We start from the raw sequence: 72,089 nt of genomic DNA, 5'->3' as shown, positions 1-72,089 counted from the left end.
CAGAGCAAATGTAAATTTGCTTGTGGCGACTCAGAATTTTCAGCATTTTAAAAAGAAAAGGGAACTTAATGCTTAGATACAGACTGAAAAGGATACCTGGTAAAAAGCACAGCTCTTTTTATCAACATTGTCTTTAAGATATGACTTAATTGTTGTCCCAATGGCATTGTAGTAACACATCTAATTGTGATGGATTATGTTGACACAACACCAGAGTCCTGCACCAGTTTAAGCGCTAGGCGACAAAATGGCTCTGGTTAAAGATTAAGGTTGACCTTTTTTTTCTTTTTTTAGTAGTTAGTAGATAGTTTGGAGATAAATAGGTGAAATGGGGCAGAGTGGGGAATGACATAGAGAGAATGACCACAAGCCAGATTTGAACCCCTGGTATGCTGCTTCTGTGGACGAAGCCTCTATTGGCACACCACAAGCGCCTAGATATATAATGTAATTCAGGTGGCATGACATTTTGCTCAAAACACTTATGTCATGTATTTGCGTTTAGAAATACTTGCCAGAACTCTTGTGCACTTTTTTCAAAGTATGCTGTACTGATCAACTGAATGTGCGTACCTGTGTGAGGCGTGGTGTTATTGAAAAGCAGTGTGCATGGCAGACACACCCACTCTGGGTAGGTTAGATCTGATAAAGGGCACTTTACTGTGTTATATGGAAATGTATCAATTCACTGAACATACAACAAGTGACCAATATGTACAGTGAAAGCAATTATTAGTCAAGTCAGGCATGCTGGGAGATCTGTGACTCCATGTCCACTCTTAAAAATAAACTGATAGGAGACGTTGGATGTTTTCTCATTAAAAAAGGCTTTAACTTTATTTGGTTTTGAGGTCAAATCAATCTGTTCTAGTGCAGTTATGAGTTTCGGAGACCTGAGGCTATTCTTAGCCTGTCTTAGCGCTCATGTTCACAGTGACACCCATCTGGATAAACATCCACTTGTCAGAGGTGAAGGGTCTTTGTCAGGGCCCGCGGTCTCTCTCTCTCTCCCTCGAACAGATGAGAAAATCTTTTTTGCTCAAAATCAAGCAGCCAGATGTTTGAATTGTGCAAAAACAAATGCACTGTGTGTTCTTCCCCCTTCCCGTGCTGTTTGTTCGACAAACCAGGGCAAAACACAGATGTTGTTATTGACCTGGAGTCAGCGGGTGGTTGCACTGCCAGGCCTAGAGGTTAAATTTCCTGCATAAATGTTCAGTTAATATACTTCATACCATACAAGTCTAAATGAATTACAGTTGGTTTCTCCCAGTCTTCATTCAAACCAGAGCAGAAATTTGCTCAGTGATTTTTTTTTTTTTTTTTTTTTGTCATTTCTGTGCCAGTTACATAACGAGAGCTTTTGTTTAACTGGTTTGCTCAATGGGAGTCACCTCCGAAGCAACAGGTACGCTCCTTTCTGGGCTTTATGTAAGCTCTATTTGTCACTGTTGTGCTCAAGTCCAAGCCATCAAGTTCAACAGTGTTTGAACAGAGTGGAAGGGGACTGCTGTTGCTGGCTCAGACGCATGTCCTCGTGCAAATTGAACTCCCAGTCGTTTACGGAAACACCAACAACTACTGGGCAGAGCGACAACAGTTTGCTGGAAGTTATGAGACTTTTTAGGCCCAATTACTTAAATTATGGCGTGCAGTCAAAATTTGAAATATTTGACTGTAGCAGAAGGCCATTGTTGGCCGAAGGGCTGGAGTGCTGTACAATAATTGTATCAGTTTACAGCATTTTTACACCTGCCTAACACTTTTGCACAGTACTGAATGTTCAGATCAAATGAAATTAGTACAGAGAGTACATAACACAAAGGAGCAAAAGTGACAATGTATACATGAATAAATAAATCAGCAGGATAAAGGAAGTAAGACAATTTGCACCTTTGTTGCTTCTTTTATCATCAAAACTAGCTACAGAGAAGAGCAAATGTGTGTTCACTGAATCCCATTATCTTTACTTTGAAAGGTCACAGGGACAAAGTTTATCGACCGGCTCATATCATGCACGTGAGGATGTTTCAGGTCAAACAGTATTAAACTCAGTAGACTTTCACAATTCAATTTAAATGAAATAATGAAAGCTATTAAAAGAAAATCATTATTAAAATGTATGTACATATACCTACATGTAAATTGTTGCATATTGTAAGTAGGGGAGAACGGGGGAATTTGAGGCATCGGGTAATGTGAGCCACCCCCTGTATCTAGGCAACAGAAAACATTTGTGGTCATGTGAGATATATGTTTTCAAGCCCCTCTCATTTCCCCATGGCCCTGAAAGAGAGGACCTCATGGTGCTGTGGTAAGCATGTTTTTTTCACCAAAATAGGTATTTTGCATGTAAAAGTAAATGTTCTTGCTGTCAACTTAATCAACTGTTGTGCCAAAGCAAATGTATTCACGTAGAAGAACTTCTATCACACGTGTTGATGAACTACCAACATATGAAACCATGTGATGCTGATAACTGAAGATTAGCCTGAAATGCTAAGAGAGGTAGTTTTTTCTCAAATTGTGGTGGTGGGGGAAAGTGAGCCAAATGCTGTGGGGGAAAGTGAGCCACTGTCTCACTTTCCCCCACCATGAGGCACAAGTTAAGTTTAGTCTTAAACATATTTTAATGTAATATTACATGACATATGTTTTATTTTAATGTCATACACATTGTAGAAAAGCCATCATGCCAAGGAAATACACCAGGAAGACGACCTGGGGCAACCACACGGAAAGAGCACCTTCTCATCTTTCCCTGTAACCTTCAGGGCTGGAATGTAGAGTAGGCCTAGTTGTAGAGTATGACAGGCTGATGTTATAATCCAGTTGGGTCTTCTCCTGTGTTCTGAGTCCCAGGCTGTTCTCGCTGGTTCTGATTTTCCTATGCTTTGACTCCCAGACACTAGCTAGCTCTAAGGGTCCTGTGTTCTGACCCCCAGACTGTGTTCTAATCTAACTGGTTCTATCTTTCATTTGAATCTTATTAAAACCTTTTTAATTATAATATGTTGTATTTGATTTTGTTCGGAGTTACTTTCAAGTGTTTAGAAAATTTGCTTTGCTTAATTGACCAAACCCCATCATTCTTTTACTAGTCCGACATTAGTTCTGGAATGTGTGGCTAGCTTTCAGGATTCTTACTGTTACAATATGTGTTGTTATGGTAGTTTCAGAGTGGAAAAGGTAAGTGGATCAGTTTACCCCACAGCTGGGGTAAAGTGAGCCACATGACAACTTTTTTTAAAACAATCATATTTTCACTGCCCTTTGTCTTGAAAAAATTCTGCTAATGCCCATTTCTAGGAAACATCCTGAATTAATGAGAAATGTGTAAATTTGAGTGATAAATCATTTTAGCTCGCTCAGAGTGGAGCAAATGTAAAAAGTGACTCAGATTACCCCGTTCTCCCCTATACAGTAAACTGCAACACTATAAAAGTTCATCAATTATGACAGATTCATGCTTAAAAAATGCAAGTTGTGATGTATTAGCACGGTTTAACGTCCAAATATAATACTCTTCAGCCACTGTCTAAATAAATCAGATTCACTTGATGAACACTGAGGGCCCGTGTCCACCTAACGCCTTTTTCCAGCGTTAAACGCTGGCTGTGCGCTCGGGAGTGTGTCTACTGAGCGTTTTTTTCGACCGCATTCTTCGACCGCTTTTTTCAAGCGTTTTATGAACTGGGAGAGAGAGTGCTGTGATCGGGGGAGAAAAAATGCTGATCGTCACCTGTCAGTCAGACCTATCAACACTGGTTTAACTCTTTAGGCTTGCTGTTTTCTATTTAAATCGTTACATTTTAATATGAGTAGTCTTATGAAACAGAGAATACTTTCCACCATCCTCTGTTTGGATGAGGAGTTATCGCGGCTCCTGCAAACACACACGGAGCAAGTTGTAGGCTGACGTGTGTGCATGAAACAATCCGTAGGAGATAAAAAATACAGCGAATCAAGTGTTCGCCTAATCTGCTCCCACAAACGGGCTCTCCTCCCTCTGTTCTGGTCATTTTAAGTCACTATTTTCGTACAGTTTCGGGTAAACAGAGACGGAAAAAGCAGTTTCTCTTCCACCTTCTTTGTTGCCAAGGCGACGAGTCCCGACGATCTACTATCTGATTGGCCCTTTGAAAAAAGCGGCGGTGACGTCCCCACCGCCTTTCTGAAAAGTTGAACTTTTTTCAACTTGCAAATCTCGAAGCGGCCGCACAAAAAGGCAAAAACGCTCGGAAAAAAAACGCTGGGCGCTGCGCCTTTTCTCCGAGCGGCCGCCTTTTCCCGAGGCGGCCGCTTCTCATTGGGAATCAATTGAAAAAAGGCGTTTGCGGTGGGAAAAAGGCGGTAGGTGGACACGGGCCCTAACATTTAACAAAATAACAATGTTAGTTACTGCAGTCTAGCTTTAGTTTGCTCTCCTTTAACTCCTGAGAAATATACCCGGGTCACTATTTGTCACTAACATTAGCTACAGTATATGATTATGTTTCTTCCACAGCTAAGGCTTGTTGCTTACTTTCTGCGTTAACAATTTATTAACACTTTTGTGCTGAGAACAGTTGCAAACATAATTTGAGCATAGTATACTTTATCTGACAAAAAAAGAAGCAACACATTGAGCACATTAACATTTAAACGAATAACCGATTTTATCAGATCTCTGGAGATACCAGATTATTCAAGTGCTCATGTAAACAGCATTAACCGAAAAGCATAATCGGGCAAAAGCCTTTACCGAATTATGTAAAATCCGATAAGAACAGCCAGCTTTTAGCCCAATATTCAGATTTTTTGTTCGCATGTATACTGCTCTGCTACTCTGTGACATTCAGAAATTCTCTCTCAATTCGCGATCTGAGAATTCCTTGAGCACCACTTTCTCCCAGCAGTTCAGCCACTCCTATCCTGCTGCATCAAGAAAGCCAGAGTTTTAGGTAGATTTATGCTGCTCCAGACAGATTACAGATGCTTTTGCGAGACAAACTCCCACATAAAGATAGACCTGACCAGCAGAGAAGCCAATAGCGAAAGACATTACAAGACGTTTGAACAGTTTTACATCATGTAGTTGGAAAGAAATCCAGCTAATTGACTGAATCATGTTAACTCGTCTTTTTTAAGTTATAGCATTACTAAAGTGCATGTAAACGCATCAAATGAGATCACCATGACCAGACTATTCCCAGTTATTGAAATATTGTGGGCATGTACGATAAACATACTCATTGTGTTACCACCGTGCCATAACCAGCTTCAAGCCTCACACCTCTGACAATTGAAAGGCATTTTTTTCTTTCAGCAAACTACACTGAACAAAAATATAAACGCAACACTTTTGTTTTTGCTCCCATTTTTCATGAGCTGAACACAAAGAGAAAACCAGACAGTATAATTTTTTTTTTAACCTTTAATTATAAGGGTAAATCCCATTGAGACTTGTTCCCGTTTACATGTTCTGGTGGCATTACAGTATCTGGTGTGACCACCATTTTTGCCTCACGCTGTGCAACACATCTCCTTCGCATAGAGTTGGTCAAGTTGGATTACGTTCTTTTGTGTGTATAGAAAAAAGTTTCAGCTCATGAACAATGGGAGCAAAAACAAAATTGCTGCATTTATATTTTTGTTCAGTGTACGTTATAGAGCTTTTGTGAGCCAGTTTTTTCAAACTGTTTAGGACAAGCAGTTCAGTATCTCAGTCCTCAAATCCTCACTCTCAAATGGTTAAAGACCGACTTCAGCAGTTGGAATATGAAGGTGTATTGAACCCGGAGATCCTATTTAGTATAAATGTGCAAAAAAAATTTAATTGGATTATCCTAACCTGAGAAAAGGCAGAAAGAGTGTTTCATGGTCTCACTGTCTAACCCTACAGTTTCCTTCTTGTGACATCACAGTAAGGGTTAGGATTAACAGGACAACTGGGCCAAAGGAAGATTTGGGGAAGACTGAGGGAAGAAAAACCTGATTCATTATATTATAATAGTGATATTATAATGATAGAACGCCGGTTCCGTATGGGTGAAGTATTCCTTTAAGCAGCTATCGTGGAATAATGGTGGACAGTGTGTACTTGTTAACAAAAAACATGCCAGAGCTAAAAAGGCAAAACAAAAGACAAAAGGAAAGATGCCATGGTATAGAATCTATACTATAGATGTAGGATCATACCAACTTGTTGTGACCTTATATGCTCTCCAAACCTACCTAAGCCTGATTGCTCACAGTGTCAGAATATTTAATCATTGTCAGCTGAAGGAGGCCTATACTCTCATGTGAAATGAGTTACTGAGCTTCCGTGCAGTAAAAGGACATGAGAAAGCTCATTTCACAGATTGACTAATGCACAGTGAGCTTCCAACGTTGCTATTTGTGTCTTGTTGAGACTCGTCCAAGGGGTGTTATTGGGACAGTCAGTCTATAGGCTGCAAACTCAGTAATAGTTATGTTATGTTGTATTCTTCTTATGCTTTATGTGCAATTAAACTTTGGTCACTATTCCTTATAATATTCATCCAAAAAAGTTGAAGGAAATCATTCTTAAACGTTTCGCTACAGGAGCACTTGTTTTTTTCTCCTTCGTTGATTGCAGCTAGAATGTAATGTATCCATAATCATCTCAGGGTTGAAGCTGGGGTATATGATTTCTGATTGGTCAAAGTTAACATGAGCTGACACTTTGACCAATTAGAGCGAGGCTCCGATTCTCCGTTCTTATTGGCTGTTGGGACTGTCCATTCACTTTGGCACGACGTTGCTGGTGTAGAGAGTGTCAGGGTGGGACCATAGGGGAGGGACCAAAGAGAACAAGTGGAGCGGTTGAGGTATTTGGATTCAAATCTCTATCCCAACTGCCATTTTCTCCCCAAATCCTCCACCCCAGCTTTAACTATTGGATCAATCAAATTCAAACGATTAATATCAAAGTAAAGTGGCTTTGCCCTGCTCTTCATTCTGTTGGGAGGCCTACACCTTAACCAAACTTGTTAGATGGTGTTATATTTACCCAAAGCATAAGTTATTCCTCAGTGTCAAATCGTTTCTCTCATAAAAGTGAAGCATATTATTTTAAAATACAAACATTAAAGGAGACATCCACCAGTGTTACATTAGTTAGTTTACAGGTTTAATTACTTTGGTTATGGTTAGGGTTATTTAGACATGTATCATCAAAGGGTGAAGATTTTCTTTACCAGGGGCGTGACCTTTTTGCCTTTTTGCACTGTCTGTGGCCATTGTGTGCATATTTAAGACTCAATTACCAATTTTAAAACAAATCTGCTGAATGCATGGAAAAGTTAGGCAAAGACTGGACTTCTCTTTGGTCTGTGGAGATGTTAGCAACAGTATCATCTTACGCTGCATAGCTGCAGACTAGCTAACGACGACCGTCACTTCTGTCCGCAATACATTTGAAGCCTGCAAGCAACAGACAGAATTAACATGTTTTGATGACAAAACTAGTGTCAGTTTGGTCAAGTGGAAAATCTAAACTGTCAATTGGTGTACTTGCTGTTTGGACTGTGACCTGTCAAGGATGCCACTTGCGAGGGGGGTGTTGCGGTATAGTGGTTTTTAGCGCCTGCCCATAGAATCTCAGTCCTCAGAAGCAGCAGACCACAGATTCAAATCTGGCCCGTGGTTGTTCTCTGCATGTCATTCCCCTCTCTGCCCCCATTTCACAAGCATAAAAATGTCAATACATTTAAGGATGCCCCTTGCATCCTTCCTGGTGCATGATGGTATAGTTTACGGCACATGACCCCTCACAGGAGAAATGCATGTATGATGTTGCTTAGTTTGTTGAAGTAGGGGAGAACGGGGTAAGTAGGCACACTTTTTACTCTAGTGAGAATAGCTTATCACCTAAACATCTTTCAATAGTCATTCCTACATTAAATTGAAGCTTAAGGTGTTGGCTTGAAATGTGTACCCCTCACTTTTTCTATCTTATTGTAATAAAGAAGAAATTAATCATCAAAGACACCCTTACACATTGTGACAACCAACCCCATCAAGGGGTCGGTTGTCAAACACTATGGGGTTGTTTGTCACAATGTTATCTTAATGGGAATAATCTTAAAAAGAAGGCAAGAAAGTAGAACTAAATTTGAAAGTTTAATTGCATTGTCAAGTTGACAAATAGGCCTACATAACTTACTGTAGCCTTGGCAGCTGGTCTAGTTTGGGATGCACTGGGTTGTTTTGATTTTGTTGCCCTTTTTTCTTTTGCATGCTAGCTGCCTTTTCCTGCTCTATTCTTTCCTTCTCTGGGGTGTCAGTGAGGATACAGCTTGACAATTTATTTTGTTATTGGGTTCCTTTTCTGGCTGCAGCCTTGAGATAACATGTGACAACCAACCCCCCAAAAAATGTGACGACCAACCCCAACTTGAATTTCTTGCTAGCATCAAGGCCAACAACCATCTGACAACTAATTAGCTTGCTAACCACAATCTAAACTATAGTTTACCCTTCACACTTTGTATGGGTAACAAGTGTTTTGTTATAAACCCATTGTGTAAAAGCCTAGAAGAAAAATACTGAGGAGCTAAATATTTTCAATTTGACATGAAAAACACAAACAGTCGTTTCACCTCAAATTCAGCAGTCTAACTCCAAGGAAGACTATGTAGGTGACCTCTGATCCCAATTCTGGATATTTACATACCAAAATTTCACAGACAGCGCCTTCTGGTTCCGAGATATAACGATTGTGACAACCAACCCGTGTGACAAATTACCCCGTTCTCCCCTACATTGTGTGTTTATCCAAGGACATATACTGTAGAGGTGAGAGGACTGTCAATCATCCAACTATACATGCGACGGACAGGAAATGTTGGCCCTGAGAGGGGTGAACACTGTGGGCGGATGTTGTCAAGCGAACATCAGCTTCCTCTTTCCACCCTTTAATACAGTGGGAGGAAGTAGCAGAGAACATTAGATACACAGTGAAAAGCCAAGGAGGAAGAAGACAGGTGTGGCATCAATTGTTTCTTGCAGACGTGGATGATGCACATAGACTGTGTAAGCTATTCAGATATGAGACATCAAAGTTACCAAATGGAAAAAGCTATTGTGAGATGAGGGACAGAGATCTCCAGGAAAATGGTGTATACATATTAGTTGTGCACTCATTTGAGGGTGATTACTTTGTTATGATCTTTTCTTTCCTTTTGATGTGTTTATGTGTTATTGGATATATAATGTTAATAAACAGTAGCTGTTTAAAATCCCATATGGGAAGGGCCCAGCTTTGGGTATGACAGTAATAACTGACTATACTGTATAAATGCCTGTTTGTCAAATGGAGTCTGGCAGTTCTTGCCTTAGACAACCCCCTCAGCACAGAACATGTGATGTGTTTTATATTTGTGGTTTGTCTTGAGTAAACAGAAGGACTGGGGTTTTGTAAGGCACAAATGTGTCTGGTGTCTGAAGAGGGAACGATATGAGCACCACAGCAAGAATCAAAGGAATCCCAGGACCACACAGACTGTTTGATTGACAGGTGAACTCAGTGCAGGGGGAAAAAAGAGCACAAAGCAGTTTATATATGTGTTGATTTGTCATGTATAGTGGTAGAGTGCTTTCTATTCGGGAAGGACCTTGACAGCTGAAGCATTAGAACTCATCCAGTAGTTGACTAAAGTAAAAGTAGAATTAAAATTTAAACTCTTGCATCCAAAACTGCACTAAATAGCAAAAGTAGCCCACTCATTAGGCAGCAGAATGGCAAATAGGTAATGATTATTATTTTCGATCTTGAAACTATTATTTACTTATGATAAGTCAATTGATAAATATATGACTATACACGTAAATCTCAAATCTGAAATTAAACTAGTAGTTTTATTTCAGATTTTGCAGAGCTATGCTTTTAAAAAAATTGCTTCCCCAACACTGCTTAGCAATGTCAAAATGATTATCTGAAAAGTAACTCTAACTGTCAGATAGACGTATTGGAGGGGGAAAGAAAGCAATGTACCCCCTGTGGAATGCACGAAAAGACAGTCAGTCGATTAAATGGTCTTACTGAGGTACAATTTTGTATGAATTGTCCAAGGCATATTCCACTACTTAACATGCTCCCGTTTTCCCCCTTTGCTTGCCCTTTAAAACATAATTGCAGTGCGCTGGGTTGGGTTGGGAGCGTGCTGGAGTGGAGGGAGCTCCTTTCTTTCCCTACAACGTGGCCAGGCGGAATGTAAACAAAGGATCCCAGTCAGTAAACGGAAACAATCATTAAATAAAAACCTCCTTATCTGAAACGTTGCGCAAAACACCCTTTAACCCAAACAAACACGCATAAGCCTGATTATTAGATCTCAAGATCGCCCGTGTCAGAATAATCAATAAATGGAAACAATTAATTAAATAATTGCTCTCAAATCGCTCAATTGAAGGCAATAAGACGTTTCCACAGCTCGTGGCCATTGTGTCTTGTCAAATGAGGGAGGGACCGAGAGTAAAGGAGGCCCCCCAGCAATGCTCGGCCGCGTGTAACACGACGCTTGCCTTCAGGAGTTACCATCATCACATGGCAGATGGAAATTTCCACTCAGACTCCTTGCTTGTTAAATGGGAAGGGTCTCCAACTCTTGTCTCCACTAGTGCGCCTCCTCCTCCGCTTGCCACAGCTGTCGGCCGCCACACACAAGCACTAGGTAAGAGCCCAACATTAACACGTCTCGCTCAGTAGCCATACTTTAATTACTTCTTCTGAACTGGTTGCAAGCGATTTGCGGGTTAATTTGGAACCCTCCATATATGACGTTCCCTGAAGCGCGCAGTTCAATTCTGGTGATTTATTTCTCTTGCTTTGGAAGAAGCGCCTCGCGGAGTGTTTATAGCCTTACGACAAAAGAACGGAAAGTATGTGCGTGAGTTTGAATGCTTTTTTGAAATGCTTTTGTTTCTTCTTTTGTTCACTATTGTTCGGATGTATTCACACACTCACATAGGCTCCAAAAGTAGCCTATAGAAAGAGCAACAGTAGCGGAGTGTGTGTGCGCTTCCTACAGGGTGTTGCCTGGAGTCACTATAAAGCACGGTGAAACCATGGGGGAAACGCCAAACACGCGTCTTTATTTATACAAGACCTATAGCCGTCAAGTGAGGCGTACGGGCACGATTTAGTGCTTTTAATTCGTTTCCACTGAATTCTACCAGTTGATCCTATGGATTAAAAGTGCACTTTTTTTTCTTTTGCATGCTTTGTCGTGCACGCTTGCCTTTCCGCCCTCACGTAGAGAAAACAACAAAGGCCACCAGTTACCGTTTGCGGTTGGCATCATCCTGTCTGCTCTCTGTGTCTCTGTGCAACTCACAAACACAAACATAAATCACATTTATTACTAGAACGAAGGCATAGACAAAAGAGGGAACAATAGTAAAGTCGTTATGTTGGAGCATAGTGTTTTCTGTAACAGGACAGTGTGGCCTGCAGGGCTCATCACTTAGAACTAACAGTAATACATGTGTTATGACTGCAATCACAGACTACAGCTGTTGTTGTGTCAGGGTTAGAAATATTGTACAAAATTGTTGAATTCCATAGAAGTCAATTTGAGCTCCAGAAACAAGGTTTTTCTTCCCATTTTCGTTACTCATTTAATTCTTTAAATAATTGGAAATCACTCTTAGAAAGACCATCTGATTGATTTGACAGTAAGACAGAGTCATATCTTTAAGCTCTTTCCCTGTGTAGGCTACAGTTGACACGTCTGCTCACTTTTTGAGACTTTCTTTGCCATAATACATCAGGATCATCCGTTGTCTTAAGCTGCTTTCAGTTAAGCATTTGAGGCGACACGGCCTAATCCCAGGTAATCCACTGTGAATGATAACAAAGACCGGACTGAGCCAGGAGAATATCTCCCTTTAGTCATATTTAAGTGGTGAGTTCGGTGTCTCTCGTTGCTCTTTCTGGCTGCTAAAAATACATGGTTGCCACACAGACACAGACAGTGACTGTGCCTGAGGCCCCTTTCCAAAGCCACTCTCGATTCTAATCACCTCTCTTACATAACAGTGAAAAATATGTCCGCCGTTTATTGAAGCTCCACCTACTTCTTTGTCTAAATATCTACAGTTGTAGTATTACCAAAGAGGGTGTGTGTTATGGCTACTATGGTGATGTTATAGCTTTGAGGTGTACATAGGCTCTTGGTGCTTTGGTAAAGGCTGCATGCATTCACACACACACACACACACACACACAAACAAAAAGAGTTTTCTTTTAGGAAATGTGCATGAATAGAAACACATTTTTAAAAGACATTGTCAAGAAAGATCCTAAATCTTGGTTATTGAAGAAAGCGTATTGTCATATTGCTTGTCTGCAACTACTCATGTAATAAAACAGTAGATAATGTGTTATTAAGTTGGTCAAAACGGAAGAAAAACAAGATTAAACTGACTGTTGGTCATTTGCAAGGAGCCTTCATTTCCCATACTGCATCTCGATAGTGTCCAAAGCATAGTTTGCAGCACAGGCTTTCTGTTTAGAAATGAAAAAGATCTCTCAAGCCCCAGTTGAGGTAACTGTGATGACTCACTATATGACATGATCAGGGCTGTGTTCACAAACTCAATAGAGCTCCCTCCAGATCCACACAACATATTATGCAAGTTTTGTCACAAGTGCAGTTGGGCTCCTGACGGGTACATTGACTTTCATCCGTAACAATTGGTGGCGTGCCCGGTTTAAAGTTGCATTGGCACACTCTAAATCATTGTGAAACAAACGCCCGAGCCCAGGACTTCACTGTAACCTTCTACCAGGCTGCAGGTGAGGTTGGCTGCAGGTTTTGGAACACCTGTCAGTGGTGGGGTGAGGCTTGGCCGGCGGTTCTCGCTCGTCATTGGATGAAATGAGACTTGAATGACATATGTAGGTCAGGGTCCTGCTGAGCAGCTGTGGGGGGGGGGTTTGAAGCTCCGCTGGTCCTGGCTGATGTAACACTGAGCCTATGAGCAAATTGGAGCCCAGAGCCAGATGCAGAGTCGGTTTCAAAGGAGCCGATTTATAGCAGCACAAAGAAAGACATAGTGAGGCAATGCCACAATGGAGAGAAATATTTGTCACTTTTCCAAAAACTCTTTCAACACTTGAAACCCTAGAAGGCGGTGAGGTGCACAATGTAAAATAGCGGGCCTATTTTTACCATGCACGATTGCATAATGTGGAATGTGCATTGAGGAAACTTGCATTAAAGCTTTTTTTTATTATGAGACCCGTTGTTGATACTTGTAGTAGGGAATGTGCCTGTTTCCCCTCTCCCCCTACACATGGTGGTCACTGGGGGGTCAGAGGTCTTCACTGTCTTGTCTGGAGATTCTAGAAACGTGGCTGGATGTTTGCCCACAAAGCTGCTCGAGCACTCAATAGTTCACCATACAAATGTTGTTTACCATTGCTTGAAAGGAGCCCGATTAAGCTGTGAAATGAGCAGCGGACTTAGTCTGCATCTCCTGCTGCATGGTTTAAACTTAGACATTTGTAAAACATTTGCTTACCAAGGGTTTGAATAGAAGAGTGACACAAATCTTGTGTCATCTGAATTACCAGAGCACTCCAGGTTCACGGCCACTGATAAACAGAGAAGTCTGTTCTAGACTGAGTGAACGGTCCCACACTTGTCTTGTAAACTTTGTCAGAGCACAGTGCTTTCCTACGGCACATTTTGAACCGTTTAATTAACCCGAATTATGAGTTCACACTTCCATAATGTGAAGAGATGCACTTCATTTGACCTGCCAGAGAGTGTTGCGTTCCAGGCAGTTGAATGGTTGAGGTTGTTGTTGTAAGTTCCATACATTCAAAATGTCATAAGTTTGTCTATGTTCTTAAAGACAGATGCCTCATTCAACAGAGTACACTTGTATTACAGAAGGTTTAAGAGCCGTACTTGGGTGGGGACAGGTCATGATGACAAACTTCTGACATGTTAAAATAAGCAGTCAGGTTAGTTCTGTGTATTACTGCATTTGTCACGTCACATGTGAATGTTTGCCCGGTTCTGTTTAAGTTGGCCAGTGTTTCCAAATGGTGCAAAACTAGGGAAAAAAGAAACGTTAGCAGATGATGATCTAACCGTGGTGTCCTGCTGAGTAAGCAGAACTCATGATGCTTGATGTCCAATGACATCGTTGTACAGGTGACTCTACGTGCTCCTCAGATGTCTGAACAAAGGCACTGGCTGTGTGCATCTCAAATTACACTTGGTGGTGTTTTGCATAGAGGACATGTGGATGGAAATAATGACAGACCGAACTTGAAGTCTCTTGGTTCCAGTTAGGTCAAACTAGAAACATAAGTCAATCTAAAACTGGGCTTTCAAAATCACAAAGGTTAAGCGTTAGGCGTCCTCCTACATCCTATTAAAGTACAGCTTTGCACCTTGAGCTTAAGAATTTCCTTATTGATTTTATATGTAGAAATCGTCCAAAAAAAAAGGGGGGGGGGATACCATGGTCGTCACCACACGCGCAGGAAGATCAATACAAACTGATAAGATTAACAGAGCGTGGGCCAACAAGAACTTGTTCAAAAACAAAGACACATGTACAAAAGGCCAATATGTTGTGTTTACTCCAAGGCCAACCGTCCATTAATGTCACATGACAACACTGAAGTCAGAATTTGTCAATATGTTTTTTTTTTCTCCGACTTAGTGATTTATTTGACCAGATACACTTCCCATCCCCAATCAGTAAGACATCCTGATTAACCTCATGTTCCTATACTTGTGATTTTCTGCCTGCTTTCTCAGAATTGGATATGGGAAACAAAGAGCTGTGTTGGCTGTTGCATTGTAGTTCTGTCATCTTTTGTGCTCATTTCATTCAATCTAATTGAAGCAGCCTGCAATGCCGCTTCAAGCGATTTGTGGCCATTTGTTTGAGATATACAACGTATGCCGGTCATATTCTGCTTATAACATTTAGATTAGATTTAGCTTTTGGTACCAGGCCACATAAAATGAACAAAACAATGTCTTGGAAATACTGGGGTTTGCTCAAGCTTAGTCATGCAACAGAAATGCAGTGTGAGAAAGTGAAATGTCCTCCTCTGTGATTTCTCCTGAGACCACCCCAGTCTTATTACCCCCTGCTCATGTATCGCACATCCATAAGTCTTGGCTGTCTGAGCTCACGTGTTGGATCGCTCCTTTCTGTGTCTCTGCACGAGTCACGCATCTGGGACATCGGCGCAAAGAATTACTCGCGTGACTTTAAAGTGCTCAAATATCTTCTTCATCCACCAAACTGGAAAGTAGTAAATTTGGCACAGAGCTACAAAGTATTCCACCTGGTTCGTATATGATTTCTCAACACACTGATGATTTTGCATTGCCCTGTGGAATGTAGAACAAGCACCGCTTTCTTTTTCTTCCGTTGCCAACTTTCACTTTTCTTTTTTTTTCGTTGCCAGACGGAAATATTTTCTACCTATTTATTTTGCGAGGAAAATTGGTGCAGAAGTTCATGCTTCCCAGATGATGAGTCCTAACTTGACTCCAGAAGTTACTGAGTTCCCATTATAAAACAAACATATCTGCTGATCATCTGTTTAAAAAAAAATACAAAGGTTTGAAACGGTCAATGCAGAACAGACTCGTTAAATAAGAGTATCAGGTGTTGGTCGGAAACACAACTAGAGTAGCCTACCCCCCGTCAGCTGACGAATGATGACCATGGCTGAAATACTTGCATGCGATCCATGTGCCCAGGCTTCAGGGTTAAGTGTTCAGCTGGAGATTCGGAAATATGCAGCCGAATATCAGCCAATAGCAGACATCAGAGAGCTGTCGGGCAATGCCCGTCTTCTAAAAATACCACAGGGCTGCTGTCTCAGATGTAGCAAATCCTTGGATGGAAGGATTTCTAGGCTTGAACATGGTATACAACTAGATGAAGTGGTTTAAAATCTAAATCTACAAGATCTGTTTTAGTTTCTCAACTTTAACTTAAGTACAAGAATGACCTATACTACTTGGAACCAGGTGTTAATAGTGGTACGTGTGTTTGTCCACATGCTTCGCACATGTCAAAGGCGTGAAAAAGCTAAAGGAAGGATAAAGTAGTTGTCTCAACGTGCTACATGTAATACATTCCTTCCAAGTGGAAGCACAGATAGACTGGATCGTCTGGAGGAACATGTGCGGGCGATCAACAAAGTGTGTGTGTGCGTGTGTGTGGCCCTGTATGATGTGGTTGTAGCTTAGTAGCTCCACAATTTTGCCCAAGGTCTCAAGTGTTACATATTATCACATAGAACAGTAGCCATCTAATTCACTGCACTTTATGTAACCAACTGTTGTAAATCTGTCCTGCATGACATGCCTCACTATGATTGGTTGGGTAGGGTTCAACCAGTTTATACGAGAGGTTTCAGCTGAATGATTTAGGTTGCAGTCAAGGAACTGATTTGCATTTAGGTGTGCGATGCTCTCTTAAGGAAATAGTGCATTTTTCGGAAATACATTTTTTTTAACTTTTCTTGCCCAAAACAAGATGAGAGGATCGGTACCTCTCCTAAATCTATATGCTTAATTTGAAGCTAACGCCAGTAGAATAAATCACGTAGCTTAGCTTAGCTATATCTTACAGAAAGGAGGCAGTGGGAAACAGCTAGCCTGGTGAAAAAAACTGTCCACCAGCACCATGTTTGTTTACTGGAGTTTATACAGGCTGCCTAGCAATTCAGCACCGAGTCCGACAAGTCACTGCTCCCAGAAAGGAAATAGAACGCAACGTTACCGACAATTCGTTATTTTCAAATTGTTTCTTGAAACAACAAAAAAAAAACATGACATGTTAATGAATGAGCTTTAGAGGTGCTAGTTGGTGAATTGTTTTATCTTTGGACAGAGCTAGGCTAGGCTAATGTATTTCCCCTTTTCCCTGCCTTTGTGATATGCTGTGCTAACCAAATCGGCTTCTGGCTGTAGCTTCACAATTAGCATACAGACTGACATCATATATGACTCTCTACAACTCAATCTATAAAAATACATATTTCTTAGAATGTTGAAACCATTGCTTCGTTCGCTAGTGGTACGGCTTGTTGTGCTATTTTCTGTATTTCTGTAAAATAATTGAGTCTAGTGGTCAGATCAAGCAGGCTGGCTACAGTATATGTCAAGAATTAATGGCCCAACCTCCATTTCCCTTTAACAACTACATTTCTGCTTCCAAACTGCTTCATTACATTTGCTTGGTGGCTTCCAGAGGAAGGCTGTGGTTGCAATCGGCAGCTCTCGTGACATGCGTTAATGTGTGTAACTGAGCCAGTGTGAAGCAAGCAGCTGGCTTAAATAACTTTCCAATGACTTCCAGAACACTGATTCATGAACACAGGTCGCGAATCAGAGTTTGTTCTTTAATGACCTACCTAGTTCAAAAAGAACAGTTAATAAAACATTGTACTCAACTCAAGGTCAATGCAAAAGTCCTGAGGCAAGAGAGGGCACATTTCTACAAATAATAATGATTAAGTGTCATGATGTATATATCATATTATATAACAGGCGCTGCCTACTTGCAAAGAAGTACATTGAGTTGATAGATTTAACAGGCAGGGGCCATAAATACCTGGAGCCCTGGACCTGTGACATTCTTCAGAGGCCACCTTACTTATAAAGATATAAGAGTAACAAGTTAATTCTGAATGGATACTTATTGTCATACTCTTTCTTTCTTTACATAGTCCAAGGGAAATGTTTGTTTTATTGTATATGTGGGCAGATATCTAGATGTCATCTGGCCAATGATTCAGGCAGCAGTACAGTGTGTGCGGTATTCGTAGCCAGTCACGTGGGCTGGAGATGTATAGGCTTAATTTAGAGGAGTTCAAATCCCGGCTCATAGTGATCACTGACAAGGCTGCACAACAAAGAAACAAACAGAGGCACAAGTTATAGTCGGCGGCGACACGTCAGAGATGTTTTGGTGGGGAGTTAACAACCCCTCGATCCATGACAAAAAACCTCCCCTTGGCCCTATATGTTTAACAGCGGACAACGTCAACACTCCTGCTGGAGCAATTTTCCACGCCCAAATACCCCCATGAGGAAGCATATAGTTTAAGGTTAATTAGCCACAAAGGAGACCATTCTTTACAGTGCAATTCCAAGTGTAATGGCAAATATTGCATATGATATATCTCCGGACTCAAATGATAGAATGCTTGTATCTGCAATAAGAAACATTGTATTTATCGAATATTGTATTTCTCAGAATAATACTAAACTGTTGCTGTTTTAAAAGTGTCTGAATTTAGGGCCTGTTCTCACGGTGAAAACGTGACAGTTTTCCCGTTTTTGGTTTTAAAAAAAAAACCCGTTCAGACACAATTTATCTGACATCTTCACCCGTGCACATGTTTTCAGAGGAAACGGGACGAAATCGATGTAGTAAGCATGCCAGGCCAGCAGTGGGCGGTACAAGGTAGTAGTAAATAGCATTTCCGGTACAATTTGATGCATAAAACCTTACTGAAACCGAAAATTAATGCCACTAACGTTCATAAAGCGGTTGGTGTAAGCTTGGGGTTACACGTATTGTAAATGACAAGCTTTCTGTCCTCTTATTTCACCGCATTGAACTCGTGAAAACAGAAGACATGCTGATAGTGAAGGGGCTTTGTGAGCGGCTACTTTTCCTGTTAGGCGTACTTCAAAATAAAAGTCAACTCACGTTTGTCCGGTGAAATGCTGTTAATGTTTAGCCAGTGAAATGCTTTTACTGTGAAGCCGTAGCCTTAATGCTCCTTTTGTTGAACAGTAACTTAACCGCTGCGCGCTGAACTATGGATAGTGTTTTTTAATGTAGAGAGAGCCGTGTACACAAGTTTATTTTGCTAGAAAAAGCGGCAGAGCACAAATCTTTCCCCAGACAAAGTGGCGGGTGCATGGTATCAATAACTTACTAATAGACTACAGACTAAATTGGCGAGTGTTATAGGCCTATTTAAGCCCTGCACATTAATTGTCTTCTAACTTTATAACTCGCATGTGGGTATTGACAGCAAATGTTACAGACTATGCATACGTGAAGTGGAGCCGTGACGTCAGCGTTACCAGGGGAAATGTTTTCGGTGTTCACATGAAACCAAAACCGTTGTGTTTTCCAAAAAATCCTCCCTGGGAGTAGATCTCAAAAATGTGCGGTTTCATGCCTGCGTTTGCTGTTTTCATGGACATGATATAGTGCAACCGCAGGAATTTTTCCGCGTTTGCACCGTTTCGTGTTGCCGTGAGAACAGGGCCTTAGAAACTTCCAAATCCCCCTCTCCACGTACTATGTGTATTCCACACCTACACCCAGCCTATTGTCTTCGGACTGTCTCCCCATCCCCCCTCCCCCCCCCCCCCCATCATCCTCAGACACACCCTGCAGTGTTATTTAGGACTCCTGTTTACATAATGTGTGACTGTACCTATTGTTTAAGTGTAAAACAGTCACATGACAAAGATGGTGTCATGTGATTGATGCTTTGTGTAAATGGTTTAAATACCTGTGTTTCTACCTGAAGAGTATCTTTCCGTACTGTAAGCCCTGGCTGTGCAAGACGAAAAGATCCTCGTGAGAAAACCATTGATTTGAATTAAACTCTCATGCTTAATCTTTATACAGCTAATATTGTCTGATCTAACTTTCTCACTACACAAGACAAACAGGCATGGTCCAAAATTAGAACAAGAGTGAGATAAGCTTAATTGAGCAAGCACTTTACTAAACCCCTAAAAAATGGTAGCACCCTCGTACCACAGAAACACACTGTAGTCTGCTTTGGAAAATTGTGCTAAGCATCAAGTGAACTTCTCAAAACAGTCTAAATGTCTTGGCAAGCTCCTGGGCAGTAGGTGGATACAGTCAGTAAGATGACAAGGTTTTACCAAAATACTTCACACACGGACAAAGATGAGGCAGGCACAGAACCGACAATGTAACATGATCCACATTTACTGGAAAGTTTCAGAAGGAAACTGAAAGAGCAGGAGACTGCCTGTACCAGAGAAGTGTATCAGAACATCAGTGATGTTTTCAGTCTGCTAAAGAGATACTTGTTATATAACTATATACATTATACAATATATAAACCTGGATGACACAGTTGTATTAAGGAAGACAATTGACAGTTTCCTATGTGGCAATATTTTTTTTAACCTTTATTTGTACTGATAATCTCATTGAGACATGAGTCAAATGGCTAAAGGAAAGGGTGACAGAAAGGGGGGAAGACTACTTAAGTAGATGTTTTCAGATTGCTTGTTCTCTCCAAAGAACAGTCCATAACCCCGAAGATATTCACTTTACTATCACTTATGACAAGAAGAAAGAAGCTATCTTTTTTTGAATAGTTATTTAGACGTCATAATAGAAAATTGATTATTAAACAGAATCAAAAATACTTTATTGATACCAGGGGGGGGGGGGGATAAATAGTTGCTTTTAAATCTTCTGGGTCCCTATTATCACCTAATTATTTGAGCTCTCCAACATTTGCTTTCATGCAGAAACCACATGCTTACAGTGTTGACATTGAAGATGCTGAGTTGTTTCCAATGTTGAGAACATTCATTCAGGATGGGCTGTTGTTTTACACTTAAGATATTACTGAAGTATCATCAAAAGCAATAAAATAATGCACGATATTTGCTTTAAACATGCAATGCAGCGATTTAAAAAATGTATATGGTGTATATATGGTCATAATTGATGCAGCAGACTTTGACATATCCTGATTTTTAGTTCCCAAAATTGGTGATACCCCAAATGTGCCGTATGTGAAAATATATATAGTGGAAGTGTCGGATATGTTTCTTTGACCTAACCTAACTTTATGTTTGTGGGTGGTATCCCTGAGCTCACTCCTATAGCTGACCACTGCTTGCTCCTCTCTGAAGTAAGTGACCTTGCAGCCCCCAACCCCCAACAGCTAACCGCCCTCCCTGTTTGGTATGTGGCGGGATCAGCCCAGGGACAAGCTTGTGTAGTGACAGTTGATTGGCCCAGTCTGCGTGTGAAGCCCCCCACACACACACACACACACACTTGAAGGGGGCTGTGATGCCATGTAAGGAATGTCCCTGCAGCTGCGGGGAAGATCATGGTGACAACTTTATGGTTTGGTGGAAATTTGGCTTTCTCTGCTTTTTCCCCTGGGATGACTTGATTCATGTAGTCTAGCGATGACTGCAGGGTGTCTGTTTGTTTCACAATTATTAAACTATCAGAAAGGGTACATTTACAATTTTTAGCATTTAGCATTATCCCATACATTTTCACTTTGGGTAAAAGTAACACACTCTTGCTTTAATGGCTCCATTAGTAAGTGAACTAATACATTATTTTAAACTTATTTTAAAGGTCAGGTTGTATGAATTCAACATTTGAAATCTTTCACCTACACGGTCGCCCATGACGTTGGAATAAAATATTTATACACAGTTTGCAAGGTTAATTGTGGTTTCATTTGAGTTATATTTTTGGATGAGATTGATCAATAATGTTTTGAGAAGATATACAATTTATCTATCAACACTAATTCACATTATAATAATAATAATAATAATAATGGATTGGATTTATATAGCGCTTTTCAAGGTACCCAAAGCGCTTAATCACAATCATACTTGAGAAGAGGTCAAAAATATTTTATTCCGACTTTTTGGGCGACCGTGTATTTTTGATATCAAGGTACACACACAGTCAACAATAACTCGACTTAAACCAATCTTTTTCTCACAAATTCATTAGCAAGAAGTGTAGCAGTGTATTTCTCTCTGGGGGTTTGCTGCTACTGATCAGTGAGGAAGCTTTAATAATAAATAGTATAATCACCCCTCGAATTATGTTTTGGTACACAGTCAAATATATTCCATATTGTCAACATCTACATCTTGGAACAATCATATTTGATGTGGTTGAAAGTGAGAACCATTGTGGCAAAAGAGTTACTTTTGATTTGGCATGCTCAGACTGTCACAGGCACAAATTTGATGCTCTCATATCAGCGTCCTGCATTGCATTTTAATGTGTTAATTCCAGTCGAAAGATTGCTCCTCTGTGAGTTTAAAGGAATCTTCACTGAAAAGCCTCATTGAGAAGCTCTTCAAAACCAAGAAGCTATATCAATTCATTTCATCAGTTCCAATCAGGCAGTTTTGTCTTTTATTCATGATCGTGTAGAAGTGTTTTAAGTATGGAAAGTTTCCACTCTGTAGTTTTCAAAGTTTCTAAGCTGCTCATAAACTTATCTGCAGCTGACTGGAGGAAAAATGATGGTGCTTCAGTTGCTCACATACCCAGTGTGTGTTCACGCTCCTCCAATTGGACAGCATTACAAAGTGGACAGGGAGATAAAAACCTCATCGCTGACATGAGCACGACCTTGGGCAAAGGGACATCCCCAACACTCTCCTCTGATTGGTCGGCTGGCGGCACAGCCTACACACACACACACAAAAAAAAAACACTGACAGTTGCCCACAGCTCTCCTGGACATGGGCATGTGCGCAACTACTTGGGCAAACAATTGTGCAAGGGTCATTGTGGATACAGAAGAGGCAGAGCTGTGACGTCAATCGGTTGTTTTAAGTGTCGGCAGGGTTTTAGTGTGTGTGTGTGTGTGTGTGTGTGTGTGTTTATGTTTGTGTCCATGATCAACCAGCAGGTCTCGGTGACCTCAGCCTCTCACCTCACTGGTCCACCTGAGTTTAGCCTGCATGAGTTAGCCTCAGTTTATATCTGGATGGTCATGTCATGTGACACGTCTTGAAGCAAGCAAGAGTATTTAAGAGCGTCAGTGCTCTGTGCGGCCTTCAGTCGGATGGTGGCGATGTGACAGTTTAGAGGCCTTATTTTTTTTTATACGAAGCATCTGTCCTTCTGTCTGTCTATCTGTCAGTATGTTTTACTTTTAACTTTTTCACAATCAGGTTTTACTTTTATTCAACGACAAAAAGTACTTTTTTCTCACTTTTTTGTGGCTGTTCTAAAATATTTCTATCCATTTTCTGTCCCTGCTTCGGCCTTGGTCATTTCTGTTGTGTGCTAATGTGTGTGTATGCGTGCGTGTGTGTGTGTATGCCCATGGGGGAGTTACAAGGGTGCTTATGATCTTGTTCAAAGAAGGAGGGGCCCCGAGTGATCTATGCCTGTCCTCATTGGCCGACAGAGGCCCTCCCTTCTCCCTTTTAAAAGCCTTGCTCTCTCACCTGAGTCACAAAAGAGACACAGCTCCTCACCCATTCACATGTCCATCATCTTCCTTAATCAATACACTTATTCCAAAGAGAAAAGTAAAGGAACAATCCTGGAACCTCTTTTCAGGAGCTTTTGATTAAGTGAGTATTTGTATGTGTTCATATTATGCATGAAAGTAAGGCTTCCAACCGTCAGAGGCGGATTAGGTTGATGCTTGTGGGTTGCTCTTGAGAAGAGAACGGAGAGCTGTTGACAAAATCTGACAGGTTTTTTTTAGGAGCAGCAGCCTTTTCTTGACTTGACTCTGTCTGGTGGCTGCAGCGTGTGTGATTGAGGAACAAACAGTTGCTTTTACTGTCGCAAGTCAAGTAGACCAGAAGTTACTGCGGTCTGCCTTTTAGCTGGAATGAATGCTGCTCTCAGGTGCTGGCTGATGCAAGAGTTTGTTTGGGTGGAAGATGTGTGAGGATTGTTTTCAGAGGAGTGGAGACTCTAGATGTTTAACTCATCTGTCCGGAGAAAGGAGTTGGTATTTCTTGGAACTTTTTTTTTTCAAAGTGTTCTATCAAAACTATATATACAGTACAAGTTCATTGTTTTTTTTGTGTCTTTTTCATCATATGATACTGATGCTAAAAAGATGCTGTTATTGAAACGGAATTGGTGTGATATTTTTGCCCCACAACAATGTTCAGTAGCTTTACCTTGCTGTCTATTTACGTTGTATTGTGCTCTGCCAAGCTACACACTATTTACTTTTTAGAACACTCTCAGGCTGCAAACAGGAAGTGTGATTTACTGATACGTTTAGTTGATTTTCCTGTTTTCTGTTTTCAGTACATTATGTATGATTGCCGTTCGACGCTTGGCCAACAGATTTGGGTCTTTTTTATGCGGTAAAATTAAGAAAGGGTGAAGTTTAATTCTTTTGTGTAGTCATTTATAAATAAAAAAGCTATTGGAGATTATTTGGTGAGTGTTGTCCTGTGTTGGCCTCACATTTAGCATTGAAATGGACAACAGTGCACACAGGTGGGAAGACATCCCAGTCACCCCGAGGTCACGTTAGGATCCAAACGCTCGCTGTTAAAAGTGGTGTGGGATGCATTTGTATACATACGGTCTCTGTAAGGACTTTTGTCACATGTGTTTTGCCACTGCATTTAGCATATTGTGTTTTTGTATGGTTTAATGTATAGAAATGGCCTATATATAACAATCCTCTTGGACAGCGGTGTGGCCACATGTGAGAATGTGTTTGTCTTGTGTGGGAGCATTGAATTAAATGTAAGCAGAAAAACAAGTTGCAGCAATAGTTGGTCGCTCAAGATGTATTTTATACCCTCTGTGTTATAGGAAGGCGTGTGTCAGCAATGCAAATCTGGGCACACTGCCAAATGTGCGCTGCTCTCATGTTATGGTTGCAACAACGGCAGCACTAAAGCCGAGAACGTGTGAAGTTAACCTGGTTAGACAGGATAATCCTCTTGGCAATGAGAAGCGAAAGCCCTTCTCCGCGTCTCTCTCGCCACACAACGGAGGGCGACACTGAGAAATGAGGTGTGCTGGTGTGTGTAATGGGTGTTGTTAACGGTAACGTGGCCGCTTAATCTCTGTTGGCTCAACCGATATCGGGCTTTTAAAAGGAGGTCTACTTCCGAAGAGCAACAACACCGGGGGAAAAACAGTCTGTCATTGAGTTAGACATCATTCAATAGAAGGTTTTGTCCCATGGATCAAACCAGATGAGAGTGACAGGTGGAGGGCTTTAAGTTAACAACTGCAGCTGAAAGTGGCACACTCTCTGTGGCTGCATAGCGGCATGTTGACTGTAAACTGTGAACTCTTTGCACACTGTGATGTAAAGAGCCTGCTGCTGAAACCACTTCCTTCACTAGGACCTGTTGCTTAACAAGCACCCACTGGTATTTTGATTTTCAAACCTGATATCAGTGGTAGAAAGCAACCCAATTCATATACTACATTCCTAAGGTGAAGATTGAACTTTTTACTCAAAGGTTATAGTGACAAATTTAGAATGTTTTGTTCAATGATAATAATGGTATTATATAACCCCTTTTGTTGCTTTGGGCACTCCTCCAACCCCGGGGTTAGCCTGTACACTAGGCACAATAAAGCCCGGTTCTCCGGTTAAACGTCAGCTACTCTGTGTCCTCGTCATTCCGCTAGCTAGCCCCCGCGTGTCGGGCCGTAAACGTTACAGTATGGTATAATATACACAAAACTTTTTTTGTGTCTTCAGGCTCTTTGTTTTCATTTCCAGCTCCACAACTTAATGGTGGACTCTGCGATTCTGGAGAACGTTTCTTGTCAAAATCAGTGAATACCTCATCATGATCCGCTACCTGTTCATAATGTGTATGCAGTATGCACTGAAAATAATCTGGTGTTAACTCTGGGAAATGGTATGTTATCAAAGGGTGCTTACCGTATGGCTACCAACATGCCAGTTTACAGAGCCTAGGCTGGGTAAACTGGATTGTTTTTTCAGCGCGCACACACGGTATGAACAGGTAGTGGACCATGAGGAGATTTTCATTGATTTTGACAAAAAGTAATTTTGACAACAAGCATTCACCAGGATCACTGACTCCACCTTTAACATTCCAAACATTAGTTTATATTCATACTAAAATAATTATTTTCAAGAATAGACATAAAAAAGAAAACAAGGAAGGAAGATGTCACAGTAAGCGGTCTGAGCCCAGTTAGAACAGATAGAAGAGAAGTTCGATATACGAATCTCATGTCTCAATTAAATATGATGCTAGCCCTAGCGGTTGTTTAGCTTAGCATAACAACTGCAAAACATGGAAAAATCTGCCCAAAGGTTATAACATACACCAACCAACAGCTCTAAAGTCTTTGGCCAGAATCTGCCTTGTTGTTTCCAGTCTGTGCTCTTAAACTAAGATAGTTGTGGCTGGCTCCAGATTTCCATTGAATGGACAGATGTGAAAGCAGTAGCTACCAATCTCGGTCTGTTAAGTCTTTTGACGAGAGTGAATAAGCGTTCATCCCAAAATGAGGAACCATTCTTTTGACTGTGCACTAAAACTTCTTGCCAAGGTTGGTGTTTTCCCCCGTGACAACCAGGATCTTTGCTTCCCCCCCCCCAATCAAAGAGCTCTTTGTGTGGGTGACAAAACAACGTCGAAATAGTTTGGCTATCGGTAGGATTTTCCAATCATACAGGCTTTGTTCACCTCCTTACGTAACTTAATGATGAATGCTACAGATGGAAAATGTGTGTGACCCTGTGCGGCGCTCCTGGCTTTTCTCTTGAATGGTAGTGGGTGAGAGGGTTCACAAATGTGTACATGAACAAGGCTGCCTGTTGATGGTGACGGTCAGGAGGCCTCATGAACTTGTTGCATCCTTGACCTGGTCTCAGGGGTTTGTTGACTTCAGGCAGCAATCTGTATGCACGCCAACATTTGCTTGTAATATCTTCCTAAAGATAGAAGAGAAGTAGAGATAAGCTGGTAATGGTCATTAGAAACAAATCATAGTTCCGAGTACACCAGGTCATACCAATCGGTGTAAAGTCAAATTATCAACAAAGTTATTTGGACTTCAGACCTTGCTACTGTTTGTGAAGCCATGTGAAGCGCGATGGTTACATTATGTCATTAAGCTTTTCCTCTTCAAGGTCACAGAACAAACAGTCCCTCAGTTCTAGGAAATTGGATGGACTTGGTTTCTATGGTAGAGGGCCCCATCTCACTGTGAAGTATTCATCATTCAGGTCATAAAACCATGTTGAAGTCAACAAGGCCCAACAACAGCTGCTTCTGCAGTCCTGTAGTCGAATGCGACTTGCCGTTCCTGCGATAAGCTTGAGTGATTTTTGAAGACTCTCGCTAGAAGCCAGTCACTACTGATAGTGACACTGTGTTAACAGACATCTTCAAAACCACCTTGGTCACTGGACTATTTCCTCTAATGCTTCCTTTGTTATTTTGATGTCTCTTCTTCTAGGTGACAAGATCGAGCAGACGTTGCGGAAGAAGAAGCACAACACCGTCTTGTGAACTCCTCAACACCCGGAAATCTGAACTTCTCCGCCCCCTGTCCTTCTGCGCACCACTATGCCCAAAGTCCTGGATCATATGGAGCTGCATAAGGTCTCCACGGAGGCCGATGATGACAGCACCACCAGCCTGAACGACCCCTTCGACCAGGACCAGATCGACTCTGAGAAGGCCACCATCGACGGGTACTCAAACAATGTTCTTTTTCCTTACACTAATGAGCAGGCCAGGTCCTTTGGCACTTCAGTTGTCTTACTTAAAACTGTAGGCAATGTTCTGTTATCCATGCATCTATTTCTTAAGCATCAAGCAAACTTAGAAAAGCTGTTTCTGTGAATGGCAGAAGAGAACCCCAATTAATTCAGCTATAGGATTAGGGTTCTGCACGTCTAGCAGGCAAATCTTATCACCAATTTCTACATTCTTATCTTAACCAGACTCCTACCAGTACCTTGGGTAATTATGTGCATGATAACACAGCTTGTTAGGACGTAGCCAGACAACAGACCAAAAGCAGGTTCACAGCTGCTACAAGTTTTATTTTGTCAATGACGATGGGTGTAAATGATTGCGTTAAACCAACTCATTCCGTTAATTATCTACAGTTGTTTTGACTACAGGGCAGCCACTCAGTAATGAATGAAGTTATTATATCTGTATGACTCTAGGATGGCTGCTCAGAATGATAGAACTTAGTTTATTGACCAGGGGGTGGTGATTGGTGTGAGGTTCCAGGATTTACACCTCTAGTCAAACATATTAGCCACCCAGCTGACCTGTCAATAAACATTACTAACAGATAAGCTGATCAAATCTGTCTGTGTCACGTCACCCCATCTTCAGTTAGACGTTTTCTATTTAGCACAGCACAGTAACTACAACAGAGATACTGTGTACGTGTGTGTATGTGTATTCACTTTTTTTTTCTTTTTCTGTAGGAGTCAGTTTCTAGATGATCTGGATGACGGAGAAAGCCAGAAGTTCCTGGCAAATGGGATGATGAAGAAGAAGAAATATGAGGAATACCATGAAGAATACGTAAGAGAGATTTATAAAATTAAAATCACAATGATTGAATGGACTTGAGCTCGTCCAGTTTTAGTTTTTTTAGTCTCAGTTTTCTGTCTAGAACTTTTTTTTTTTTTAACCAATATTCAATAATCATACATGCACATAGGAGAAATAGAGCTTTCTATTCATACAGAGAAAAGGACCAGAACTCTTTCTTGGTTTTAACCTCAGTATTCTCTGAATGTATTTATACTGTTAGACTTTACTTTACTTTACAAAAATAAAGGCAACCAAACGGATTTTTTTTAAAGCAGCCATGAAGGGGACAAGGGGACAAAATATGTAATATATATATATATATATATATATATATACAAAAAATGACAAATAATCATACTAATTACATGCATAATCACATTTTGCATTCAAATTTTCACTTATTTTTGTGCATGAACTTTCCCAGCACAAAGAACAATTCTGTTTCCGTTGAGGTGGGGGTGTATTTTTCCTTTAAGTTGGGGACAGGCATTTACTGATGGTGTTAAAGTCTTGTGTGGTTTTCTGCACATTGACAAATCTTTGCTCGTTCTTGCTGCCTTGCTGGGTAGAAAACACTAGATCGATTCCACTTGTGAATATGCCACCAATGATCTGAGAACGATTGTATTCCAAAGGCACACTCTGCCACTGTTCATCAGTTATTCTCACACAGATCTCTTGACCTACTCCTTTTTTCAGCATCCCGGTCACACCTCCTTCGGGATGTCCGTCTTCAACCTTAGCAACGCCATCATGGGCAGCGGCATTCTGGGCCTTTCCTACGCCATGGCCAACACTGGCATCATCCTCTTTACGTGAGTACTGGTGTGCTTTGGCCTAGACAAGCAAACTGACAGCATGCATGTCAGGATTTGTATGAGAAACGGCATGTCTGCACAGGCTACATAAATTCTTCGATTACAGAGACAAGTTTTCTCACAGAGTTAATGTTGATATAGCTTTACTGTAAATTAGCCTACATAACACATCTCATAGTCGTTGACATTTTCTTGACCTTTCCTAAAATCCTGAATCAAAGCCCTAAAATAACCTACAGGCGTAGTTGCCGAACACTAGTTTCAGTCGCAGTTCATTTCAGTTCATCCAAATATTGAATAGTTTTTCTTATTCATAATTAAAGGGTAATGGTATCCGACAGGAATATCATTATGGGCTTTAAAACATGCTAGTACACGGTGTAGAAAACAAACATGGACAGCCTGCAGGGAGAAGATATTGGCCAATCCTACTGGGTGGAGCCCATAGAAAGGAACGCTGTTGTGTGTAAACGAGGCCAGTGTGATGAGTGAAAAGATTTTTCCCTTTCAACTGGAGAAAAAGAACGAGACGGTCTGTTTCATGTGCTAGTGATTTATATGAACTATTACGCAATATTTTAAGTATGCATTGTTACTGTGTAATGTCCATTCACTGTTTCAATAGTGAAATGTAGTTCTGTAGTGTTGTGAACAGTTAACAAGACACAACTATTAGCTTGATCTTGGTTGCAAAAAAAGAAAAGAAAAGAGGAGTGTACAGCCACAGAAATGCTAACAGCTAAATGCTAACGTCACGATGACACTGCAAACATGCTTGTCTTTAAAAGTTGATTACTGTGTTCCCCATCTGAGTTGAGTGTTGAGTTAGCGAGCTAACATTTGACCATTAGCATTACAACCTAAACATTAACTAGGAGAAATGAAAGCTCCATTCCTAAAGATGGCAATACATGAAAACTTGTGTTTTTTTAATAGAGTTATCTGAATTCACTCTGAGGGGACTGGTAAAGAATGTAATAGCTGTTGAGACATTTCCCTCAAAATCAATGTCAACCTGAAGTCAGGGGATATTGACTTGCCAGTGGAACAGAATTAAATCTTGTGAAAAGTAGGAATGACATTATATTTATCACTTCACCAAGTAAAGAATATACTGCTCTAGGCCTAGCAAAGAAGAAAAAAAAGGTGTGAACGCCTGTAACCTGGTCCCAGCTGTTCCTTGGCCATCTTTCAGCCAGCTCGCCTCTGTCTTGTCCGGCGCCAATAATCACCATTCATGGGCCACTTCCAACATCTGACACCCGGCTGTCACCCTACACCCATGCCACCCATGCCCCTGCTGCGTGAATGTCACCCCATATCACAAGCTGGCGATGTTACAGGTCGCAAGGGTGCACGTAGGGGCTGTCATATGCAATGATGGAGTAAAGAAACATTGCAAAAGATGGCTACTGAAAAAGGATATGGACAAGGGACAATATTGAGCTCTCCACCTTGTTGCATTAAAGTCATTTTGAAAGCACACAGCGTCTCTGAGATAAGCCCCTCCAACAACTTAACTGACACATTCGCAGCTGGAGTATGTTGCAGCTTGAAGCAGCCAATAATGTAATAGCGACCAATAACGTAATAACTGCAGAAAAAGTCATCAGTTTTCAATGAAATAAAGCAGATAATGTAATATGGGTGGTAGGATGGCCTAGAGGAAAAAGGTGGCCGACCAGTAACCATGAGGTCGCTGGTTCGATCCCCGGCACCGGACAGGAGGGTGTTAGTTGTAAAACTAGCAGAGGCTGGTATTGCGTCTACGGTGCCCACCATCTCTACCATTGTGTCCTTGAGCAAGACACTTAACCCCAAACTGCTCCAGGGGCGCTGTACTGCGGCTGACCCTGCGCTCTGACCCCCTCCGAAGTGTGGTAACTTGAGAGGGGATATGCGAAAAAGACGAATTTCAATGTGCCTCGTGTACAACTGACAAATAAAGATAACTTAACTTAACTTAACTTAACTTAACTTAACTTAATAACCAAACAGTCCAACAGTGTCAGAGAGCTCAATATTGTTCCTTGTTTACCCATGATGTAATAGGCAATCACCTTACATTGTTAGGCTACATTAATGTCCAGGTTTTAAAAATCCTTTAGAAATGTAATACTTCTTACCCCTGTTCTCTTCTTGTTAGTGAAGGGTCAAAGATGCCAAAGCTGACCACACACACACACACACACACACACACACACACACACACAGAGTATTTGGTGTCTCAATTTTGCACTGACCTCTGCTTCCCCTCTCTCTCTGTGCAGAATTCTCATGTTCGGCGTGGCCGCCCTGTCGTTATACTCGGTACATCTGCTCCTTATGACAGCTAAAGAAGGAGGTTGGTATTAAAGTTAACACAAATGGCCACCTTGTGGACTATCTCTCATTTTACTCTGATACAGAAATCCATGTGCGAGTTATTTAAAAAGCAAGCAAACATTAATATAGGTAGATGTAGAAGTATTGTAAATACACTCCCTTTGTCTCTGTTTTTTTTTTTTTGTTGCAATGCCTGAATTGTTTTTCCAATGTTTAAGAACTTGCCTTTTTCTCGCAGGATCCCTTATCTATGAAAAGCTCGGGGAGAGAGCGTTCGGTTGGCCTGGGAAACTAGCAGCATTCATATCAATTATCATGCAGAATATTGGAGGTAGGCTGTGTGTGTGTGTGTGTGTGTGTGTGTGTGTGTGTGTGTGTGTGTGTGTGTGTGTGTGTGTGTGTGTGTGTGTGTGTGTGTGTGTGTGTGTGTGAAAAAATTCCAATGGTTCTACATTGTGTGCGTGTTATGTAGCAGCATTTTAAATCTCGCCTTATCTTAAACATTCCTTGTCCTGTATTCGCTCTCCTGCAGCCATGTCCAGCTATCTCTTTATCGTGAAGTATGAGCTGCCTGAAGTCATCCGAGCCTTCTTGGGTTTAGAAGAAATCACCGGGTGAGTGAGTGTGTGTGTGTGTGTGTGTGTGTGTGTGTGTGTGTGTGTGCGTGCGTGTGTGTGTGTGTGCGCTTTCAATATTTCGATAGAAAAATGTGTGTTTTGCTTGTACACATAGGTTATGCATTATTGGGCGCTGACCTCATTTGATCCTCTCTGCAGTGAATGGTACATGAACGGAAACTACCTGGTGGTGTTTGTGTCGATCGGAATCATTCTGCCTTTGTCTCTGCTGAAAAATCTGGGTAAGAAGAACTCACTTTCCACCATAGACAACTAAAGTGATATTTGGCCATTTAAAGGTCAGCAATTCTGGAGAACGATTGTTGTCAAAATCACTTTTTTTGTCAAAACCAGTGAATATCTCTTCACAATCCGCTACCTGTCCGTACTGTGTGTGTGTGTGCGCTGAAAAAAAAGCTACTGTTAATAAACAGCCTAGGCTCTGTAAACTGGTACAATACGTAAAGAAGGGTATGTAAACAGAGGGGCCATTTAACACTGGATTTTTTTTTATATAGTACACACTGCACACAGGGTACAGACAGGTGGTGGACCATGAGGAGATAGTCACTGATTTTTGCCAAAAAGTGATTTTCCCCAACTAGCATTCTCCAGAATCGCTGGCTCCACCTTTAAATGACATGAATCAGATCTATGTCACTTCCTGTAGGCTAGAGCCAGTTTTGTTTCGGCGTTTCATTTCAGCTGTCTGCCATCACCTCATTCAAAACCTGAAGTAATGCAACATTAGCGTAGCTCTTAGTCAGCTCTAGCAATTACAGTAGGAGTTACTGTAACGCAACCCTGCTATTAAAGCCCGCAGTCAGCACCGACACTTGCATGTAATTTATGAACGCAGGAGGCCGATCCAACTCAAGATTTGTGTTTGTCTATTTTAGGATACGGGTCATAGTGACCCACCACTGAGAATAGACCCCAAGATGAATTGACAGAAAGGCAGAACCGAGTAGCAGAGGGTATAGGTCTAGAGAGAGTCTCTTGCACTTTCATTGCACTTATCTGTGTTTTTGTTTTTGTTTTGTTTTGTTTTTCAATCCCTGATTTGTTCTCCTCTTTAGGTTACCTGGGCTACACCAGCGGTTTTTCCCTTTCCTGCATGGTTTTCTTCCTGTGTGTGGTAAGTTCGGCTTTCTTAAAACCATGAGTAAAATGAGGTATTAAAGCTAAAAAGCATCTTAATAGCTACTCTTAAAGTCACATTTGTCATTGGCCTACAAAATTATTGCAGACTGTCGTGAGAAGCGACAGTATGCAACTACAAACAACTTCTTGCTATCTGCCCAGCGATAAATGAGAGAAAGACAACGTAACGCAGCTACCTTGTGAGCACAATGGAGCAGTGCGTAGCTTAAGAGCCATATTACCTCTGTACCAAAACAGCAATAGAGAGTGAATAATGGACTTAAGTTTACCAGGTATCCATAAACCTGACTACAAATAAATGCAAATGTCTTCTTCTGCAAGCTCACAATGTCAATGGCGTGTTCATAGCTTGTCTCTGCTGCCCCCACGTTGCCAAATATTCAGTTTATGCAGTTTGAACAACATAGCAAAGATGCTTTTACACTAAGAAGCCTGTTACCTGACCCTGTTACCTGAGACTTTAGGGAGCACCAATATGGCCTCCGCAAGGTGTATTACACTGTCTGTGTGCCCTGTTTAGACACACTGGACTGCTGGAAAAGAACAACTAACATTATCAATTAGAAAAATGAATCTCGGAGTTGGAGAATGTTGTTATTTGTCGTTCTCTTGTTTCATTTATTTTCCTGGCCGGCCTTGTCACTTGAAAGAACATATTGTGACTTGGCGTTGCTCTCTTTTCCAGGTAATCTACAAGAAGACCCAGCTGCCCTGCCCTCTGCCTTTCTTCCATCACTCCTCCAACATCAGTACCAACGGCTCAGACATGTTATACCTTAACAAATCCACACACATGGATTTCTCGCGGGCCGACGTCTCGCCTGCGGTCCCGCATCACTCCACCGGTGTACATGTTGAGCCTCACCCAGACGATGAGGAGATGTGCACGCCCCAATACTTTGTCTTCAACTCACAGGTAGGATGGGTGGGTGGTTGGTGGTGGTATCCTACAGGTTAGCTTGTAACGCTGGTAGCAAAAGTTTGGATTAGCTAACTGCAACTCCAAACATCTGTCCTGCCCATAGATAGTAAATAATATGGATGTAGCATCCGGGCTGACCTCAGTTATTCACACGGCATCCAATAATCCTGGTTTGTGCGCGTCGCCATTTTGTGAGGGGGAGGGAGATAGCTGACGTATACCTCCGAGGCAAAGTGAGGGACAACGGGCGGAGAGCTGTCACTCAAGAGATCGTGCCAATACATTTTAACCTCTAAAAGAATAAAAACAAGCGTGGGCCAAAAAAATTCACCCCCTTCAGTGTTGTCATGGAGATATGACCTAAACATACAGACTAAAATGGTTTTGTGGCCCAGGCTGTAAATAGGTTTAATAATGCTGTGAAAACGGCATGTTTAACATTGGAGTCAATGAGAGATGGCTGTCTTCTGCTCCCAGCCCCCAGTGGCACTTCCTGGTTACTACAGTTGTGGTCACTTCCTTATTGGATGCTGGTAAAAATCGCTGAGGTTGGGGCTTGGTCATGCCTGAATATGGGATTCAATATCTTGTTTGCATGACGTCATGTGACTGTGTTAAGGTGGACTCAGCGATTCTGAAAAAATGCTTGTTGTCAAAATCTCTTTTCATATCTCCGCATGACCCGCTGCTACCTGAACATAATGTGTACGCACTGAAGAAGAAAAAGATCCAGTGCTTATACCCAGCCTAGGCTCTGTAAACTGCCATGTTGCTAGCTACCTTTTGGCCCCTTTGTTTACATACCTTTTCACAGAGCCTAGGCTGTGAAGGAGAGCTCTTCAAAATCGCTGACTTCACCTTTAATGACTTTAATGACATTTAACAGCTTTTTCCTTACGTAAACTTTTAAACGGAGGGAACGCTTAAAAGATATCTAATACTGTTGGGCTCACACATGGTAATTCTTCTATCAACACATCAGAAGCGGAATGCCGAGTATTCGCCAAGACATGTTGGTTGAAGGTGGGGTTATTGGGTGTTTGTGTTGGGATCTGTGACTTAGCCATAAATCAAGATAAGACTGACACATAGTATTACATTCACACTGGGACACAGGGCCATTGGCGTTCAATTGAACTCACTGAACTGTGAGATTGTCAGTGTTTTACTCCATGACTGTATTCTTGCATCTTCTGTGCTGTTTTGACTTTTACTCACATGCCAGTTGCTGGTTAAAGAATGAAGGCAGAAAGGGTTGTTGTTGTTGTTGTTTTGGGAACGTTTCTAATTGAGTGAAGAAACTATCAGTAAGTGTCATCTACAATGAAAGTCTATCAAATGTGTCAAATCCCTTTTAGCACAAAAACAACCGAAAAAAAGAACAAGTGCTGCCTTGTGAAAAACTTAGCTTTTAAAGTCAATCTGTGGTTCTGTCTGAATAGCATAAAATGTTGAAGTCAACATGTCGGGTGAGCCTGTTTTTAGTATACATGACAGTCAGGAAGCATGAAAACTGTTCCAGGCATAGGCAGCAGTGCTGGATTCAGACCCCCAAACCCTTCTGTCGTCCTCACCAGTCTATATGGCCAACTGTCAACTTTGTGTGAGGAGGCCCTGAAATGCCAAGGAAAAGTTTCCTCTACGCTGTACTTCCCTTCCCCCTAACATACACAAACCAGGCATGCACAAGGAAAGACATTTTTCTGTACAACTGCAACTTACTGAGAGTCCTATTTCTGAAGGAGATCATGTATTGTATGGCGTAGTTAAGCTTTATATAGATCGTTAGCTCTGTGCTTGTCTTATACTTACCTTCCTTGAGTCACTGGGTCTAACACTTTTCTGCGCGTATTCTCCCCAGACTGCATACACCGTGCCCATCCTGGCCTTTGCCTTTGTCTGCCATCCCGAGGTCCTGCCAATCTACAGTGAGCTGAAAGAGTAAGGGTGCTTCTTCATTTAACATTGAGCTGTTTAGCACTATCGGCAACCCACCTCTAATTTTGAGGGGTTCGGCTCACACAAATGAACCCCACAAATGAGTGGGGAGCCATAGAGAAAATCTTTTTATGTCAGTCACGATTTGGACATATCGGTTTTTGTAATAGACAAAGCGCTGAACTATCGAGAAGCATGTCAAACTGCATATGTTAATTTAAATATTTTTACAGCCGGTACGACCCCTAAGTGTGTGTGTGTGTGTGTGTGTGTGTGTGTGTGTGTGTGTGTGTGTGTGTGTGTGTGTGTGTGTGTGTGTGTGTGTGTGTGTGTGTGTGTGTGTGTGTGTGTGTGTGTGTGTGTGTGTGTGTGTGCGTGCGTGCGTGCGTGCGTGCGTGCGTGCGTGCGTGCGTGCGTGCGTGCGTGCGTGCGTGCGTGCGTGCGTGCGTGCGTGCGTGCGTGCGTGCGTGCGTGCGTGCGTGCGTGTGTGTGTGTGTTTTGTGTTGTTCCTCCAGTCGCAGCCGGAAGAAGATGCAGAACGTTTCCAACCTGTCCATCTTGACCATGCTCATCATGTACATGCTGTCGGCGCTGTTTGGCTACCTCACCTTTTATAGTAAGAGCAATGCTACACAGAAGCAGTTATATATGTGGACCAAACAATAGCCTACACATATATTTAACTGATATTAGCATAGGCTACTTACTGGGGTCTATGTTGTCAATAAACTCAAGGCAGAAGGACATAAACACTGTCTATTTAAGTAAGTTTTTTTTAAATGTAATCGCAAGTGATATTGTTTTGCAATATTCAACAATGTTATCGCATATCACAAGTTGTCCTGATATCATGCAGCACCTACCACCCTTTATCATTCCTGGAGATTTGACACACACGAGTGTTGCTTTTCCATGGCCTCTCTATCACATTTCCTTCGCAACTTGTTGACATATGTCTCTCTTTTGTTTCTCCAGATAACGTGGAGGCCGAGCTGCTTCACACCTTCACCAAAGTTTACAAGTTTGACACCATGTTGCTGATGGTGCGTTTGGCTGTGCTCACTGCCGTCACTCTGACTGTCCCCATCGTGCTGTTCCCTGTAAGTACACCCAGTGCATTCAACACAGAGTCTGTCTTTGATGTCTCTTTTTCTTTTTCTTCTTCTACTTGGGGCAAGTATCGGTCATACAGTATATAGCAACTTATAGCAAACTATAAGATATCCTGGCAAGGGCTCAATTCTTTAGCTTTTATGTCAATGGTAATTTGAGCGTTGCCATCTTCTTCCATCTCTGTCATGATTAAACTGAGCCTAATTAAAGCGCTGACATGATTTGATTTACGTCAGAGGGCGCACACATGTTCGTCAGACACACACACACACACGCGCACACACACACACACACACACACACACACACACATAGACGTTAACCACCCTTGTCATTTTAAATATCTGGCTGATGGCTTCCACTTGACGCCAACCAGCTACTTGTAAAACCAGACACTCCTTGAAACATGGCAACCACTATATGCCATCCTGCTAACAGACTGTGTTCTGTGTTCGCTGCATAGTCTTCTTGTTTTTATTTTTTTTTGTATGTGTCATTTTCTGGACACAGTTGTTTTTTTCCTGGCAGTTTGCTCCAAAAAAGAACACGCTGTTCGGTTTTGCACTCTGCTTTGTCGTCATCTCTAAAACCACACAGGCTTAGGGTTGTAAATGGGCCACACCTCTTAATTACACTTACACACACACACATTTCGGTCTTGCCTCTATGGCATTTTGTCTGCTGCTTCCCCCATTAAAGATGGGGGTCTAAGGTTAACCTGTTTGTGATTGGTAGTTACCAAAACGTATCATCTCAGTCACATTACTTCACACATACCTATACACACACCTCCCTCCCTCCTGACCCATACATGTCCATGGGCTAATTTTAGCTTGGCACTGTGGAGAACAAAAATGGCTGCCGGCCAGGGGACTTATCAGACTTACACACACATGCACACACACAAACTTTGTTTTATGTAAAGACAAGCTGCAAATAGTTGTGAGTCATTTCTGAAGTGGCTGCGTGTATTGCAGGCGGCCACCAGGGGGCAGCAGATCTGTTGATATTCAGTTCAGACGAAAGTGCTGACAGAGAATGATGCAGCAAAGACTGCATGCCATGGCAACACACACACACACACACACACACACACACACACACACACACACACACACACACACACACACACACACACACACACACACACACACACAGACACACACACACACACAGATGTATACAAAGTTACGTAATTGAAACGTGCTCATGTATCTGTACTGATAGATACAGTTCAGGCATTGCAATTTTTATTACAATTTAGCCGATGCTTGCGTTTGCACACTGTATGTTCCGTACTCCCCCGCATCCCTTCGAGTATCACACAGACACAGATGCACCACACACACACACACACACACACACACACACACACTCCCTCCCGTGCCCATCAGCTACTGCTGTTTATTTTTTTTATTGCGGAAGGGAATGTGAGAGAGAGAGAGAGAGAGAGAGAGGATCCCCCTTTCTCTGCAGTGGAAGTTTACAGGCTTGGAGTGGACAGTGGAAAAAACCCTCACCCTGACCGCTACCTTCAGAGGGAGACAGAGGGGCGGAACTTGTGAGACAGGGGGGGGGTGGGGGGGGTGATTGGCTGACAGGGGAGGGGGAAACACAATCCATTGTATGGCCATTGTCAGGGCCACAATCCTCTCAATGCACTATGCGTAGTGACTAGGGTTGCAAAGGGGTGAAAAGTTTCCGGTAAATTTAAATCCGACCTAGAAACATAAGGACTTCGTAGGAAAATGAAATGTGCAAAATGTGAATGGGAGGCAGAAGTTTTGTCTATTTCTCGTACCATCAATAAGGGAAAATCTATGAAATAAAATTTAAAAACACGTTCAATTGTCAATAACTACAAAATGATTTCATAATCAGCCTTTAAAAGGCATGCAATGAAGGCATTACATTTTAATGTAGCCTATTTTTAAACTTAAAAGGCCTTTTCTCGATTTCACTGCTTCTGTAGTTACTGCTCTCTGTCTCTGTGTGGCAGAATACTGTATAGATATGTCTTCGTGCAGTTGAGGGCAATCATTTTGGATTTTCTCAGAGACAGAGGATATTAACCGTTGGTCTGGTTAACCACAAGCATGCCATTATGCATGTGTCTGTTTTCTCTCCTCCCCCTTATCTGGCACTAACTTAGCCTACTGTTCATTTATGAGAACGCTTAATATGCCACAGTTTTATTTGACTCCAACTCAAAACCACCTGACTTCAGATTGTACTCACAATACAATCATTTTCAGTGTTTACACGTGTCCATGAAGAAGGGAAGGCCTGTTTAGAATAGCTAACGCTGAGATAGTGAAAAGGGAGGAGGACAGAGATAACAGAGGAGATAAAAAGAAAGGCGATTGAAACTTGTTGCGGCAAAGCAGCTGTGGTGATTTGGCAGAAACACAGCCGGCCTTCAAACTCCGCTGTAGACACGTGCAAGAAAAACCTAAGTTCTCATGGGTCTTAAATCAGCCATCATGACACTTTTTTTTTAAATGTCAAGGAAATTCCTTTCATGCAGTTGAGTTTAAAAAAACAGGTTTTTGGCTTGTGTAAACCTGCCTGGCCACCTTTGAAAAGGTGAGTCATGGTCTGCTCTGTGTTATAGTGAGAGGTTTTAGTTGGGTGGAAAAAGTCATGTAAATGAGTTGGCTGTCCATGCTTTTTGTGAGGAAAAGCAGATTTGTGCATGCTACTTCAGAACTGACCCTTATCTTAATTTTACAAGGAAAAGTTAAGTTGGCCTTACGTGATAAATGAACTATTGACGTTACTTGCTCAATTAAGTGGACTTAATGCTGATGAGAAAGTAATGTACACAAACTGGCTGATTATGCTTTTTAAAAGCTGATTTGTGCACGATTCTGCAGAGTTGGGAATGTAAAATGAACTAGCCTTTAATTTAATTTTACAAAGAAAAGTTAAGTTGGCCTTACGTGATACATTAACTATTGACTTTACTTGCTCAATTAAGTTGACTTCACTTGTGAAATGTATTTCTTATGCTCAAAAATTGTATGAAGTTCATACAAATGCTATTCTACCTTGCTCTCTACACAATATTGGGATGCAAAAAGTTGCCTTAATTATTTTAAGTACATCAAGCAGGATATTATTTTTCATCAGTGTGGCTACCTATGAAAAGGTGTGAGTCATAGCTTGCTGTGTGTTAGTCACTTTCGGGGAGGACTAAATGCTGAGAGAAGGCAACGGGCATGAGTTAGTGCTTTTTTTCTGGGAGGAAATGCTGATTTGTGCATGATTCTGCAGCCTTGTTGTTGGGAATGTTTAATTAACTTGACCCGGTGCTATATCCTTGCAGTAAATCAAACGGTGCTGGGAACATGTTCGGAAAAAGATTCATGAGCTTAGTGACGCCTTTCGCTCCGCCAAGTGTTTTCATTTGACATTTGAAAACCTGGCCCTGAATCCTCGTGACCTTCCCATTTCCAGGGAAAGCGCTAGCTAACCTTCAGCTACAGATTAACGTTAGCTTTGTCTGCCACCGTCCTTGGCTCCCTAAGGGGGAAAAAAAACCATAGGAGAGAATGTGCGTGGGAGGGGACGTTTGCAGAAAAGTGTTTAGGCGTGAAAAGTGTGTGTGTGTGTGTGTGTGTGTGTGTGTGTGTGTGTGTGTGTGTGTGTGTGTGTGTGTGTGTGTGTGTGTGTGTGTGTGTGTGTGTGTGTGTGTGTGTGCGCGCGTCGGGGTGTGTGTGCGCATCTGGGTGTGGGGTAGCTATGTGCAGTCACGTGAAGGATAGATGCGAGCAAAGGCAAGATCACACAGGGCTTTGCCAGGATCCAGTAACATAATGAAAGGGCTTTAGATGGAGTCAAACATGCCCCAGTTCTCAGGCTCCCAGATGGACAGTGCAGGACCATGGGAGAAGGGCCGCAAAACGAGCTGATTAACAGCACCACGTCACCTTTATGCCTTTACCTACCATAAAATATCAGACTTAATCCAGGTCTATAGTATAGTTCTTGCGTCTGAAGCCTTGTGTGTTACCAGTTTCTCCTTACCACCTGCTTTTGCCTAACATAGTAATGATCGACAAACTCTTTGTTGACAAGTGATGTTTGTTAGCTATTCCTGCTAAAAGAAAATGGAGTTCAGTCTGGTCACTAGAAGGACATACTTTCTTTGTCTTCCTTGAATTTGCTTCGTTACATTAAAAAACATGGACTTACATTTGTTCCCACTTTAACAAAGGGTTTCTTAGTTGTGATTCGCTAATCAAATATTTATAGCTGCTTTACAGATCAGTTGTAACCATGGCAATGTAATAAGGGAGAACAAAAATTACTGCTGGCTTGCAGCAATGAATAATAGTATTTTTTTAGGTTGCCAGGTGGTGAAAGATTGTGTCAAGTATTATAAATATAATATTATTAATCATAAGTAATAATTGTAGAGTGATTTGTGAGTTTCTCACTTAATCAAAAGTCAGTGATTATAACTAAGATAATTAGGTGAGATCTTAATAACAATGTTTTGTAAAGATCCATCAAGTCTGCATTGTAAATGGTAAAACATTGTTAATTCATTTAGATGCACTGCAGCTCTGTTCCACAAAGTCAGAGGTCAAACGGGCCATTGGAGTGGTCCTCTGATGGTTAAAAGAGTAAAAAATAAATACTATACATGTGCCATGCTGGAGGAGGATTAACACCAGTCACAAGATATTTCACAACCTGGCAACCCAAAATGTGTTTCTTATTAAAGGACAGAGGGAAGCATTATTGGTAAGCCTTTGGAAAAGTGGCACAGTGACAGAGTGGAGTTGAAATGCTGCAGAGCATCAGTGTGACCACTAGAGAACTCATGTCTACATGTATGAGCTCCGGCTTGCTATTGACTTTGCCTCGGTGGCGGTGAAGGGTTGTTTGTAGAACATAGTGAAACAGTTAGTAAACCCTGTGTTATGGCTTTGCCGCTGATACGTTTTACTTGAAAGGGAACTTATACCGTGCTGCATGTTGTTTCAGTACACACTCAGTATCTGTGTACAAATGTTGTGGTTGAGGAAGACAAAAAAGCTAATGTTTTCATGTAGAAATGATAGGTTTAGAGGGTAAACGTCACCAGTGTTACACACCCTGTTTAACAGCCTTCACACATATACCTTCTTTGCTGTAATTTGGTTCAAGTCCATATTTTACTACTTGGAATTTGGACAATTTACATAGTGTTGAGGTGTGTGTCCCCTGGTTTGGTTTTGACTGGTTCAATCCAGATGTGCCTTGGTCAGTCTGGCTGTGTGTGTGTGTGTGTGTGTGTGTGTGTGTGCATGTGTGTGTGTGTGTGTGTGTGCGCAGGCCTTTTTGACAGCTACTAGGAGGAGTAAGGAGTGTGTAAATATGTAAATATCACACGGTGAACTCCAAAGCCTTTGCGCCAGGTAACAGCCGGGTGCTGAATAGTTTGGAGCCTCGCAGAGAAATGCCACGTCCAGGCTCTAGTTTTCCATGCCTGGGTATTTCTGCAGGGGTGTGTGTGTGTGTGTGTGTCTGGTGTGTGTATGAGGGGGAGAGTGGGGGGGGGGCACTCTTGTAGAAGTTTAGGAGGGATGCACCTAAATTATTGTCATTATCTTCAGCGGGGGAGATGAGTTTTTGGCTTTAGCGGTGACACTTTCTTGGCCGAGGGGTAATCACAATGGAGGTCATTTGGTTCAACCTGACAGTGCAGAAAATCCAGTTAATGTGACTTTTTTTTTCTTTCCACTGAGCCACGCTAACTGGATCTAAATGGTGTGCTTAAACCAGACATGAGAGAGAAACAAAGAGCGGGCCTGTGGTCAGGTGCCAACAGTCGCTCTTTAATTTTTTTTAAAGATTACCTCGTCCTTTTCAGGTCATAATAGATACATTAAAAAAAAGTAACTTCAAACACCTCATATTGTTTCCTACACATACACCTTCAGTTTGAAGTGTCAGCCATAGCAGTGTTGCCTGGGCGACTGGTGGCCCTCAACCTACTTAATGAGGGGGGGGGGGGGACTGGTGAGCAAAAGGAGGAAGGGAAAATAAATAAATAGTGACAATAGTAGGTTTTGTGTAAAGAAGACACACCTCCGCCCTGCAAGCCAGCCCATTCTCTCTCTCTCTCTCTCTCTCTCTCTCTCTCTCTCAGTGCCGGCTGATGCAATCCCTTGCTTCCATTGCACTGCGGGGGAGATAATCCGCCTCCTTTTTGAATGGAGAGGCTGTTAAGCGCCGCCCCCCCCCCCCCCGTCTCTTAGCCTGTTGCCTGTGTGGCCTCGCGCGGTGCTCAAGGTGCCTCAGGTTTCTCCACCTGACACCCACGACCTTTCACCCACTTGAGGCTTGAACAGGCGGCCTGTGGCTCAGCAGCACCGGGCGTCTTAGCTGGGATCTCCTGGTGTTCTGCCCTCCAAAACCCCCCTTTTCTCTCTCTCTCTCTCACACACTCACTCACACACACACACACACACACGCGGTCTACACCAATACACACCCAAGCCCCATAGCACATTGACACACTTCATTCAGCGCGGTGGCCAAGTGTGGGAATCAGCCTTGGGCCATTGTTGTTATAATGGTTTGTTCCCTTTGACGGTGACTCTCTGATGCTACGCAGACGAGCATTAAAACTAAACAAGTTAAAACAGTGCCATGTGATTCAGTTCAGTTGCAGGTTGAATCAAACGCTGGAATTTAAAGGTGTATTCATCGATTCTGGAGAATGCTTGTTGTCAAAATCACTTTTTTTTTTTCAAAATCCATGAATATTATCTCACCATAGGCTACTTGTCTGTGCTGTGTGGCCGATGAAAAATAATCTGGTGTTAATACACAGTATAGGATCTGTAAACTGGTATGTAAACAAAGGGTAAATAAAGGCGCTCCGCCATAGCAAGCAACAGATTACAGATTTCTTTCAGCGCACACAAAGTACGTACCGATAACACGTCTCTAGGAGATATTCACAGATACCGACACAAAGTGATTTGGACGATTTTGGTCGAATCATATCATATTGTTGAAGATGAACTCAATCTGTCTGAATTTGTACTATCAAACCAAAGACTAAAATTTCAAATCTTTTTTTTTTTTTTTAATCCTTTCCCAGATTCGCTCCTCCATCAACACACTGCTGTTCAGCGGTCGAGAGTTCAGCTGGATTCGCCACATTCTGATCGCCGCCTTGATCCTGGCCTTGAACAACCTGTTGGTCATCTTCGTGCCCAGCATCAGAGACATCTTCGGCTTCATCGGTGAGCCCAACTCCCATTTAAAAAAATAAAATAAAATCAAAATGTCACACTATGGTGAGGAAGATTGGAACATGGACAACCCACAACACGGACAGACATGAGTTAATAAAAGGAGGAGAGCGGATGTCAAGGCCCGATTAGCACATTCAGTTCAGGGGTCGTTAGGCAAAGACGTGGGAAATACAGAAGCTTAAAGGTTTTTTCAGGGCGGAGTTCCTTGTGCAGTCGCGTGAGTCATATGTTACCTCTGGTTCTAAACACTCCTGCTATCACACACACACACACACACACACACACACACACACACACACACACACACACACACACACGTGCAGTGCTTAAAACAACACCTGAAAGCTAAAAAATAATCAACTGTATTGGAAAATCAAAAAAGGGAAATGGGTTACTATACTTTTCCTCTTAACATGAAAAAATGGAAGTGTCCTACTTTCTACTTATGCCAGGTAAAACCAGAGCCCAGGTTATTAAGTGATTTGGAAATTAGTCAAAATTCTCCCATAATTCTCAGAAGAATGCATTTCTGGTCCTTTTTCTGGTGATTTATTTTCTCCACTGAGCCATGCTAACTGGATAGAAAGCTTGTGCTGCTATAAACCGAAGTCCTCGCAATTGCAACATTGAATTTGCGGCTTTTTGAAAAGGGAGGACTTGTAAACCTTGATCAGTCACCTCAGACAATGCCCTGATTCATTCATTTCCACAGGCTACATTTATTATTATCTATTTATTTAGAAGTGCTGATGGCAGGACTTTAATATTTGTTAGATATGGGCATGTTCGCAACATCATCACACAGCTGAGGAAAGTCACAAGTGTTCACTTTAACCTACTATGCAAATGACATTAGTAAAATGAGAGTAATATGATGTTTCACTCTGTCTTCTTGAATTAACGTTTCTACATGCGTGATGTCACAGTAAGAGAAATGTAGGGTTAGACAGTGAGACCATAAAACACTCTTTCTGCCTTTTCTCAGGCTAAGATGAACCAATTAAATTTTTTTTTGCACATTTATACTACATAGGATCTCAGAATTCAATACACCTTCATATTCCCACCGGTGAAGTAGGCCTTTAACTTCTTAGGAAAGATCCTTAGACACTGGATAAAAACATCCCCAAAGTCTTCAATAAATCAATCTTCCTCTTGGTTTTATTGCAGGTTCCTCTGCAGCCACTATGCTCATCTTTATCCTACCTGCTGCCTTTTACCTCCGCCTGGTAAAATCAGTGCCGCTGCGCTCCCCGCAAAAGATTGGGGTAAGTGTGCAGGAACACACACACACACACACACACACACACACACACACACACACACACACACACACACACACTTGCTCTACCAACACCTTTCTCACTGTATCATTTTTCGCACTCTCCCGTGGGGCGAATAACATTTCCAACACGTGATTAATCCAATGTGTCAGCACAGCCCCCACTGTGCACCATTATGGTCAAGGTCAAGTTTATTTATATATATATATCACTTTTACAAACAACCAGAGTTGACCATAGCGCTGTACGAATATGAAACAGAATACCGTTACAAATTAAAACTCCATTTTATCCACCTAACTGTCTCTGGTTGTGTGTCTCTGTCTCCTCAGGCGTCTGTTTTCCTTGTGGTGGGAATCGTCTTCATGTTCAGCAGCTTGTCACTCATCGTCCTCGACTGGATCCACAACCCCTCGGCCTCCAGTGGCGGTCACTAGAGCCCCGCTCCCTCTCCCCCCTCCCTCAGATCGCACTTAAGAACGCAGCAGTTCAGACTCTGGTTTTAACGCGCCAAACAAGACACCCCTGAAATCACCGCCGCCATTGTCATTATTATCTCAAGTCATGAAGACGAGACGGATCAAAACACGTGCATTTGCAGCCAGCCCTCACCTGAAGCAAATCTGTGGACGCCGATGTGCAAAGGGGCCAGTAAAAGACGATGCGATCCCCGGTCCCTGTGTTAAATTGAAGGAGACAATTGGAGGTGAAGTGTGTCGTCCTCCATCAAACAAGGAGCCCTTCTAGCATTACGTTTCACTTTGTGTGTAGAGCTAACACAAACACACACACACACACACGCACATACTCACTCACAAAGTAAAACACATCTACACCGTCATTTTCAAGCAATTATCCCTAAAAGAGAAAATACGGAAGTTAATGAAACAGTCGGCTCATCTCAAAACAATGGTTAAGTGAATTCATGTTGAACTTTGATTCAGGAAAGTTTGTTTTGTTTTACTGCTCTGCTACATGTTAACAATCAGAAGCTTTGCCAAAGTAAGTCTATATGCACATACAGTTTGTAGTGGATTAGATTCATGCTAGAGCTTCCTCACTGGCTGTTTCCCCTCCTGGCTGTGCACAAGAAGCGAAGAGACGCTTCCAGTATTACTGGCACAGAGGGATGTGAACATGCAAGGTATCAATGTACATAGTTACTGTGTCTACTGAAAAAGTGAGTGTTGTACATAATATCTTACTTGGCGTCAAATGGCGATGGCGCTTTAGGTTGTATGAAGTTTCCAACACACAGTACATACACCTGCTGGAATAATTTATTAGGCACTGGATATAGGGCTGGACAGCTAGGTTTACAAAACCGTTGGGATTAAAAAATAATAATTAACAAAGAAAAGTACAATTGGACAAAACTCAATTTTAATTCAACCAGATGTGACTTATTGAATTCAAAAGTAGATTCAAAATCTGTGTGTTGATTTCAACTCGTGCCAAACTATCTTCATCCATGCCACCAAAATGAAAACCATCACACCTTCAAAAATATCACTCCAACGTAATGTGGGAGAGGCCTATTTTTATTGTACACAAAATATGAAGCTAACGCTACAGCTAGCTGCCAACTACTTGGCATAAAGCATGGGAACAACTAGCCAGAGTCCTGTAAAACCACAACCACATTTTTGTTTTCAAATACAAATTTAGCTAAATGGACTATATTTTGATTAAGATTTAGAAGTGCTGTATGGTGGATTTTAACATTAAAGTCAGACTAGCTGTTTTTCCTCGCTTTCAGGATTTGTGACAAGCTTAGCTAACCGTCTTGCGGTGCTAGCTTCATATTTAGCCTACAGACAAGAAAGTGCTATCAATCTTCATGTCAAAATATTAGGCACAATTGAATCTGAAGCTTTTTTCCCCCAAAATGTCAAAATATTCCTTAAAAGAGTGGTGATATGGAAGGAGTTGGACGGTAAACAAACTAACAAAAATCTTCATGCCTGTGATTACAGAGGACCTAGCTCTAGTATGGATACAGGTAATATGCAGACGATATGACCTTTTTTCACAGTATCGTAAACCAAGCCCGAAAACTGTGCCTTAAAGCCTAAAGATTTGTGTCTTTAAATACTAAAACCTATAATGTTTAATTTTACGGTTCCAACCAAATTCGGATAGTGTGTTTTTAGCTAAACACATAACTTTTTCTCGTTTGTTGAATAGATCAAGTTACGATTATTAATCAGGTAGTCAATAAATATCATGTTATACACTCAATCAATGAGATGCAAATCATCCTTTTAAATTGTGCCTTTTGGATTAGTCTCATTATTATTGGCTTCTAATACTGGTGCCTTTGGTTAAATCATTGACGACAACATCGAAACCTCATCACAACTCTTCTCCCATACGTGTCACGAACACATCCGGCCAAAGTGGACAACATTTTATAGATCCTTCACGGATCTATGTGCATGAAACAAATAGATATTTCAAATGAAATAGTGTATTATGTGCATGTTTTTGGATTACAAACATGGTCTTTTTGGACAACTGTATATGCTCTGTAAATAATCTTTATTTTAATGGTACACTGACACTCAATGCCTGTGAGTGGGTTGTTGGGGGATTCTGCTTTACAAGTCTTCTGCAATCCATTGTTTGTTTTAGTATATATATATATATATAAATATATATAACGTGTATTAGATATTATTTTTCTCTTGCTGTATGACAGTAGTTTTTTTTTCTTTATTTGAAGCTTGTATATTTGTAGAAAATGTTGGTCTCTATATATCCATTTTCATGTTTTTAATGTTAACTTGTCATATCAGGATGAATCAATCAACGGCCTACTTCATAACACAGTTTTCCCAGAAGTGTCAGAAACAAGGTAACAAGTCTGTTGCTTATTGGCTCCTGTTGACCAACTTGAACTTTGAGCCAAAAGTATGCAGTATTGATGTGGAATGTGTTTCCAAAAGACTGTGCTGTAAAGCAAGGCGAGATCATCTGAAGTATTTTGTGACCACACTACAGAAAGGTGCTTACAGAACAGACCACCTTAATAATTTGTTATAATAACTCATGGCTCTACTGGCATTTATCGCAAGGCATATCACATATGCTGACCGTACACCGTAATGCTAACGTGTAGCTATACGTATACCTCTACCACAGGATGACATGCAAAAAGGACCTGCTGGTTTGCCAGTTCTGAAACCCCTGCTTGGATATTTATACCCAGTTGTACTTAATACCTTACTGTGGCTTATAATGTACATGACTGCTGTCATAGAAAAACCATTTCAAACCCAGTTTTGATTAGGTTTTATTTCCATGACGTTACTTGAACTGAAGCTTTTCGAGGCCTGAGAAAGTCGGTAAGCTTCAGGACTGATGGGTCCCCACGGGCCCTGAAGTACTCGCTATGAATGTTCAGAAATGGATTGTGTTCAGCATGAAAATCTGGCTGACAATTTCTTCACGAATGTTAGGCTGTAACTGCATTAGCCTCCTGCCGTCTTTAGCTTATTGTGCTCGGTACTCAGTGCACCATGCTAAGTCTCCTCCTCACTTTGGGTTTGGTCTTTTTAAATTGTTCCTTTTACAATGGAGGATGAGAGGCGGCGGTGGAGGAATCCTTTCTTCTCACTTTTGGATAACTTCACGTTGTTGCATGATTGAGCCAAGCTGTACATTGTTGCATGTTGTGCTGGTCTAGATGAGAAAGTCGTCTTGTGGATTTGTAAAAGCAGACGCGCCAGTCCCCAGCTAATTTCAACAGTGTTTAAAAAAAAAGGAGTTGTGCAGAACCACCTGCCTTATTTTTCTATGAACCCTCAGCCGTGGAGAAGCACTTGCTCAATGTTTCTGCTGTTCACCGTATCTGCTTCCTGTGGATCAGACTGAACATTCAGATTTGTAATTTTACCCAAACAAAGGGGATGTTTTTTTTTTGTATCAGTGATGCGGTTTCGTTATGATAAAAAATAAAAATGTGAAATGAAAAGTTTGTGTTTTTAAATGTTATTGTAATGCCTTTATTTTGAAGAGTTTGCACTTTATAACACCCCCAGGATTGATGGCCATGAATACCATAAGTGCATTTCTATTATTATAATAGTCTCATTTTAAAGGTGACCTATTGTGCAGGCTACACTCTCACTTTTTCAACATTAATATGGGTCCCTGGTTTGACTTTGACTCCCAAAGTAAGAGAAAAAAAGACACTCTCTCTCTTTTTCTCCACCTTTATGAAATCCCCAGTTGTATTTCTCTCCCCATATGATGTCATAAGGAGGGAAGCCACGCCCCCTCATTACCAATCTAATTTAGTACAATCTCCACATGTGGAAAGCACACCACCAGATACTCCTAAATCAAATTGGCAGTTAAGATTCAAAAGTTAGATTCATGGCCAATCAGCGCAGACTGCGGTTTCTTGAAGGTCGGGGTTTAAAGAAACAGGCTCTAAAACGGAGTGTTTCAGACAGAGGCTGAAAAGAGGAGATTCAACAATGACACTGTGAGAAATATCAAGGTTTTTTTGGACACTAAACCATGAAAATAGTTTATAGAAGAAACTTAAATGACAATTTAACCTTAAAATTTGTATTTTATGTGACCTTTTAGTATCTGTTAATGCAAAAACAAAAAAAATCCTTTACTTCACACGGCACACATGGCTTACATAACAAGTCTTGTTCCAAACTGGCTTAACAACCAAAGCCATATTTCTGGCATAACCATCAGATGATATTAGGTCTCAAGAAATAAATAGACTCTCCTGTTCCTGTCTACTGTAGCTATCATCTACTGCTGACATGTAACACCAGCATATAATGTTCCCTGGCATTCCGCTGGAAATACAGTTTTTGCTTTTTAGCCGTTCCAACTTAAACGATAATATGATTTGTTTGTCATGAGGTGAATACATCTGACGTCAAGGCTTTTTGAGGACATGCAATGCAATGACCAGTGAGAGAAATATTTGGCAGCTTCTCATCTGGGTGTCATGTTCTAGACACCAGCAACTTGAGTGAGATTTTTGTCCAACTATACAACAAACGCCCCGGGCACCAAAGTTCAAACTGTGCCGTGAATAACTTTTCCCCTTGAGAGGAGTCACTTGAGGTGGTTCGGACATCTCATATGGATGCCCCCTGGTCGCCTCCCGTTGGGGGTTGTACCAGGCACGTCCGACTGGAAGGGGATCTGAGGCAGACCAAAAACACACTGCAGAGATTATATATCTATCTCAGCTGGCCTGGGAACCCCTGGGGATTCCTAAGGACAGGCTGGAGGAAGTTGCTGGGGAAAAAAACGTCTAGGCTGCTCTGCTGCCACCGTGACCAGACAATTGTCAGTAGAGCTTTGCAAACTACCGATGACTTCACACTGGAGTTTAGCTAACTAAAGCTACTTAGAAAAAGTATTTCAAACTACTATGTTAAAAGAATGATCAAATTGGCTATGTATGTATGTGATATCAATTAATAACAACATTTTAAAAAATTAATGTCACATGCCAGCAAAAAAATGACAATCCAGCTGGATGGTGAATAGCTCTGGGCTGCATGCCTTCACAGCGGTCAGGAGGAAAGACAAAAAAGGGGCTCGTCAACAGGGGTTCAATTAAAGAAGCAACGGTTTGATGGCCACACATTTGAAAAAATGTAACTCCTTGAATCAGTATGCCAGTATGAATGTAGTTGATACCAGCAAGGTACTAGATGTAGTTAAACTCCCGGTTTAATGACACGTAGTTTCGCTGCTCCCCAATACTGCATGTTAGCGTGGCTGAGGCTGCAGGTGTGAGGGTGTTACAGATGAGAGTGCAGCAGCATCAGCACATCAGGATGCAGGTCACATTCCGCCACACGGTTTAGCTATAAATCCGCTTACATAACCTCCGTGAGCGTTGCCCTCTGGGTGATAACCTGCTGTATCCTCCCTTCACCCCCCCTGTGTGGTCAGCACTCTCCATCCGTGCTCAGGACATCTTTAACACATTCAACGTCAACCTTCTCTCTATCTCAACGTCAATCCTCACAACTTCACAGTGTCTCTAATCCAATTGACCATATACATTATTAATATAAATTGGATAATGCAGTATGCACGGCCACATAGTGTGCTGTGAAGTCCATTTTAATGCTTTAATTTCCCAGGAGTCCACTGTGTTTTAAGTATTTAGGCTGCGTTCCAATACCCATACTTCCCCTTCTATTTAGTATATGGTAGAAAAAGATTTAGGATGTCCCAATACATGTGCTCAACTGCGGTACTGTATGCTTTAAAATACCCATATGCCGTATTACCTCTGTTTATGACATTCAGTGTGGAAATCAGTAGAATTTGGGTAGTGATTCAGACACACAATCCACTGCGCACCGGAAGTTACATCACACCTACTGAGCCTCCGAGAGAAAACAACCAGCAATGCGACGGATATATAAGCAAGAGGCAAGTTTTATGCGCAATGTTGTGATAACATAATAAATAAGTAAATAATGTCCCAGTTCTATGCCTCATGCATGATTACTTCATACTTTTATGATCAGCTGTAGTATGTAGAATAATAAAAAGAAAGAGTGTGTGATTTGGAAGGCAGGGTTGGTTTATCCTGTTTGCAGTGGCTGATGGGAATATTTTGATCCATCATTCTTTAATTGGTGTGAAACGGACTATCATCTGCATCATGGACATGCTGAAGCACAACCAAACTAGTGATGTCATAAAAAGGGTTCAACCCAGATGTGACTAATTGTACACAAACACACAGCTATTTGGAAGTGGACCAAAGGGCTGTCCCACAGTTAAATAGCCTGTGAAGCTGATTCATTGTTTATGAGTCAAATTTAAAAGGTATCAATCCACAAAGACATTCAAGTGAAGGTAGCAATTTAATAATTCAGTCAATTTAGAAGCCCTCAAGACACTAAATCAAGACTCCATACCTTCAGCAGGAGAGTGGATAGAGAAATGCTGCTCTATTCCTTTTTTTTCACAACCAAACTGTACACCTGCACTCTACGTCTTCCACCATGTCAATTTTTCATGATTCGCAGAAGCGGGCTTCTCCGCTATTTATTTATTTCTTTGCTGGACGCTCTCTTCACACCACTTGCTCTCTTCACTTAAAGGTGCAGTGTGTAATATGACATCATCAAGAAAGTTCTACAAAGTTCTAGAATGCAACGCTCCCTGGGTAACCCCACCCCTTTTGAATAATAACAGAAGCTACAGTGGCCTTCAAGGACAAGAACAATTTTAAATTTTAAACAATGCGCCTGATGACATTCCAACTATGACACTTTCAAGATGGCGGCACTAGGCCTTGGTCCAAAATATGCAGAAATATGGACATATATGAGACCCTTTCTAAGGGAAAAAAATAATTCAAAACATTTTTTTCAGCTATTATGCACTAAATTAAATGTACTTATGGATATTATAATTACTTTCTACAAAATCTGCTAGGAAATAAAACCTAAATTTCTACACACTGCAGGTTTAAAGGTGTAGTCAGCTATTCTTGAGAATTATTGTTGTCAAAATCAATGAATTACTCCTCACAATATACACAGCATAGGCTCTGCAAACGGGGAAGTTGCTAGCTACAGTGTTTACATACACTTTGTTTACATATCAGTTTACAGAGCCTTGGCTGTGTATTAACACCAGATTTTAGTTCTCAGCACAGACACAGTACAGACATTCAGCAGATTGTGAGGAGATATTCACTGACTTTGACAAAAAGTGATTTTCACAACAAGCATTCTACAGAATCACTGACTCCACATTTAATTCGCTCTCTCCTCTTTTCCTCTGCAAACCGTGACACCCTCCCCCCCCCCCCCCCCAATCCCCCACAACCTACTGCTCTCCCTGACTTCACTATCCCTCCATCTTCTTTTTTATGAGGATTAACTGTACCGTTCAGTACAGTGCGGTAAATTCCGGGAATACAAGCCAGCGTTAATAACTTACTATCTGTGTGGGAAAAGGCCCCGGGAGCACAAATCTGCAAAGGATTGCAGAGAAACGAGCCGACCATGGATCACAAAGCGTTCACCGGAAAACCCTGGGAGGGCTTGGATTATCCTGACTTGCACTTCCAAACGGGTTTGACACAGCAGTCATATATATTGTGCAGCGTTTACAATGAATTTAAATCCAATATTCACTGAATATTGGTGTGCGAGTGTCACCTTTCGCATACACATGTTTATTTGATTCACTGGTAATATGAACATACTGAGTATCGAAGCTTTAAAAAAATCCCCTAGACACTAGACAGGCTGTCCCTGGTTATTGTATTGATTCATATCCGGCCGGGTGTAGCCCAGGTCATGTGGGAGCAGACTAAGCAGAGAAGTCACGTTCGTATTTTCGCTGTTTTACAGAGAGATCAATGAGAAGATCAATACCACCAAATATGAAGCTACAGACTGGGAGCCAGCCTACACCTGCTCTGACCAAAATGCAAAATCACACCGACCATCAACCTGGGGTTTGTTGGACTGTGAAGAGATTAAAGGAAATCACCGCCACATAGCCTCACACAAAACAGGAATAGACACCTACTACCTCTACAAAGAGCCAAGCTGTTTCCAAGTTGTTGTCAAGTCGTTATGCTAAGCTAGTAAAGTTGTAACTGCCGGTGTATTCTCGGCTTCATAGAAACAAATGATGCCTTCTGTATTTGTACATTCTCCAAAATGTTCAGCCTCTCCAAATGGACATCTGGCAAAGAAAGCTCCAATAAAACATCCTCTTCTATAATTGTGCAGACAGACACTAATGATGGAAGTGGCTTCACCCCAAACCATTATCAAAGCAAACATGTGAGGTCACCACTCACCAGGAGACAATGACAGTAAACAGGTGATAGAGGATGTCAAGGACGTCCTCTGTGAATCACTAAAGGTGTAAGACTTTAAGCATGATAAAATACAGTTATGTAACGGATTCAATTTCCATAACATCCGAGGGAGCAGGACTGAAAAACAGTCCTGCTCCCTCGGAATGACGGCACCATGTTTGTGTGTGTGTGTGTGTGTGTGTGTGTGTGTGTGTGTGTGTGTGTGTGTGTGTGTGTGTGTGTGTGTGTGTGTGTGTGTGTGTACGTGCGTGTGTGTGTGTGTGTGTGTGTGTGTGTGTGTGTGTGTGTGTGTGTGTGTGTGTGTGTGTGTGTGTGTGTGTGTGTGTGTGTGTGTGTGTTGATCTTGTGTCTGGTTCAGCATTACATAAGCTCAGGCTGCTGGCTGGAGCTGGTGGCTCCTCTGAGCAGAATCCTGCATTCATTAACACAGGAAGGATCACATGTGGCAGACGTCACACATGCACACACACACACACACACACACACACACACACACACACACACATAAATACACACACACACACACACACACACACACACACACACACACACACACACACACACACACACACACACACACACACACACACATAAATACACACACACACACACACACACACACACACACACACACACACACACACACACACACACACACACACACAAACACCCAGACACACAAACACAGAGGCATGCCCGGCCCAAACACAACATTCACACCGGGTCAATGGTCACAGACACATGATACGTACACTGTAGTTACCGTAAACACAGGTTTCAATGTGCCAATGAGCAGAGGGTGTGTGTGTGAGGTTCTGATCATGTGACTTCCAGGAGCACACACACACACATACATGAATAGCACCTTGACGTCACACAGAAGTCCTTGTCAGCCACAGAGGACACAGTGGGCACATGATGGATTTATAGTCTAAGAAGCCTTTTAAAATATCACACAAACAATTGGCAAAATATTTGTTGTACAGTCTGTATCCTGTATAGTTCACACATTATATTCAAATGACAAGAGAGGGGTTTAAATGTAAGGTATTTCAGGCATAATTTGTAAATATTTATGATATTAATTCATTAATATTTTGAAGATACACATCTGTTTTTTCTGGTAATTGAGGCAGGATTCTGTTCAGATTCTATTTTGTTTATAGCTTACTCTTTACAGGGTATTTTTCTTGTAATTAATTGTAATTGTAATTCATTACTGTCATGAATTCAAATGTTGTTCCAGTTGTCACCATCTATTTTTATTTAAAACATTTATATTTATTATTATTTGTAAGTGAAAGGATTTTGTTGTTGTATTTTCTACAGTTCCCATGTGGTGTGTTCTTTTATATGATCTTCTTTAGAGTCAATGTGGTGTGGTCAGTCTATATGGCACTGTATTTAGCAGTTTTTAATTTTATTTCCGACAATAGTACTCTTTTCTTCTTCTTGCTTACAGAAATGTCTGTGTTGACTATTTCTGTGACCTTGAATGACATATCTGTGTCTGTGTTACATAATATGTTGGGTACGGGTGGGGGGTGTGTGTGTGTGTGTGTGTGTGATTTAGTCACCTCCTCTCAGGTACATGGCAGCTCCCCCGGCTCCCTCAGGAGTGTCAGAGATCAGAGCCGGCTTTATGATTTGGTGTGTCTCACTGGAAGGTGCTGGGTGACACGCCCGCACTGGCAGAGATGGAGACACGGCGAGAGAAACCACGCTCTGGTGTGAGAGGGCAGCCAGTCGAAGACATACACACACACACACACACACACACACACACACACATACACGGAGACACAAACACACAAAAAGCAAACACAGGGAAAAGCACACACACACACACAAACACTGGACACACACTCGGGGTGGTCTTGATTCTGACCTAGAAGCACAGCTACCTGTACGTACTCTGAGTGTGCTGAAAGAAAATTACACAGGCTCTGTAAAACGGGCATGTTGCTATGGTGGGCCCACTTTGTTTACTTACCTTTAGTTTACAAACCAGTTTACAGAGCCTAGGCTGTGTATATTTCAGTGCACACACAGTACGGCCAGGTAGCAGAGCGTGAGGCAATATTCACTGATTTTGACAGAAGGTGATTTTGACGAAAAGTGTTCTCCTGAATTGCTGACACTTTAATTTCCTGACAAACGGGGGAAAAAGAGAGATGGAGATTAAGATGGAGGAGAATATACAGAAGTGAATGACAGGTAGAGGATAGCATAAAGGGACAAGGTGTAAATATATTCTCTATATGCTATACTCTTTAAAGGCAGGCTTTTGAATGAGTAAAGATCTAACATTAAAAGTAATTCAATATACTGTACACTTCACACACCTTAACTCTGCTCTATGTATACTATGTACCTGTAAATGTATGCAATGGATACAAGGTCATTTAAAATGTTTCCTTTTGAGCAGAGATGGTGTTGCATTCAAGTCTATGGTCCTCATCAAGCTGGCCTGGGATCAGATTCAACCAAGACCTTCCCCTAGCTCAATCAGCTCAGTGTGCCTCTCCTACTGTGTTAGAAAATAAACCAATTGGATCAGCACAGTATACAGTGATACACAAAAATAAGCTTTTTTGTTAACGTCATGTACTTTTTCTTGCCCAGTTTTTTTTAGTAAGTATCAAACTTAACGGTTGGAGGTTTTGCGTCACTGCTCAAGTTGTTTTGATACCCCATCTGATTCACCCCCTTTTCCAGGAAAAATGCCCAACGTTTGCTATGTTTGCAGACACCCAGCTCCAGCCCCACAGTTTCATATGTCCCTGTGAAACATACTGAACATATATACAGTGAGGCCGGACCTTCCCGCTTCGAGCACCCCCTATGTGTCCTATGCATATCCACCTTAACATTTTCCATTGGCCATCTTGAAAATGGATGAGTAATTGAAAGAACTTGTGCTTGTAAAACGTTTTATTTGTAATAAAATTATTTCAAATACTCATTTCATGTCTGTTTGGTTCTCGGGTGCACCAGTGTCCCATTAAATCTCTTTGGAGCTTCATAGCCTAATGGCACTTACTTGCAGTGTACCTGTAAGTGTCAATTCTAGGCCCCCTTGTTTTCCCTATTAACATACAAGTACAGATAGTTTGTATATTTTTTCTTTTATATTTGATGCTTTGATGGTACCCAAACTGTTCCTGCAATGTTTAATTACAGTTTTAACTGACAGGTGTGTGTGTGTGTGTGTGGGAGGGGAGGGGGGGGTAGATATATATATATATATCTAAACTGTGAAATTAACTACTGTTCACAATCCAATTCATTTGTGTATGAGCTTACAGCAACTTATATGTTGTAGTGCCATACAAGTAAAGTTATACAACTAAATATAACTAAATAGAGTTATATTATAATTACTTCAAGCCTGTCACAACACCGGCCGTCATCCCATTGTTAATAGTTATGTGAGTGATGGCATCCGTGTGATTACTTCCTGTGGGTTAGATCAGATCCATCCCAGAGTCAAAAGCTTTGTGACTCATTGTGTTTGTGATACGACGTTTACATTCCAGAGCGACATGCCCAACAATGAAAAGTCACCTCGGGCTGGAATGTGTCCAGTTCAGTTCATAATGTCCCCGCTGGAGGAGGACTTGTCTAGTTGTACAATATTAACTAGTCGTAGAATTCCCCTGCATACATGAACAAGGACAAATATATACCCAAAATAAGATCCACTAAGATAACTTCCTATGTTTCCTATACATGGCCAAAGCTGTGACACTGTAGACAAATTTACAGTAAATAGACGACGGTGGTGTCCAATTTCCCACAAAACCTGAACCTTTCACAATACCTCTGGCTGCGGTCCATAAACATGCACAGATCTCAAATAAATGAGCTAGTTGAAGAGGAAAATAAAAGCAGGCTGAGCAAAATGCCGAAAATCATTTCCACACACTGTTTTGGCCATTTGGACTTGTATGCAGGTGGCGTTCAGATGTGTGTGTGTCAAATGCCAAACTTCAAATGGTGCCACTCTATTTAAAAAAATGTCAGCTTGAGGTTACATATAACTGGGTGGAGTTATGCAAATACTGTAAGGCAGGTTCTAATAGTGTCAGGCTCATGTATCGCAATTTCTCTCCCTGACAGCCAATGTGGCAACACCACCTAATGTGTGCAAATACAACAAACACTGCCAGATAAAAATGTTACCAAATTATGAAATACAGGTTTATCCAATGGTTTCTCTTATTTCAATATTGTACAATAATGACAACCTACAGGTTTCTACATGTACACCTTACATTCAAATGCAGTAAAAAGAATTCTGATGAAGCTCAAGATGCTCCAACTTTGTCTCGAAACTCAACCAGACACTGTCGGATAAGTGAAAAATGTGTGACAGTCAGTGAGAGAACAGAGACAATACTAAATCCCTTCGATGGAAAAACAATATTTCTTTAAATTCCAAAACGTTGGGGGTGGGGGAGGAGGGTTCTGCTAGTATGTACAGTTGTCATTTAAAAAGGCTTAGTTGAGTTATTTTACATTAAAGAGAGCCTGTCGCATGCTGTAAAGAAATATGTAAGATATTGTACAAGCCGGGGTCAAGAGGCTCAGACAGGGTCAGTATGGAATTCATAATGTAAATCCAGACAGTACTGAGCATCCGACGGAACTTTATTAAAAACAAACAAACAAAAAGGACTTCTGGCATATCCCCCCCAAAAAAGAGGGTACGGCCTATTAAGGCAGTTGCATGGGAAGTTGTTTGTTCAGTTGGCGCTACTGTTTGCTCCTGTCACGTTTTCTCTCATTACCTGAGCATGAGTCGGATTACGCTAAGCTGATGTGACTGACTGTGTGGGAAAAAGATAAGGGGGAAAGGACTATTGTATAATTCATCTTTTGTAATGTGTCGAAAAAGTTTTTTCTTCTTTTATTTTGGTAACAGAAACTGTTTGCTGATACAAGACAACAACCGTCAGCCAAACTGAGGTACTGCCAAATCATTTCTTTTTGTCTCATTAGCCAGGGTGGAGAGCTCTTGGAAACAATAGACAGTATCTTTCAGGATTTCAAACAGGAAGCTATCGGACAATAAGACAATATTTAATGGATTACACAGGCAAAGAACCAAAGAGAAAAGGTTTGTCTACGTCACCAGGCCCTCATCACTTACAGGCTGTGTGTTCTCTAAACACTGGAGCGGAAAAGTGTTGCATGGAAATATGAACACACGTGACATGGCTGTATTGTCCTTTTCAACCTGTTCTTAATTCTAACTAAACAGAAGGCCTGTCCCATTTACAATGCAACAATCTCCTGCCTTCATTTGGAGGACACAAAAAATGTTCGGCAATACCATGCGTGCGTTCAAGTGATTCCTGCGAACAGGAACACTTTATTTCCGTCAAAGGCAAATATTTAACTTGATACACACCAGTGAGTGAGGTAGTGCAGGATATAAGTCATGGACACCAGAAATTACAGGGGGGAAAAATGACCATGGATTTATTTACTATTAACCTAGTGGACCGTCATGTGCTATTGAAATATCTCAACTCCAATGTTAACCCATGATGAAGCCTTTTCTAATTTTATCTTTAATTAACAGTAAAGGAAACAGGCATTTTAGGATACAAGTGCAATTTATGCTTCCACTAAGCAACATGCATGTTAACAGTGGAGGAATATGTTCCAGTGCTTCGGTCGGACTAGTTAAAAAGCTTTACTCACTCAAATAAACTTGGTTTTAATGGCAGTCCTGCTTCATGAATTTCATGTATTAAGAAGGAGGAAGCCACAATCTCAGTCAAAGCAGAGGGACATTGAGTGGGTTTTGAAATAGATGCATCCAGCCATAGGAGACCCAATGTGGAAAGCCCCGCCGCTGGTATCTGTTGGCTTCACCTTCATTTGTGGCAGTACTCTAAAAGGAAGCAAGGTTACTTTCGAGATGTTGTCTCATTAGAGCTGCTAAATGCTCTAAAATGTCTTTTTTTTTAACCCTAGTCTTGAGTTAAAAAATCTGGTCTTGACTCCAAAACGTCCTATATAATCTGTCATCTATATATATATAATAATATGTGAGGTCATTTCCCATCTGGTATTCCCTTGAGAAAATGAAAAGAAGCTTTGGCAGGTGCAGAGTCAGGAAGTCTGTTTTATAACAAGGGGGACTTCCTTAACAATGTCATTTTCTCACAGTGCTGTATTCAATACATAACAAGAAGGACGTTCCACGCTCAGAAGGGTTAAATCACCGAGCCAAAAGTTCATCTCTCAGTAAAATACCATTCTCTTGAATGTGACTTATTTTGTTAATGCGGTTATATATACATAAGGAATGCTGAAAGCCAATGAGCCTCTAGAGTATTTGCAGCATTTTTAACCGGGAGGCCTGATCAGAGGCAAACACCAGAGTTCCACACACTTTGTTCATCGTGCAGAGAATCATCTCATTAAACCCAATTATGGAGCGCTGAAAAGGATCAAATGTTGTGATGAACATTGGCACTTTTACAGAGGAAAAGGCAGCTCATACATCCCGTCAAAAAATACTTTCTATGTGTGCTGCTCAGGTCTCATTATACTAAAATAAGTGATAGTTGTAAGGAGATCATTCACAATACAAATAGCATCTAAAGTGTATTTAAGGGAAATGTCTGACTTTTGTGCAAGATCAATTGATATTTAACAAGTTGCATCAAGGTGAGGAGCAGCAGAGTTACGCAACAGCAAGATGGTTCTCAACTAACGCAACACACACAAGGATAATAAAAGACATTTTTGGAATTGAATGACACCTTCTGAGGTACCTGGCAAAAAATCACATATACGATTAATAAAACAAAGTAAATCATCTTTGGGCTGTATCAATAAACAGAGCTGTCAATCAATGAGTGAAGTCTCAGTGCACGGCTGAAGGTTATGTAAAAAGATATCATGGACTAGACGGCTTTACTGTTGCAGCCTCGTGAGTGGTGGTGCTTTAAGATCTTTTGTCTACACATGGAGGTAAAGTCAGCACAGCAACAACACCTAAAGAAAAGCAGATAAAAGCGCCCATTTATAAACAAGCACCTCAGTCCCTAGAGCAGACCCACAGCACAGTTCTTTTTTTCAATTGACAATGGCTGAACAATATGTCACCAGCTATCCCAAAATGGGATATCCAACTAAAAAAAGATTTAAAAGCATTGGAATGTAGAACACCTTGACACTGGATAAAATTGATATTCATTTCTTTGCAAATTTCCATTTCCACTTCTCCATTGTTTTCACTGTCTAACATGAGTTTCTTGGACACAAAGACATACTAGGTTTATTGTAGGTGGAGAGGAGGCTGGATGAAGCAGGTAGGTCCCAGTTTTGAGGACTCAATGTCAACTTAACCTGTCTCTCCCACAGCAAATGTTACCTAACTGTGCCACGGACTGCAGAGCTCCTCAGCACCTGGTCATTTTCAGCTACTTTCTCACCCATCCTACCCCCATACACACACACACTCACACGCGCACACGCACACACACTCGCACACGCACGCACGCACACACACACACGCGCACACACACGCGCACACACACACACACACACACTCAGATCCAAAACTACTGTCAAATAAACAGTTTGGCCCAGTGCCTCACTGCCATAAAGCCATTGCAAAACCCAGCCAGAGTAAGATGAATACTGTTACATAACAGGTATACAAAAGTTATTTTGTGTAATGTTGCTGCAGCAGAGAAGAGGGCTAACCTGTCATGAGGCCTGCCACATGTGCTGCTGTTTTCTTGTGTGTGGTTTTCTCCATTCCAACATATCTGCCCGTGGACAAGCTGTAAACCACATTCACGGCTGGAGGCATTTTTGTCCTGTGTAATGCAGCTATCCGGCATTTGGCAACAGGTGGCAAAAATGTGCTATTTAAAGTCTCTGGCTTGGCTTAACTGCTTACTTTGGGGCAAAACACACAGTGTTTCTCCTACAATAATGTCAGTACTTTATGGAATGTAATATGGAGTACCGCAGGGCTCTGTGGTTGGCCCTCTTCTTTTTTCTTCCTATATTTCCCCTCTTCACCCAATTGTATGCAATTATAGAATACAGTACATTGCTACTGCTATGCTGATGACACTCAGCTGTATGTGACTCCTAAATTCCGATAAAATTGAGATGCTGCTTTGATCCTCTGTTGATCTGCACAGAAATCCCCAAAATTACCTTTTCCCCTTACGCAACATAACAAAAATTAGATTTTTACTTTGTCTTTTCTTTCTGTGGCTCATGCAGAGATCCTAACCCCCCCTCTGTTTCACCCAGACTACACCATTGTAATGCTTTTCTATGTAACTTCTGACTTTGGAAGTCTTGAAATGGTTCAGAATGCTGCAGCAAGGACTTTTAATAAAACCAGAAAATAGACAACTGTACACCAGCTTTAGCTTTGCTTCATTGGCTCTCTAATCATGTCGGATCAGACACTAAGTCTCATGACTTCAAAAAATTGTAAATGGTTTTATCCCTTTATACCTGTCTGATCTCATTACACCCCGTCTGTAATAAATGCTCTATTGACATCAGACAATCCGACTCTATTGAGGCCTTTAAATCTAAACTAAAAACCCCATTTATCCTTTCGATTTCGGCAGTTTTTTTCATTTGTTGCAAGTAGTATTTGGGTAAATTTTCACATGAGCAACAGAGCGCAAAATCATCACACCAGGGTTCAATGTCAACAAGTCACAAGTGAGGAGGCCTGAAGTCAGAAGGGTACAAAGTCACGTTTCAGATGTGGGTCACAAAGTGTTGTCTCCTCTCCACAGCGTATTCACACTGAGCTGGAATCAGGTCAGATCAGATGAAAAAGTGATTGATGAACACCAGAGCTATTTTTTAAGGTAGCACTATGACTTACTGGAATGGCAGGAATCAAACACCAGTGGTAGTAATGTAATGTAGAATAATCATCCTTGAACTTTATTTACTTTGTTATTCGACCGCAGTAGCTGTTGCTGTTTATGCCAACAACTCAGTTCTTCCACTATTTAGGCTGTGGTTACTTTGAGCTGAGTGGTTTTGGGAAGTCAAATAGGGTAAATGTGTTTTTCTGTGCATTAGCCTACAGCTACCAAGATGGAAAATAACATGCATGGCAACAATGGTCTTTATTTAGCTTGCTTTTGAAGCCCAGAGCTTATTATGAAGTGAATCACAGTTACTTTAGAAGGCTTTGAGGAAGCATGTGATGTGACATCTGATATGATCTGTCATGTTTGATGGTGTTGTTGTCATGTGCATTTGATGTCACTAAATGTAGGTTACTGAGCTTTGGTAAACACTCCAAACCTGCCATCTTATTTTGTTGTGTGCTTTCTCATTGAGTAGGGAATCCCGACTTCAGTCTTTTAACACTTGATCCATACCTGACCCTAAAACTCAAAACTTAAATTTATGCTCCGTAAGATTTTTTATAAAGTTAACTGTCTGTTAAGTTTCTATCTATCAAATAGTGAGTTAAAACAATGGTGATTGAGCATATGACCCACTGATGAAAGAGCCTGTATTTGCTGCTTTGCCCTGTTATACTATCGAAGGGGCGACCTCGTATTTGCCGCGCTGCAGCGGTGTGTTCTTTCACTCAGGACATGGGAGCTTCAGACTCAGTAGTACTGAGTTCAGACCTGTGCATTCCAGTAGCCCTACATCTGTTAGTTTTTTTATTTAGTTTTTTTTTATAAACAGTATATGGTTTGTAAGACATGGTCCTAGGTCCCACATTTTCAAAATTGATGAAAAGATCTTTCTGCACGCTGTGTGTGTTGCCGTGTCTGAAGTTCCCGATTGTCCACGTACAATCGGTCACAATGTTGGATCAGAACACACAGAGAAAGCATTCTGAAGGTAAGAACATACTGACTTCATACAGTCAAATATGTTCAGTTTTGAAAGAAACTCTGGTCCAGAAGTGCCTGCAATTACATTTATGGCCACTAGAAATGCCGGATTACAGTTTTAACCTTTTTTTTTTTTTTTTTTTACAAATATACGGGAAACATTACATAAGAGAATGCCTGTGTTATGGTAACATGTCAACGGTCAGTCAACACAACAGTCCCGTAGACGGAGGAGCGCAGGTTAGCATACACACTAGAGAGCAATTAGTCATATGTACTGGGTCGCACCGCTCCGCCAAATACCTGCGCTCATGGTAGCACACATGCACCACAAACTTTGTTGTCTCCGCTGCACTAAAGTGATCAAACAAATGTGGACCTTTGAAACCTGACTGTCGGGGTGTTTGTCGCAGAAGCACAGTTACGTCTCAAGATATTATGATGCTAAGGCTAGGACACAGAAACAGCCAGTCTGGTTGTGTCTAAAGATTCAAATACAATGTACAGAATAAATAAATAATGAGTACATTTTGTGAGCTTTACAGGTGCTGGTAGTCAGGTATTGTTAGCTTTGGACTGAGCCCAGGCTAACTGTTTTTACCTTGCTTCTAGTCTTCATGCTAAGCTAAGTTAGCCTGCTGCTGGCCCCAGCTATGTGTACAGACATAAGAGTGGTAACAATCTTCTCATTTAACTTAGGCAAGAAAGAGACTGAATGCATTTCTCTAAATGTCAATGTATTCCTCAAACACGTTTTGTCATTTGTACAATGCATGTTGTGAATATATTTTAGCTAGTCTTTAGTGTGTGTGTGTGTGTGTGTGTGTGTGTGTGTGTGTGTGTGTGTGTGTGTGTGTGTGTGTGTGTGTGTGTGTGTGTGTGTGTGTGTGTGAGTGTGTGTGTGTGTGTGTGTGTGTGTGTGTGTGTGTGTGTGCTCACCTTTTCACCTCGACAGTGAGGTCATGAACTCCCCAGAGTTCAACTGAGAGCTATTTTGAAAAAATGAAAGTGGCCAAGAGCTACTTGTATCAAATCGCAAATATTTATTTACGTAGCACACATCAAATGAATTAAGCTCTTGTTTGTACACGTGTGAAATTGCAATACCCAATGCTTATTATAAATAATTCAAAGGTCCAAGAAAAAATTACTTACACTTTTTGTGGGCCTCATTTACTTCACTGAAAATTGACATCAATGTCTATATTAGACTTGTTATTGTGACAACAGTGTTTCCCCCCAGGAAATGTCTTAGACCAGGTGGTCACCGCCCAGGTGTGGAGGAGATACGCGGTGCAAAGTGGCGCGCAGAACATTTTGGGGGTATTTTGCTCAAAGATGCCAATACGCACTACAGAAATAAACAACTGCTTATTTGAACTGACCTTACAGTTGTAACTTTTTAAAGTTCCTTTTTGGATGGGGGGCTGTTGTGAGATTATTGTGGACAATTAGGCCTACAGTGATGCGATAGCCTATAATTCATTAATGGTTATTATTAGCCTGCTTGCTTCATTTCTATACATAGGTTATTGGTCGTTTTGGAACATGTATTTCCCAATTTAAAACATAAAAATAAAGCAGCATTGAAAATTCAGAAAAACAATCTTGTATGGCTACACTAGCATGCTGTTCTACAAATAACTCATAGTTGAAATAATAAATACAATGTGTTTTCCCTTTAAAATGACTAAATGCATTTATCCAAAGGTCAAAGACAGTAACAGTGTGGCACTTCTGTAAACTTACTGAAACTTGCCTGGTCCATCACATGCATTCATCAGACTTTTCTCTGCGCTGTCTGAGCTGATAGATAGGTTGAGTTGCCACGGTGATGTGGAGTCTAAACTGTTCTAGTTTTACAGAGCACTTCTTTCTGTTCAGCTGCATTTATTTTCGCCACCAGTTCAGTGACGGCTTGCTTCTGCTCGTTTACTCTCCCGCTTGCATGCCGTAGTCACGCATGGCCGCATGCAGAGCCACAGAGCCGCACACACACAGACACACACAACAGCTGATAGAGGAACCCTTTGAGACACATGTGAACATTCATCTACCGCAAATCGCGGCCCCAACAGTCAGGCGAGCTACTGAAAACCCGATCGACCTGTTGGAGACCCCTGCCCCAGACCTTCCTCAACAATTTTTCATCATTACAGCAATTTTCCTTGTGATACTGTGGTAATCTCCCTTAAAAGTCTGAGTGGGCTTAGGGAGTACGACTTGTTGTCAAATCCTATTTGTAGTCAAGTTTGATCACCCTCTTTTGAAATACCTTCATGTTTTAACTAGAAAAGGTTGCTCATCGAGGCATTTCGCAGTATAAAGGGCAAAGTGTAATTTTCAGTAGACCAAAAGTTTGTTTCCTCATGATTTAGAAGGGCTGCAGACTATTTCTTAAGAAAAAGAATGAATTGGCGCCATTCACACGCTATTGTTATTCTGGGTGTTACATTGTTTTACAGTAGGTGACACTTGACTTCATAGTACCGCCCCTTCCCGGCATCAGGCCCCTGTTTACATCCTCTTCACCTCCAGCTGCAGACAGGAAACCGTCACAGCAAAGGCATTTCATTATGAGGCTTCCTGTGTTGAGGGGACGTTGCCATGTTGAGACCATAGATAGTATAGATGATGGTTGAGACGAGCAGAGACACACAGACCAAACGGGAACTCAAAGGTTATCATGTAGCTGTGACCAGGCTTGGTTTGTCACTCTGCAGCTATTCCAAAAATGTGCCTCCAGTAATATGATGCTTGTTTTTAGGGGAAGGAAATGAAACTACAGACACTTAGTAATCAGACATTTTGTAAAATGAGATGCCTATTTTAATCAAGCGTAATGTTTGTCTCCCAACTTTTTTGGTTTTGTGTATCCTGACAACAATATCTGAAGCTCATTTCTTGACTGCCTCTTGACAATGGGAACATTTGGGTGGGTTATTTGGCTATAGGCTTTATTTTCATTTTATAAAAAAAGCATAACCCTCCCCTGAGTTATAGTATCATCAGTGACTGAAACGTTATGACTTGTGTCTCAACATCTATTGGACCGACTAATATGGCATTTGGTGCAGACTTTTGTGCCCTCACCAGGACGAAATGCCATTTATTTAGGAGATTCCTTAATGACCATCTGTAGCCATCATGTCTAATTCTCAATTCATCCAATACTTTTGTTCGTGTCCAAATTCCTGCAAAACGTTTGACATTCACATAGCTATAGTTTGTGTTTAGTGCTAAGTTAGTAGCATAAGTTAGCATGCTTTTAGCATGCACACCGGAACATATGCAGAGAGCCCTACTTTCAAAAGTCACAAGACTATCTGTGACGCTGTGTGTCATAGTCGATTGTGACGTGCAAAATCCCAACATGGATTTCAGTCACCACCCACGCTCTGGAGTGAAGTTGTACAGTCATATGAAAAAGTTTGGGAACCCCTCTCAGCCGGCATTATAATTGACTCTGCTTTCACAAAAAATATATAAAAGTGGTATGTCTTTAATTTACCAGGAACAGCTATGTACTGGGATGTTTTCCAAACAAAGATTTTTTGAAAAGCAGTATTTGGTTGTATGAAATAAAATAAAATGTGAAAAACTGGCTGTGCAAAAATATGGGTACCCTTGTGGTTTTGTTGATTTTAATGCCTGTAACAGCATGTAAAACTGATGACTTTAAACACAAAGTTGGTTGGATTATGTTGTTAAGCCTTGAACCTCATAGAAATGTCTGTTTAATCATGAGAACATGGATTTTAGGTGCCTAAATGCAAGTTGCACTTCTCTTTGACTCTCTGCTGAAGTGAGACAGAATGGGATCATCAAAACAGCTCCCAAAAGATCTTAAAAACAAAGATTATTCATTGTCATGGTTTAGGGGAAGGCTACAAGAAGCTTTCCCAAAGGTTTCAATTGTCAATTTCTACTGTAAGGAACGTTGTCAGGGAATGGAAGGACACAGGCACAGTTGCAGTTAAACCCAGGTCTAGCAGACCAAGAAAAGTACAAGAGCGGCATATGCGGCGGATTGTGAGAATGGTTGCACACAACCCAAAGATCACCTCCAAAGACCTGCAAGAACATCTGGCTGCAGATTGTGTATCTGTACATGGTTCTACAATTCAGTGCAATTTGCACCAAAACATCTGTATGGCCGGGTGATGAGAAGGAAGCCCTTTCTGCGCCCACGCCACAGATACAGTTGCATGGAGTATGCAAAAGCTCATTTAGACAAGCCAGATTCATATTGGAAGAAAATTCTTTGGACTGATGAGACAAAAAATAAGTTATTTGGTCTTTATGAAAAGCAGATGTTTTGGTGCAAATTGCGCTGAATTGTTGAACGATGTACAGATACACAATCTGCAGCCAGATGTTCTTGCAGGTCTTTGGAGGTGATCTGTGGGTTGTGTGCAACCATTCTCACAATCCTCCACCTATGCCGCTCCTGTTTTTTTCTTGGTCTGCCATGCCTGGGTTTAACTGCCACTGTGCCTGTGTCCTTCCATTACCTGACAACGTTCCCTACAGTCGAAATTGACAATTGAAACCTTTGGGAAAGCTTCTTGTAGCCTTCCCCTAAACCATGACAATGAACAATCTTTGTTTTTCAGATCTTTTGGGAGCTGTTTTGATGATCCCATTCTGTCTCACTTCAGAAGAGAGTCAAAGAGAAGTGCAACTTGCATTTAGGCACCTAAAATACATTTTCTCATGATTAAACAGACATTTCTATGAGGTTCAAGGCTTAACAACATAATCCAACCAACTTTGTGTTTAAAGTCCTCAGTTTTAAAATCAACAAAACCACAAGGGTTCCTATATTTTTGCACAGCCAGTTTTTCACATTTTATTTAATTTCATACAACCAAATACTGCTTTTCAAAAAATCTTTGTTTCGAAAACATCCCAGTACTTAGCTGTTCCTGGTAAATTAAAGACATACCACTTTTATATATTTTTTGTGAAAGCAGAGTCAATTATAATGCCGGCTGAGAGGGGTTCCCAAACTTTTTCATATGACTGTATATGGTGTGTGTGTGTGTGTGTGTGTGTGTGTGTGTGTGTGTGTGTGTGTGTGTGTGTGTGGCTAACCTCCTCCTAATCCTCTCAGTGACAGCCGCCCTACTAATTCCTGTGCCACATCGGTGCCCTAACATTACCCTGCGCTGTGAACCGAGCTACCTCTTCTTTCCCTGTTTTTTTTTTTTTTTTTTCCTGTTAGCCCGCTGGTAGTGTGAGATTCTCAGACTCGATTTTTTGTTTTGAGAGCTACACTATTACGCACAAACACACACGCAACTGCCACACAAAGCCAAACAGCTGGAGCCGCATGAGTGGTGAAACTTGTACCTCTTTGTCAGGGATACTCATGATGCTACAGTGAATAGCCAGGGCTCAGTTATAATCCAAACACAAAAACAAACACAGATCGGTGTCTCTGTCTTATTTGTTTGATTCTGTTGATGTACAAAGGTGAAAGTGGTTTTCCATGTGGATGTCTTAAAGTCACAGTGAAAGAGTAGACAGGGGGACATAGAATAAAATAAATTGGCCTCAACCACATTCTTTGGAAAGGTAAACAAACACCTTCTTGTAATTGTTGGTGGTCCATGACGGTCAGGGTTAGCTACTAGCCCCAGTTACGTTTGAATGGAAACACGTATGTACACACCCCACACATTCAAGATGAGTCAAGAATAATATTTTTTAGAGAAAATAAGGACTTTAATATAAAAACATTTGAACACATTTGTGTTTAAATAGATGTGAAAACAATTAAAGGACAAGTAAGCGGTTGGATCATTTTGGCTAACTTCCTGTCTGTGACTACAGCGAACCGTCTTGTCCTTATGTCACCAGACTAAGGTGCAGCGGTCTTTGAGCAGTTATTTAGCATCACATCAGATCCCTAAGTAAGATAAAACATGATAAAAACCATAAAAACAAACATTGGGAATTATTTTTATTAATTTAAATTTAACTCATTTGTAACAAAAATAACTAATGATGATGACTTTGGAACTTGGGTGCTTACTAAAGAACTATGGTTTTTGGTTTTGCATCGTTGTGACCTCTGACACAGTTTTCTTCCCTCTGTCTGTCTGCGTTTCATTCTCTGCCTCTCATTGATAATAATTTAAAAAAAAGCGCACATCCCACAGCAGTCCAGAAGAGGCGGACAGGGAGTCAGTGGGTTCACAGGACTGACCCGGGTCCATCCTGGGTGGAAAGTTTTTGGAGAGTGAGACGACCAACCCCCCCACCACTCTGCCTCCCCTCTGGGGCCCCTAAGGCTAACGTGATCCCCCCATTTGTCCTCCTGTCATAAAGAATGCGCCCGCTAAACCACTTTCCCACCACTAAGAGGATTACTAAGGTAAGGCTCCTGAATCGAGAGATACTCCTGCACATCTAGAAACGATGGGAAACTGAATTTAATAATTCAAGTAGAAAGCCTGAGTGAGATTTTACCCCCATGTGTGGATCAAACTGGACGCACTACCAGGACGTCAAGATGCTAGGTTGCTGGTCATAAGATTGGTAGTGATTCCTGCCTTGGAATGGTCATGCAGTTTAGTTGAGGTCTTCTTCACTGCTTACTCAATTGTTGTTCTCTGATACATATGGCGTCACCAGCCATTTCTTATCATCTTTTAGTAACAATGCTCAATGGGAGTGTGATGGTGCAGAGGTTCACAACCAGCGAGAGTCACTAGTGCAGTAACCATGACATTAGCCCTTTATGGCCTTCGACACATGAAGACTGACAATCGTGTTTGTTGGAATTCTCCACCAAACCAGAATCTATCCCCGCAGGGTCTCAAAGCAAAGTGTGGATACTGCAGACTGTGCTGAATTTGTTAATGGTCTCAACGTCTACTATCGAAGGAAAATGTTGGTAGACCCAACAGCAGATTGCAGTACTGTCTGCAATCAGATAAGAAGATACAGTATGAAGCAGGTCTCTGAAAGGGACATAACAACGTGTCTCTTCAAAATCAGACCTAGCTTACTTTAAGGACTTTCCTGTAGACCCCTTCAGTTGGCTTACACATGACTCTTACTTTAGTGGACCATATAGCTGGACAACTACAACAACCAATTTTAGACACTGTTTTAGTTTTAGGTACACAGGATGAAAGTTTGGTAAGATATTAAAAATATTTATATTGGGGTGCCCTTAGCTCAGTTGGTAGGGCGTCCCCCCCATGGGCCTCGGGCAGCAGTGGACCCGGGTTCGATTCCAGCCCGCGGTCGTTCTCTGCATGTCACTCCCCCCCCCCTCTCTCTCCCCATTTCAACTCTGTCTCTACACTATCAATAAAGCATAAAAATGCCAAAAAAATATCTTTAAAAAAATATATTTATATTCATTGTTGATGTTGCATAATGAAGAAACACAATGACTTTTGTTTTCCTAATATGCTTTACATGCAGTAATATTTCAGCTAGGATTGGTATGGGGTTTGATTGGGAATCTGTGTGGAAAAACTACACTGTGATTGTGACATTTAGGGCAACTGTGCTTGAGCTCAGTCCAAACTGTGCCAAGAATCCAGCGATGGTTGTTGGACTGTGTGGGTTT

General features: G+C 41.4%; 1 protein-coding gene across 1 annotated transcript; it reads left to right on the top strand.

Annotated features, from left to right (window-relative positions):
• The first annotated feature begins 23,260 nt into the window (after positions 1 to 23,260).
• On the top strand, positions 23,261 to 49,734 carry slc38a4 (solute carrier family 38 member 4). The gene is made up of 16 exons (XM_080050986.1): positions 23,261 to 23,372; positions 27,235 to 27,472; positions 28,226 to 28,325; positions 29,037 to 29,152; positions 31,426 to 31,499; positions 31,719 to 31,811; positions 32,013 to 32,094; positions 32,257 to 32,339; positions 33,177 to 33,235; positions 33,947 to 34,177; positions 36,045 to 36,124; positions 36,637 to 36,737; positions 37,097 to 37,221; positions 44,336 to 44,480; positions 45,663 to 45,760; positions 46,108 to 49,734. The coding sequence occupies exons 2-16, from the start codon at positions 27,345 to 27,347 to the stop codon at positions 46,210 to 46,212; spliced, it is 1,620 nt and encodes a 539-aa protein (XP_079907112.1). The 5' UTR covers positions 23,261 to 23,372; positions 27,235 to 27,344; the 3' UTR covers positions 46,213 to 49,734.
• The last annotated feature ends 22,355 nt before the right edge of the window (positions 49,735 to 72,089 follow it).

This window comes from Ammodytes marinus (assembly GCF_949987685.1).
Source record: "Ammodytes marinus genome assembly, chromosome: 22".
NCBI lineage: Eukaryota > Metazoa > Chordata > Actinopteri > Uranoscopiformes > Ammodytidae > Ammodytes > Ammodytes marinus.
This window is presented reverse-complemented; position numbering and strand designations above follow the sequence as displayed.

Bases quoted from the DNA above. Each gene is read 5' to 3' on its own strand.
- slc38a4 (XM_080050986.1), top strand. From the start codon at position 27,345: ATGCCCAAAGTCCTGGATCATATGGAGCTGCATAAGGTCTCCACGGAG. The intron at 28,326-29,036 runs GTAAGAGAGATT...TCCTTTTTTCAG, and splicing joins AGGAATACCATGAAGAATAC to CATCCCGGTCACACCTCCTT. The intron at 32,340-33,176 runs GTAAGAAGAACT...TCTCCTCTTTAG, and splicing joins GTCTCTGCTGAAAAATCTGG to GTTACCTGGGCTACACCAGC.